This window comes from Cupressus sempervirens, chromosome 4 (genome assembly GCF_028749045.1).
Source record: "Cupressus sempervirens isolate cs-2001-9-10 chromosome 4, ASM2874904v1, whole genome shotgun sequence".
Lineage (NCBI taxonomy): Eukaryota > Viridiplantae > Streptophyta > Pinopsida > Cupressales > Cupressaceae > Cupressus > Cupressus sempervirens.
In genome coordinates, this window is record NC_143121.1 from 197,075,136 (window position 1) to 197,147,224 (window position 72,089).

The 72,089-nt window shown below is 33.6% G+C and overlaps 2 pseudogenes; both read left to right on the forward strand.

Moving 5' to 3' along the window:
- The first annotated feature begins 2,036 nt into the window (after window positions 1–2,036).
- LOC149560666 (enolase 1-like) lies at window positions 2,037–59,880 on the forward strand (annotated as a pseudogene).
- Window positions 59,881–67,652: 7,772 nt separating this feature from the next.
- On the forward strand, window positions 67,653–69,021 carry LOC149560667 (enolase 1 pseudogene; annotated as a pseudogene).
- Window positions 69,022–72,089: the final 3,068 nt, after the last annotated feature.

Here is a 72,089-nt window from a genome sequence, read left to right on the forward strand (position 1 = left end):
GCAATATTAAATCTCTAATTTTTAATTCACTGTAGCGCTGTACTGTTCACAGCACTGTAGCTACTGTTATAACCCCTTCCAATCTGTAAACATATTCATCCACTTTTTCCCTACTGAAACACAATATTGACTCCAGAATGAAGTCAACTCAGAGGCAAAATTCAAGTGATATTTCACACCCTCAAATTGCATCAACTCTAAATATACTATGTTCTCCACAATCTGAATTCTTCTCAAACTTGTAGAAACCCTTGTTGCCACAACTTCAAGAAATTTCACAAGGCAAAGTTTTTAAGCAATTCTCATAACCTGCTCTTGAAGGAAGACAAGGTTTGTTTATAAGGACTCCTCAACTCCAGAATGAGTCTCCATGCTCAATGTGGGATATAAGATATAATAATAACATAAAAAATGTTATTACATTAAAACTTAGAAAACCCCTTTTAATTTTTCCATAAGCTTGGACCCACAATTAGTTAAAATGATGGCCCGTTTTATGATATCATGACCCTCACTTAAGTTATATATTATAACTTAACAATATAGGCTCAAAACCAATAATGTTTATTTTAACTAAATAAACATTAATATCTCCATTATTACTCAACATTTTTTATTGTCATTTGGACTGGGAGCTAACATGATAGAACCGCATATGACCATACCCCTTTTCTAAAAATAGTAGGGGTCTATCTTTATAACTCCAAAACTGCTAAAAATAGCCTAACCAAGCCAAACTCAAAGGAAAACTCATCATAAACAAACTCTGGCAACCTAGAAGAGTACTCTGCTCTGGTCCTTGGAGGATCTCCACACCAAGGTGACCCTCTATCCAATCTTATTAGCCTACGAGGGTCTCTGATAGGCTAATCACCAGCTAAAGTGATGTCTCTAGCTAGAAGGGGACATCACAGTTAGAGACTGATGAACTCGTTGGGTAGTTTTTGCAACATTGTGAAGGCTAAATATTTGGGAGAGGACTTGTTCCATCTCTTCCTCTGAACCCAGGCTCGCATCCAAGGTTCAAAAATTTAGAATAATGTGGTGCACACCTAGATAATTTTAAAGAAGGGTACACACTGTGTGGTGGGAAATGGTAACAACATTGACTTCTAGCAAGACCAATGGATTTAGTACAAACCCCTAATACACACTAAATTCCAACCCTTGAGAGAGGATTGCACTAGACAAAATGGTACTCTGATTCAAAGCTATATCACCCTAGAAAGGCAATGGAAAAGAATTAAGATTATGGAAGGGATGAGGGTTTCTATGGAACTCCAAAATCTTCTTTAGAACTATAGGATCCCACCCACTCTGATTGGAAACTCTTTGGTTTTGAGACTTACCCCCTTAGGAGACTTCATAGTAAAATTTTCTTATCTCTATTCTCTTGGGGAGGACAGGGCCTTGCGGGATTAGAGGAAGGTCTGGCACCCATGGATCCTACCAAAGATAAATTTCTTTTGGTGGATGAAATTACACATGAATATACTCACCATTGACAATCTTCAAAGGAGAGGGTATTGTTGTATTATATGTTACAAAGAAGCATAATCTATCCCACACCTTCTCATCCACTACCCTTTTGCGTCCAAGGTTTGGAAGGGATTTCTTGTGCTATGGGAAGTCTAGTGGTGTGCCAATGAAAAATTACACCAATTTGTTCAATGGGATAGGCTGATAGATCACCCTTATCTTACAAATCTATGAAAAATTATCCCCCTTCATGTCTCATCAAAAATCTAGGAGCATAATAAAAGAACCTTCAGGGACAAAGCCATTACCAGTTTGGTTTTGACCTAATAGATTATTATACTCTTAAATGAATGTAGTGGGATTAGGTGATGGAACTTGATATGAAGTTGGTGTTCGCTTGGGACTTAGGCCCGATGGTGGCATAGTTTTATAACACCAAAGTTAAGGCCAAGTGTAGAACGACATGGCATCACCCTCCTAAAACTTGGATAAAACTTAATTTTGATGGGTTGGTCATGGTTGGTAATGCTATAGTTGGGGATGTCCTCTAGAATAGTATGGGGGAGTTTGTGGTCACTTATATTGGGAACTGTAGAGGAGGTTCAAACAATAAAGTGAAAGCCCTGGCCCTTCTGTGGCAGTTGAGAATTGCGAGAGTTAGAGGAATTCAAAGATTGGCAGTTGAGAGGGGTTCAATGTTGATTATTAGAGTGGTTAAAGGAGAGGGATGTAGTAGTTGGAAGATCAAAATAATAATAGAGGAAATTCACAATTTGATGGAGGGGTGCCAGGATATCCACATGGTCCACATTTATCATGAAGAAAATGGAGTGGCAGATGTGTTGGAAATATTTGGCCATAATACCATGCAAATTGTCAAATGGGAGGATGTCAACCAACTTCCATCATCAACTTAAGTGATCATGTAATGTGAGCATACTTCACACAAGGCAGCATGAGTCATTTCCAAAGGTGGCAAGGTTTTATAAAGCCATGTGGGCGGGAAGGCTAGTGGATTTTTTTTCATAAAGGTGATTTTGGGCAATACTGCATGAGGATTTTATTTTATGATCACCTCATTATGAGGTTTAATTATTTCATGAAAAGGATGAGTGGCATCATTATGTTCAGATGTGGTGAACCCCAAAAACGGGATAACAAGGACACTTTAGCCAAATCCCACTTCAACTACAATTGGCAACAGTTTAATTCAGAGGGAAAGGTACTCATCACACATGCCATAGAGAGTGGTTCCTCATATTTAGGGATGCCTTGTGATCTTATGATGGGTTTTCACTACCTTAACATTTTCAGCTTGAACATGATTTATTTATTCTATCGTCACTGCCATTGTAAGAAGGGGATGTTGGAAAACTTTGAGAAACTGGTTGTCAAGCTTGGTGAAGAAATGGGTGCCAATGACCACACTAAACCAATGGAGATCATGGAGTACATCAGGAAGAGTGAGGCCGCTTGGGTTAATCTTTGGGAAGGAAGCCTACTTCCATTTATGGAAGGTATGGAGAAGCATGACAACACATCTCCGTGCAATTCTTAAATTTCTAGAATGAAAGGAAGGTTAACATCAATGGAACTCCATTTTAAATCATAGAGGAACTAGTTGCTAGGGTTGGTGGGTTTCCCATGGAAGGAAAGAATTGGTATAAGCATGCTAGGATGGTAGATGAAACCAATCTGAGAAAACATTTCAAACCTAATGAGGAGTCAGTTTGCACACGTGGTGGGTTTTCCAAGGAGGATCTTTTGGTGTCCTAGGATGTGATCTGCTATGCCATTATGAGGTATATTACCCTTGAAGATCGGTTCCAAGTGTTGTATTAGTACCATTTCCCCATTCTCATCCATTTCAGAAACCATGATCTGATTTCTTTTACTTACCTTTTTTTGTATTCCATGGAGGATTGTGTCTTAAAGGCTAGGAAAAAGAGAGAAGAGGGCAAACCCTTTTTATATTATCCACTAGGATTTCATGCACAAAATTTACAAACACCGCCTTGCCTTAACCTTGTTTCTTTTAGTCAACCCTTTGGCTACTACTAAACCCCAGATATCCATGGACCCCACCCCTAGCTCCATCATAGAAAAGTCAAGAAAACCCCTACTTCGGAGGTTAAAATTAGCCTTATTGAGTCTGATACTGACATAGGGAAGAGAAAGAAAACCACTCAAAGGGCTAGAATGTCTCCAAATGGATAAATTCAAATCCCCCCCTAAACAGGACTTTAGCTTTGAGTCAACCGAGAGTGAAAATTAAACCCATCAAGAGGAAGAGGCCTCACTAGGACACCAGAAAGAAGGTTGTCTCTAGCCCTACTAGCCCCTCACATGTCTTGGACACCCTGGAAGCTATACCTTCCCCAAACAAAAGTGGGGAGGAGAACATCAACTCCCGTATGCATTTCATTAAACAGTTGGTGTGCAAAGTCTGAACTAAAATTTCTTAGTTCTTGTACCCCACACAATACAAATTACAAGTACCTTACATGGAAATTATGTCAAACACTTGTATGAAAATAGTAATCTAATATATTTACTTGCAATAAGAAGGCATGAACTCAACCACTTAGCACTCAGACATAACTTCACCAAATGATAAATCTTCTTTCTTGAATATTTTAACAAACACTTGGCATGAAACACTGTTATGAGAAATTCATTAAACACTTTCCATAAAATTTATCATTTCTTATTAGTGACCAATTAAAGTGATGGTATAAACATTAATTCCCAAACATGCATCCAACTACTAAGAAAAGCAAAAAAAAATTCGCAGCTATGAATTATTGACAAAAAATGGGCCATAATAATGTCTGATGCAATTTTGTCCTTAGCCATAAATTTAGTATGGAGTTTATGGAATATTGGCATTCAAAACCTACAATAAATTCCTTCTCAAGCTCTAAGGTCATTGAAAATCCCTAATAAATGCAATTGGCTTTCACAAAATGGATACCTTATGAATATATTTAAGAGCAACTCCAATTTGATATTCTGAATCTAGATTTGGTTTCATCACACCACATCGTATGCAAAATCCTCACATAAATCCTAGATGGGGAGGGCATGTTGGACTACTACTAGATGCTTCTATATTATTTGGAAAAGAGTGTGAGTGCGTGAAATAACAGTAAATCATTTTCAATCAAATGTGTGATAAAACCAAACAAATAGACCTTGAAAATAGGCATAAAAATAATTTCCTAAAATCCTATTTTTAGATACCTTTAATCTCTTTAGGCACAAAATCTTTTACCTCTTTGCTTCCCGCAGGCACCATTCCTCCATCACATAGACTCTTATCTTTTCATTCTGATTATATCCAAAGAAAAAACATTGTAATGTAATATTTGGGAACTTTTAGAGGAGAAAAATACCTAACAAATACAACAACAATAATTAATACTTACTATCAATAGCTTTTTAAAAATATATTTTTTGCAAATACAAACTCTAGAGATACCAAATTTTTAATACAGGACACTTGAGCTTAAAGTTCCATATCAATTTTGCTTGCAAGAGAGGTATGATTTTTAATAAAATGTGCAATTCTAGGTACTTTATCTTGTAAAATTTGTGCATAAACAATATAGAAAGTACTATCTTTGGATTTCTACTTTCCATCTATTCTATTTGTTTTTCACTCTATTTAATCTATGCTAATGTAAAATTCCTAGTTGATAGTAAAATTTGCACCCATTTGCCTCCAAGAATAGATAGCTTGACAAAATAGCCTAAGATCTACTAAATACTTCTTCAAAGTATTTTTTATTTTTGTTTACTTTTATCAATTTATAACATATTTCTTTATAGTTCTCCACTATTAATCTATAATTAGGGTGGATTAAATTTTTTTGGTGCATTTTTAGGATTGTTGTTTGACTTGTCTTACTAGACTCCTAAATTTAGCATTAGAAGGTAATAATGATCTTTGAATCACTGCAAGTTATGTAGTATAAAAAATTTAGACCTAATGTGTTGTGAGGTGCTACATTTTTTTTTTACAATATTTTTAAAGAGATCAGGAAAGGGCACTTTATGTTACATCAACCAAATATAGCAGTTTATAAAATAAAAAATCATTTCGAGTTTGATCCACTTGACTTCCAAAGAGTCGTTATGTTTATAGTTTTCTGGTCTAAATAGCCAAAGCCTACTATTTCCATGATATTGTAAGTATATCAACCTTATTTTCCAATAGTATTTAATTTTGAAATAACAACCAGTGAGGCAAGGTTATCTTGATTGTTTCTATTGAAAATAATATCAAGCTTTTTTGTTTGGGAACAATAATAATGAATTGAGCTTCTTATTATTTATAGTCAATGATCCTTGTTGAGATGATCCTATAATAATTTCATTTCTATTTCAAAAATTTGACAATAGTGTTTTGTTTTACCCTTCACTTACATTTTGAACTTGCATTTGGAGCTATACCTACAATATCCATACATTGGTGTTTGGGCAACGAATTTGGATCTATTTAGACAGACAGGTGCACCAAAAAAAAAACTTTTTAGAAATTTGAACTCATGGTAGGTTTATAAAACTAACTACATAATCAAATCTTGGGCCAAGCCTTGTCATCAGATCCTCTATATATGACAAGATTCCCTTGAGGTTAGTATGTTCCTAAATTCCTAGTGTAGAATGTTTTCATTTATTGTTTAAGGCCCTGACGTTTCTTATATTTTATGCAACAATGGTAGCTACAAATACCACGTTGAAGTAGACATTAGGTTGGTATGTTCCTAAATTCCTAGTGTAGAATGTTTTCATTAATTGTTTAAGGCCTTGACATTTCTTATATTTATGCAACAATGGTAGCTACAGATGCCATGTTGAAGTAGACATTAGATTGGTGCCTTAGGTTGGTGCCTTGTTTAGTAGTCGGTTTATAGAAATATTGCATATCAAAGTATTTTCAGTCATGTAAGCATATATGCTACTTTTTATTCTTGAACCATGTGTGGATGAGGATGAATATTTGAGGCACAAATGAGTTTGGATTTTTTTTTCCAAATCTAATTCTGAACTTTATCAAAATTCTATTTTTTTGATATATATCAGGGTTTGGATTCTAAAATCATAAAGCTTTCAATCAATTTGCATTTATCTTCTCTTTTTGACCAGACTTTATCTATCAATTTCTGCAATTTGTCAATTAGTAAATCATGGTATAAATACTAATCATGATATCCTCTCCTATACATATAGCTATATATTGAATCATCTATCTATTCATGGCCATCAGTGATGATTATGATATCTTATCTATGTAATAGGAATTTAGACATTGTGGAGCTCTTAATGTGCTAATAATCAAGAATCTCAACATTATGATTCCAAATGTTTTTACCTTGAACACTGATTACTTTGCATTTGGTGCTAGTATTTCAAAAGTTATCTTGTGTTATATTTAGAGTATCCTGCAAGCACTTGTTGCCATATAATCATATTTTTGTCATAGCTTAAATTCTACATTTCTCGTGAGATTGACTATGGTTCTCTTATTAGTGTTTTTTTGTAAAATATGCAATTTTATTTTAGGGCAATGATTATTCAGGTATTACTTCAGGGTTATGATATTATCTAGTTTTCATTGAATAATTCCTTCAATCCTTTTACCTGCCACCCCTACTAAAATTATCTGCTGCATATCCATCACCACCAAGCAAAAATGCCCCCATGATGTCTTGCAGAACTAGGGAATTGGGATGACTGTGAGATACCTAATGTCTGGAAAGAGGCCATAAAGATTTAGGAAGAGACATTTTATGCATGCAAAAACAAGACTAAATTTGAGTTGTAGAAGTTTAAGGTAATTTTTGCAAAGTTAACTATTGTGAGGGCACACGATGGGATTAGGACCATGTTTTATGGTTGGAATTGGAAGAGTATGAATTTATTTGTGATTTGTAGTCGCAATCATCTGTGTGTAGTAAGACAAGTCATATGAGTTGTCACCTTAGTCACGATAATAGTCAGAAAAGAGAATTGACTAAAGTTGTATAAATTTCTTGTCAAAATATTTTATTCAATGGTTTATGGGCACCTTATAAATTGTCTATGGCTATTTGATCAATAGTTCTTCTGTAGGCCTTATAAATTATCTATGGCTATTTGATCAGTAGTTATTCTGTAATAGTAAATATGATGCAATTTTCTTCTAGTGAAAGAGTCTTTCTAGTTTTACTTTAGGTGTATGGCATTTTCAAGGTTCCACAGGCACATGCAACTTGTGCCCTGCCCTCCCTCCCAATGTTCATAAAGTGTCCTATAGAAGTCATATGTTGGGGATGGTTGATGGATGCCCTGATGTCCCCTTAATGGGCATTTAAATTTAAGAAAAAATAGATTATTTTATACCTGCAAAATGAATCCAAATGCAATGTGTAGTTACTCTTGTGAGGTCATACTTTTTTTTTTTTTGTTAAATTGCATTCATTTGAGCTCTCAAAAAGGATGGCTAAAGGCTTATCTTGTAGCAATTCACTCTCACAAACATCTATGCTTGGTCAGACTGGTCACTGGTCACATGAGCTTCTACATCAGTTACAGGGAAAGACAGAAACAAGAATTCCTCAACTTTTCTTAAACTTCATATCAAAATAATAAATATCATATGAAATGGTTTATGTGCACTATTGAGCTCTAAGTAACACACTGCAAGTTTATATATATATATATATATATATATATATATATATAGCATATCAAGAAGCCAAAAAGGGACATAGTAACATGCTAAAGAAACAACACATAATGATCACCACCAAAAAATAACAACCATTAAGGTTGTTGCAGAAAGTTTAAAAGTATAGTATAATGAACCAAGAGAGCTTTAAGGTATACAAAAAATATCCAACTACTAATAAACTCTAGCTACTTATTTATCTTCATCCTCGCTAGATTCTGAAGTAGTAAACCTCATAGGAGAAGGGATATAATTAAAATTATGCTTTTCATCCTGGCAAGTTTTCTTGAATTGAATGTGCCTTATACACTTATAAATTTGCTCAACTTTAATGAATGTTGAGGAAATGAGAATCAATATAAATATTAATTAGATAAATACAAATATTAATTATTTATTACATTATATTTAAATATTAATATAAATACTCCATGAATCATTTTTTTAAACTTACTTTAATGAACAATAATGAAAACTAATTATTAATAATTATATACTTATAGTATGTGTGTAGGCATCCAACCATTATTACGGTGTTGTCCCCTGTCCTCTATTCCAAAGCACTGTGGAAATACAATTTTCAAAAATTTTATATGAAATTTTATTTTAAATTATTATAAAAGCAAAGGGTATATTATTTTTTTATGTGTAACTGTATGTAAAATGTGCATATGACTCGATATGAAAGTTGTGTTCTAGTGGTTGAAATACTAATTTTTGTAGTGGATGAACATGAATTTCAAGGTATAATTATCTATGAGACCAAATCCCTTGGCTGTCCATAAAATTGATTTATATTCTACTTGATTCACAAAATTTTGTAAAAAATGGTCAGAGAATAGATCACAAACAATAGCTACTATTGAAGGGAGTGAAGAGAATGAGCAAAGGGCAAACAACAACTACAACTGAAGGGAGTGGAGAATGGGCAGAGGGTTGTAGGTTAGGGCATGTACATACATGTTTTTTTAGTATACAAACATTGTGCATGTACATGTTTACATGGCATTTGGCTCAGGATTGAGGATACACTAAATGAATATATGAATGCCATGTAATGGGCATGTTGTATAGATGCGCCAAGAGTTGCACTTGTGCTGCAAACTAGTGCTGATAGGAAGTCATCTTGAAAAGATTAATGCCACAAATTGTGTTTCTCAAATATGATTAGGGTTACACTATTCTTGGATAAGCATGAGGTGATTGTGTGAGAGAAAGGATAATATTGTACCTCCAAGCATGTAAATGCCAACATTGAGCACTTAAATGGAGAGGGTATTGCTAGCTTTTGTCATAGATTTGATTAATATATTTATGTAGTGTTTGGGCTCTCACTCTCACCGTGTGGTTACCAAACAAAAATTGGTTGAGCTTTTTTGGGTGGTTGGGGGAATTAGAGATGACACTTTGATAAATTTTCCAGATGTGTCTTTATAATATTTTTAAAACACTTTTCCTCTGGAATCCTAAATATTGTTGGAGAAAAAAGGCTTGGGTCATTGATGGATGTGATTTTCTACAAAACTAAAAAGTTGAGACCTCATAAATTTTTCCAAACTAATTAATAACAAGATGGGCTGATTTGATACATACTTTGCAAGAAGTTCTAGTTAGATATTCTCACAAACCTTTTCCTTGGGGAGATACGAGATTGCAGGGGTGACCCAAAATACTCGTTCGATTTCTTCTTCTAAAAGCCCACACAGATTGAGTGAGATTGCAGGCAGGGGGGTAGGGTTGTTGATCTCAGATCATGTTGTCCTCAACTATCAAAGAAGAGAGCATTATTAAAATAACAATAGAGTTGTGAGCAGTGGAGAGAAGGGCCATAGAATCTATGTATTTGGCCACCACAATATGTTTGCTTCTCCTGGTAAAGCTTCAACTTCTAGACAATCTTCCCTACTTCTCTTGGTAAAGGTTTTGGGCTAACGTGTCGGGGCAAAGAAGCCACTTATAATCTATAGATATATGAAACCTTGTGATTTTCTCCTTCCTTCTACAAAGTTTCCTACCTTCTCTACACTTCGCATTGTCATGCTAGAGGAGGGCATCAAATCAAATCACCTGTCTTTTGTCAGCCTACCCATAGCACAATGTCAAATGATTTAACATTTCTCAAACTATATTGAAATATTTTCCCTTGTGGAATATGTCAGTCGATCAATAAATTAAGGACTATATAAGTTGTTAGAAAATATAAAGGTTGCTGACAGAAACACTTATATGTAATGAGAGATATATCCCCTAAGTGCTTGTATAGTTTATTGTCATGGAAAACATACAATAGCCAATTATTGTATTTTTATATTTGAAAATAAGTTGTGACTAAGTACATCATCTCTTAACAATTACAGTTAAGAGGCTTCCTCTTTTCTTCCATGCAGGCTAAGCCTAATTAGGGAAAAAAACCTTGCGTGTGGTGTATTTTGACACTACTATGAATCCTAGATTTCTTCTATTACTATTTTTTTTGAGATTGTGACTCATCTATGACCTTGTGTTGGACCTTAAGGAAGGATTACTATTGTATAAATAATGCACTTTCCACATTGTATCATCTTTTCCCTACATGATGACATTAGTGGATGCTAAGTTGAGCTTTGTAGGCATTTATGTTCACACCATGACTTTAAGGTGTCTAAAGTCTAGTTCTAGTCAAGCTGCTGCAAATAAGGAGACAATCACTTATCTTGCTAAAGTTTCTTTCGACACTAAAATAATAATATTGTTTGGCTGGTAGAATAAGCACCTATTCAATACTGATGTTACTTGAAGCCTGTATATAATTCAATGCATGAGGTACTCTAAAATTATTGATTATAATAATATTCCTCTAAAATGGTAGAGAGGGACGATGAACCAACCCTCTCTTGCACAAGCATCTTGTTATGGCCCCAATTTTAGAAAGATTCCTTGTGAGTCCAAGATTGACAAGTTGGATTTAGAGTCTGGATTTCATGGGGGCATGGAGCCAGTGCTTGATTCTTCTTAAAATTCATTTTCCCCCAATTATGAAAAGATATCTAGTGAGCCTGAGTGGACAAGATGGCTCTCAACTCTAGAATCCATACTAGCATGAAAGTAATGCAAAATTTAAAATTGGACCCTTTAAAAGTAAGATGGTACATCCCACAACTCAAAGATCTTCCAATTTGAGAATTCGTTGAAGAGGGAGACCTATGTGTGAAAGTTTTTGCCTCGTATTATAATTAAAAATTTGATGACCACAAAGCATGAATCTAGTAACCCTCCATAGAAGCACTTGAGTTTTAAAAAGGTTTTAATTTTGTATTTAAGAAGGTTTATCCATTTGAGATGATTGAGCGTGAGTGTCGATTGCAAGAAAAAGGAGAACAAAAACAGAAAGAACAGATAAAGAACCAGAGAGAAAAGCCACACCTTGTTTGGAACTATGAACTCTGCAGAAAAGGCACAAAACCCTCTTCGTCTTTTGCACTCATCTCAAAATCCTCTTTTCCAGTTGATGTTTGATTGAGAAATCCCTTCACTTCTGCCGCATTTGAAACCCTCCACTCTCAGCTTAAAACCCTATGTGTCATTTGACGTCTGAGTGAGAAATCCCGTCTCTACTATTGAATTCAAAATCCCCAGTATAATAAAAAATCCTCACTTCCTTTATGTCATGGGATGAAAATCTCATCGCACCGAAGACGCACCCTCAAACTAGAAAAAGCCCGCACACGGAGTCCTCCATCGAAGCGATGAAATACTCACGACTGACATAGAACAATCTTTCAATCCTTCAAGATTGAGCCCTCAAATTGACCATAACTTTCTACTATAACATCACAGAGGTATTATATTTGTAAGCATAAATTGATTTGACTGGAAGAAGAGAAGGGATTGCTAAAATATGTAGACCGCAGTCTAAGTGTCGGTGAAGGATCAAAGGTTTTTCTATGGATATTTAGTATAGAGGTGGGTTCATTCATCTTAAAGTGACTTTAAATTTCTCTCGGGCCTCCTTCACCATACATCTAGTTCTGCCAATTTAACAAATGATTATTATTAGTCCCTGCCAACGGCAGGTAACTTATGCTTTCGTTTAGTCTCCTGAAAATTTTTGAAACACTTATTTGAAATTTTTTTCTACCTTTAACTGTTTTGTAAAGTTTGAACTTTTTAGTATATTTTTTAAAATGAAAAATACTTATTAATCTGAAATCTTATTGGTTCTGGTGAAAAATAGCAATGAAAAAAATCATTTTTGCAATAAAAAAAACAGAATAACAAACAAACAGTCATCTGCTTTCCAAGTCTTCCCATTTTGTATACAATAAATGAACTGACACCTACTTTAATCCTTGGACTACGTGAATACTATCCAATTTTTTTTTAAGAGAATAATATTTTGCCCGCAATGGAATAACCATCTTTAGAAAATAATTTGAAGTTTACAATATTAGTTAATTGTTTGTTTGTTTAATTAATTGGTTAATTTGTTATAGGTTAGTTAAGTTAGTTATAATGTAAATGTATTTAAGATCTAATTGATTTCAATGATTTTTATATTATAAATTTGAATTTGATAATCTCAATTTTTTTAATATTTCTTATATAGATTGTATATTGTATTTATATTTGTTAAATTTTTAGAATTTTTTTAATAATTATTATTTTTCTTCTATAAATACAAGATAGTCAATGTTTTCATTAGATTTTAATAGTTTCATTTTATCATTTCAATTTTCAATTATCAATAAACATTTTCATATACTTGTTTATATCGAAAATTTGTGTCTATCACGTTATTTTTGTCATATACACTATTGCACCATGTTCTACAAAAATTTATAAGAAATTCATTATATGTTATCATGGAATAAATTTAAAGAAAATAGAATTTCCTTTTCTAAATTTGTTAAATTGACATAGCAATATCACAAATTTCACTCGTCGAAAATGTCTCATACTTATCAAATTTCTTACATACACAATTAAAAACCAGTACTAGAAGCATTATTGTTAACACATTCATATTTTTCTTTGACTTTATCGCAATTCTACAACCATTAAGCATTTGGCAGGAACTATGACGCTTTGTGTGTCTTGTTATTAATGTGTGCATTATGTTTCTTAATAAAGGTAAGTCTTACAATGTGTCTTGTTAGATGTATATGCTTAAGAAAAATGTTATGATTATTATTATTCATATGATTATTAATTTATGAGTTATGTTTGAATGTTGAAAAGTTCAATAAAGATAAGTCTTGTAATATTTAAAACAGATTTCAATGTGTCTATATGCTTAAGAATAAAGTATAAAAGATTTATTGTTATGTTAGACAAAAAAATTAATTTAATGGTTCGTTTTGATTTAAAAGAGGTTTCTAATTTCATATACAATTTTGATCTTATATTTATATTAATTAGTAAATTATAATTTATAGTTTATTAATGTTTACTATATTTATTCTATTTATTTATTTATTCTACAATACAATATTAATAACTATATTAGTAGCACTCACAAGACTTTGTAAATATAATTTTAGTGGTTACATATGAAAAATATCTCTATCTCCATGCAGTAAAGATTTGGATAGATTTATCAATTTATTTCAAATAATATATATAATTTAATTTCTACTCTTGTCTCTACCAATAAATAAATAAGTTCTTAACTCAATTAAATATACATAAATTTAAAAACTATAGAAAATATACAAATTTGAATCTCATGAATGTAAACAAATAACAATAATAATATATGTGTTTAATTTAATTTGAGAAATGAAATAAAATTTAATATATTATTATTATTATTATATATATATATTCAATCAAAATTCTATTCTACACTAATTGTAATCAAATAATTTTTTTAATATTTACAATACAACATCTATATGAAATTTGATAGAAAAGGCTACCGAAATAAAAGACTAGTACTAAAAGTATGTTAATTTAATAGTAGTGACAATAATTAAAATATTTTAAATAAATATAGGTCATTTTATAATTAGGAGATATTTTCCACAACAAGTCAAACTATGATATTGTTGCCAAGATTTAACTATGTAGTTTTTGTGTCAAAATCATTGACCCATTTTTCACGAATAGTGACTAACATGAATTAGTCTCTCATGAGAATAAATGGAACACTTAACACTCATTGGATCTATTAATATGATAAAAAAATTCATCAATAATTCATTTAAGCATTTTTTTGGGTGACTAATTATTAGTGACCAATTATTTAATCATTTATCTGATCATTTTTTTAGTCACTTAGCTTTGTCTAACCTTGTGATTTTACCTGATGACCAAAATAGTCATTTTTAAAGTCATTTATACTTATAAATTGCAAAATATTACTATACTTCTATCACTTTTAGTCAAGTGACTAAAATTTGTAGTCTTGGGATTGAAACTTTTAGTTACATAGTAATTTATCTACCAAAATTCTACTATTGATCATCAGTGTTAGTTTTACCATCAAGAATAATAGATCCAATCCCTATAATATGATAGGTTGCATTGTTACCAACTCTGACAATACCTCCATCATGATTTCTAAACTTAACAAATTTGTTCATATCACTAGTCATGTGATGTAAACATCCACTATCAATTATCCAATCTGATTTCTTCTCAACTTGGGTGACTAGAGCTCTCTCTTCTCTAATTTCTCTATCAAGATCATCTTCCTTGATAGCCACAAATCCTAATTCATCATCGCTTTCACTCTGATCTTTTTCATCAAATTTTTCGTCCTTATTAGTGTATAGACAGTTTCTATCCTTATCTTTTCTAGGCTTAAATTTTCCTCTAAACTTTTTCTCTTTTTTAGGACATTTCAATGCATACTGACCATATTCATCAGAACTCCAACATTTAAAGATTTTCTTACCATATTTCTCTCTTCTTCCTAGAAGGGCTATTCCTTCTTCAATCTTTTTATCTTCTTCAAATCTAGTACTATTGGCAAAGTCTCCTCTCACACTTGTACTTCTTGATAGATTAGGTTGAATATTCAAAGCACTGAAAGTTTTCTCAACTCTGGCTAGTTCTCCAGATTGTTATAATTCTACTTCTATAGACTCTAACCTTCAAAGCAACATTTCCTTTGTGAAATCTTGGGTGCAGGACATTACTAGCTGAATCGTCTAAGTTGTCTGCGTGAATGGTGGTGTTAAAATTTTCAAGATCTTCCATATAGCCTAATCATCTTGTTTAGTTCCACTAAGAGACCAAATATCAGCAACAATTTCTGATATTCTACAAACATAAATTCTTATATATTCATCTTCCATCATCTTAACATCTTTAAATGCTCAAATCCAATTTTGTAATCTTGTTCCTTTTGCATGATCGTCATCTTCAAAAGTAACTTCTAATGCTTTCCAAATTTCATGAGAAGTTTGAAATGTCTTTACCTGATTGTTTTCATTTTTTGGAAGAGCTGATAGTGAGGGCTTTTCTAGCTCTTAGGTTACACACAAATAGATCTCTTTTTCCCTCACCGCATTCCTCTAACTTTGATTCTTCAACAATTGCCTTCTTAGCTTTCGTCAAAAGCCAATATCCTAGATCCATGCATAGCAAATGAGTCTTCATCTTTTCCTTCCAACTATTATAGTTGGCCCCATCGAATCTTGGACCATCCTTCTTGAACATATTCTCCATCAATATCCCAAAGCTATTAAGCCTTATCTTCAATGACCTAATGCTCTGATCCTAATTGTTAGAATATGTAGTCCACTAAAATAATCTGAGCGGGTGAATCAGTTATACAACTATCATGCCAATCATTAACTTTAAAAAATATTAACCATACAAGTAATGTTAACTAAAACCACAACAAGATACTCTTACACAATTAATACTAGATATGTTAACTACGGAAACCCTTGATCAAGGGGATAACCCTAGTGGGAATGGTTCCCACAAGATCATGTACTAATATAAATATTCCTTGTTAGAGGTTAGACCCTGTTAGGAGTTTGTTACAACATTTAGTACATATGAATCCCTATCAGGAGACTTTGAATCCCTATTAAGAGATTCCAACCCTGTTAGGAGTTGTGAAATATAGCTGGACCCACTACCCAAAAAACTTCAAGGTTAAGATCAAAGAACCCACTGTCCAAATGATCTCTGTATTATTCCTTGTAGAATAATAGAACTAAAATGTACTTCCTTCCTTTGTCTTTTTCCTGTCAACTAGACTTCTGCTCCTTCAGATCTTGTAACCAAATCTCATAATGCACATTCAATGATCCCTTGGATCGCTTACACACATTCAGTAAGCATTCTTCTACTTCTCACACTGCACACTAATACTTCACATTCCACTTGATCTTCTTCTTATACATACTTAATAAACAAGGAAAAAAACTTTCCTTTATACATTATCTTCATAATAATTCCTTGAGTTAGCCTTGAGGCTTTCCCATTTAATCAAAATAAGATAATTAGTTAATTGCAATAGCATTGTTGGCTCATAATCTATACCAAACATCACACGTGTGAAACCATGTCTTACACACATGCTAGTGTCATAACACAACTATCCTCTATCACTATGTAGCTATGCATCTCAGATGAAAGGTAGTGATAGATCATCAAAACTGTATTTTCCAATGCTCTATTTATTTACCACTTCTAACAAATCAAGTGTAACTTTCATACACCATTGACTTAGACTTAGTCCTCCTAACCATGTCATATGGACAACCTCAAGAACATGTCCTCCACTATGCACCATCTAAAGAATCCTCAACTTCTATGCATCATAAGATTATTGACTACTATTCTTCCAATCTTAATGGAATTACTGCTATGTTGACATCAATGACAAATGCAATCATGAATGGAACATATCAATACTCTCCAATGCTTAGGATATTCCCCCAATGTAGTACATCAACATTCATGCTAACAACTCCTTGAATGTAGTAGCATCAATATTCATGCTAACAATCTCCCCCTTTGTCATTGATGGAAACATAGATGAAAAAAATCTAAGTTCCAAGAATACCAAATAGTACTTTTTTGTTGTTTCTAGTCTCATCTTCTTCTTAGGATTGACAATAGTGTTCATAATAAAAAAAACTCATCATACATATCTCTGCCATAGAGATATTCTTCTTTCTTCTCACATGAATCTTTCTAAATCTCCCTAATAAAGTAGATATTTCCATGGACTCTCCCCATAATAACTTAGGAGATATTTTACATGCCTATTATCCCCCATTGACATCAATGACAAAAGCTTGATTATGTCAATATACCAATTGTTAATGCACATGTTCCAACTCTTCAACCAACTTTAGTATCCAAAGACATTTTTCAATACCAAATACCAAATACTGAGAGTCCTCAATAAGTCAGCTCTCAACAGATAATCCCCCATATAGGAAGCATCAACATTCAATCTAGGCTAACAATAGTTCTCTGATGCACTTACTACATCATCTACTCTAAAGTAGGCTGGGGCATAACCCCAAGCATATCTCTTAGGTACTCAAATGTATCTTTAGGTAAGGGATTCATAAAGATATCTTCAATCTGATCTTTAGTGCTCACATTATCCAATCTAATATCTTTTTCTATTGCCTTCTCTCTCAAGACATGATACTTAATAGATATATGCTTCATCTTAGAATGCAATATAGGATTCTTAGACATACTCCATGTAATTGTGTTATCATGGTATATGATAATAGGTTCTATAAACTCAATCCCAATATTCTTCAACATTTACTTGATCCACATAACTTGATTACAATTATTTGTTGTTGCTACATACTCTACCTCTATTGTACTCTATGTAATGCAATCTTGTTTCTTGCTCATCCAAGAGACCAATCTTCCTCCAAGGTAAAATGTTCCACCACTAGTGCTTTTTCTGTCATCCATACTTCCTACCCAATTGAAATTAGTATGTGCACATAGAGTGAAATCATTTGATCTATCATACCAAATTCCATAGTTAAATGTTCCTTTCAAATATATGAATATCATTTTTACTGCTACATAGTGATACTCTTTAGGATCATCTTGAAACCTAGCTATAATCTCAACTACATTTTCTATATTTGGTTTGGCGTGAGTTAGATATTGCAATCCTCCAATCATGGATCAGTATCTCTTCTACTCAATGGTAGGTTTCTTGTCCTTACTAAATAACTTGTAACTAGTTATCATTAGTGTACCAATAGGTTTACAACTTTCCAATCCAAATCTCTTCAATAAGTCTTTCAAGTACTTAGCTTGTGAAATGAAAATACCATCACTATTTTGCACAATCTACAATCCTAGGAAAACTTCACTTCTATCATACTCATTTCAAATTCATCCTTCATTTTGTCAACAGACTTATCACTTTCCTCATCATTACCTCCAAATATTATGTTATTAGAAAATATTACTATGATAAACAAACCATTATCAACTTCTCTCAAATACATATTACCATCCACCATACCTTTAACAAATCCAAGCTTTGTCAAATACTTATCCAACCTTTCATACCAGGTTCTAGGTGCTTTCTTTAGACCATATAGAGATTTCTTCAGTCTACATATGATCTCTTTTTCTTCTCTTAGAGGGAATCCTTCAGGGTTCTCAATGTATACCTCTTCTTCAAGTTCTCCATTCAAGAATACTAACTTGACATCCATTTAATATTCCTTGAACTTCTTATATGTTACATATGCCAAGAACATTCTTATTGCTTCCATTCTGGCTATAGGGAATATGTCTCATCATAGTCTATGCCTTCTTTATGTGAATAACCTTTTCATACATGTCTGGCTTTGTTTCTCACAACTTCACCTTGTTCATTCATCTTGTTTCTTAATACCCATTTGGTTCCTATCTTATTCTTCTCTTTAGGTCTAGGAAGAAATTCCCATGTCTCATTCTTCACAATCTAATCTAGTTCCTCCTTCATTTCTTGAATCCAATAATCATATTTACATGCTTCATCTACACTCTTCGGTTCAACTTGAGAAATCAGACATAATTCCTCATTAACTATGTTCCTTGTCATCACACCTTTGTCTTTACTTCCAATTATCTGATCTAGAGGGTGATTCTTTGTCATGTTCCTATTGGAGGTAGGAGTTGCCAACTCAACTCTAATCTCATCTCTTTGTTTGGACCTCTCTTCTCCTCTTTTCTCAATAAATAGAACATCATTATGTTGATCATTGTTAGTCTCAAAGAAAACTTCAACATTTTTCCTAACAATTCTAGAATTATCTTCTTCTTTATAAGAATTATAATCTACCATCTTTTCCTTGGTACCAAACTTCTCATCAATCTTTACATTTGTACATTCAACTATAGTCTTGGTTCTAAGATTAAAACATTTGTATGCCTTAATTTTCAATGAATAGCCAAGAAAGATACCTTCATCAATTCTTGAATCAAACTTACCAACATCATCATCTGTCTTAATGTAACACTTGCTTCCAAATATTCTAAAATACTTAACTGATGGTGAATGACCAAACCATAATTCATAAGGAGTCTTGCTCATACCTTTTCTGATATGTACTTTTTTCATAGTGTATACTATTTTATTGACTATTTCTCTCCAAAATGTCTTGGATACATCATTTTCAATCAACATTGCTATTGATGCCTCTGAAATTGATCTTTTTCTTCTTTTTGTAATCCCATTTTTCTTAGGAGTCTTGGGTGAAAATAATTGTCTTTTGATTCCATTCTCTTCACAAAACATGTTAAACTCTCTAGAGGTGAATTCTCCTCCTCTATCAAATCTCAAACACTTAACCTTAACTCTAGATATATCCTCAACTGTATTTTTAAATATCTTAAACTTCTCAAAATCTTTTGATTTCTCTTTAAGAAATGCTACCCACATCATTCTAGTGAAATCATCAACACCATAGAATCCTCTACTTCTTGTAGGACCACTCAAATATGTGTGAACAATTTCCAACTTTTCTATCATAGTGAACTTCTTGTTGGGCAAAGATACTTTCTTTTTCTTAGCCAGAATGCACTCTTTGAAAACAACATTAGTAGGATTTGTTATCTTAGGCAAGTCTCTAACTGCAAAAGTACTTTTGATCTTCGCAATATTATCAAAGTTTATATGACAAAATATCCTATGCCATAGCCAACTATTATCCACTTTAGAAACCAAACATGTTATTTAAGTAGGATTCAATTGAAATGCATTACCTCTAGATATGGTTCCAATTCTAATCATCTTATCATCCTTATCCTTGATAATGCAAGTCTTTTTTGTGAACTGCAATTGATAACCTTTATCTACCAACTATTTAACACTTAATAAATTACACTTCAATCCATTAACAAAATAAACATTTTTAGTGTTAGTCCTTCCATCTAAAGTAATGGATCCAATCCCTATAGTATGACATGTTGCATTGTTACCAACCCTAACAATACCTCCATCATAGTTTATGAATTTAACAAACTTATTCATATCACTAGTCATGTGATGTGAACAACCACTATCAATTATCCAATCTGATTTCTTTTCAACTTGGAAAACTAGAAATTTTTCTTCTCTAATTTCTCTATCAAGATCATATTTGTTAATAGCCATAAATCCTAATTCATCATCACTTTCACTTTCAACTCTTTCATTAGATTTCTCATCATCATTAGCATATAAAAATTTCTATTTCTCCTAGGCTTGAACTTTTGCTTATACTTTTTCTCTCTTTTAGGACATTTAGATGCATAATTACCAAACTCATTACATGTCCAACATTTAAAGATATTCTTACCATATTTTTCTCTTGTCACAAGAAGTGCTATACCTTCTTCAATATTCTTGTCCTCATCAAATCTAGTTCTGCTACTACCAAGAAAATCTCCATGTGTACTTGTGCTTCTAGATAGACTTGATTGAATGTTAAGAGTAATGTAGGTTGTCTCTACTTTTGTTAATTCTACATTTTGTCTTAGATACACTTCTGCTACTTCTAATCTTCCAAGAAACATTTCTCTAGTAAATTCCTTAGTGCATGGTATTAGTAACTAAATCATCTGAGCTACTTTCATAAATGGTGGGGTTAGAGTCTTCAAGGTCTTCCATACAACCTCATCTTCTTCCTTAGTTCCACCATGTGATTTTATTCTTGCAACAATCTATGATATTCTATCAATATAGATTTATACAGATTCACTACCATCATTTTAGCATCTTGAAATGCACATATCCAATTTTGAAATCTAACTCTCTTTGTATGTATATCACCTTCAAAAATATATTCTAATGCTTTCCATAATCCATGAGATGTTTGAAGTGATTTTACCTAACTACATTCATTTTATGGAAGAGATGATAGTAGAGTTTCTCTAGCTCTCATGTTACACATGAATAGATCTCTTTCTACCTTACTACGCTCTTCAAAATTTTCTTCTTCCACAATGATCTTCTCAATCTTTGTCAAGAGACAATAACCTAGACCCATGCACAACAAATTATTCTTCATCTTCTCCTTCCAAATGTCATAGTTGGCCCCATAAAATCTAGGATTATCCTTTCTAAAAAGATTCAACATAGATCTCCCAAAGCTATTAAGCTTATCCTTCAAGGACCTACTACTCTGATACCAATTATTAGAATATATAGTCCACCAATATAACTAGAAGGGGGATGAATTACAAATAATATCACAATTATCAACCTTATTAAACCTAAACCATATGCAAAATATAATAAAAAACTACAACAAGATACTTATGCACAATTAACACTAGATATTTTAACTAGGGAAACTCCATTGGGGATGGTACCCACAAGATGATATATTAATATAAATATTCATTGTTAGAGGATGGACCCTATTAGGAGTCTATAATAACATTTAGTATAGATTAGTCCCTATTAGGAGACATTGAATCCCTATTAGTGTTGATTTCTAGGATCATTGCAAATGTACTTACATTGCCAATGTTATTGATGATTTCCAAATGCAGATTTAGATCTCATATAAATATGAGAGGAGGAGACATGTCTCATGAAGAGAGATGTCTCTATGAGTAATCATCACTGCTTAACATATTTAATAGTAATATAAATAACCATATATGTAATATATGATTGTGTATTATTATATATTATTATATATATATTATATGAAATATATATAATATTTATTATATATATATATATATATATATATATATGAATGTATATGTATGTATGTATATAAGATATTTATCTCAAAGATGATTTACCATCAACAAAGTATCTCATGATAGAATTAATCTAACAGAAGCTACAAACTTAACACTCCCTCTTAGCTAGGGATGATTTATACAACACATTATGCTTTCAGGAATATGAAGAGATATCATCTCAGTATGATATTCAATTCACTATGAGTCTAAATTCCTCACCTTTCATAACACACAATTGAAGCAATTTCCATAACTTTAAAAAACACGACCTTAATTGTAGTTTATAGTAGTAACTATGGTGTCTAGCAAGATCTATCCCAAAGAACCATAACAAGTTGGTTATCACGGTGTTTGCAAAAATCTAGCCCAAAGAACCATGATAACAAGTATACCATTTATAAGATTGCCACCTTACAATGGTGACCTTCTATCTGTTCATTGTCATTATATCCAACACTTTGGGACAACAATTTAATGAAGTTTTTCATGATAACAGGTCTACCATTTATAAGATCGTCATCTTATAATGCTTATCTTCTATTTATATATGTCAATAAATGATTGTCACTTTGCATTACATATCATATGTGAAATAGTAACCACCATGAACCTAGTCAGAGGGTGGTACAAAGTTTTTCACCTCAATTCTATCTCATAGATAAGAATACATTACAATAAATTTTTCTTATAACTTCTACTGATAGAGAAGATATCATTCACAAATGATTGCACCTCAAAATCCTCCCTTTGAATAATTATCCTGGGAAGTTAGGTTTTACTTCATCATAAACTCTCTTCATCCAAGGATGCTTATCGAAATCACTCTAAATCTTATATCAATATTTTCATTTTCTAATCATAAGTCAATACTTCCTCATGATGTTCTCAAGAGTAGGTCCATCAAAATTATGTAGCCACCACACACATGTATTTTTAGACTCCCTCTAAGTATCAATCTTCTAAGCTCCAATTTTGCCTTCAAAAAAGTGTCATACTCCTTGTTAATGTAGAAGGATACTCATAATCTCAATCATTAAATGTATTTTCTTCAAGAGCCTCACTTTATTAAGCTTGATCATAAGATTTGAGTTTGCACAATTTTGGTAGCATGTGTACCAACCTTATTTTCCTACAAGAACATCCTTAGACATAAATGAAAAGTTCAAGGCAAATAACTCTTCTAGTATGTATAGAACTAAAAATATGTAAATAAATGTAATACAAAGTGTAGATAAATGTAATACTCAAGAATAAGAATATGTATCTTCGCATGAGGGTCGTGGAATATCTCCTTTATAAAGATGTTGTTCCCATGAGGATCATGAAATGTCTCCTTTCTAAATATGTATCTTCCCATGAGGGTCATGGAATAGCTCCTTTGTAAATATATCTATACTAGACTAGTCATCATTGAATTCATGTGGCAGTTGTTCATGATTAATAGAGAATACCTAGGCTCTCAAGTTCATAAGGGTACATTTTTGTGTAGATGTTTTAGAATAGGAGAATTTTCAATTGGAAAAGAATCCTTAGACTAGATCCATCCTTTCCTCTGCCACTATAATTTGTCAATTGCTCCCTATAGAATATATGACCTAGATAATTATATGAGGAATACCCTGAAATAAATTAGGAATTATGTGTTACCAATTACAAAGGAATTACCACATGAGGACCTGATTTCAAACATTGTAACTGAAGGGGAAGCTACTTACAAATTAGCTAAATTTGATGATGTTTCAAGGGTAGAGAATGAAATGAAGAAAGAAGACCCAAATTTCATGGGTTTTTATATTGATATCTCTTATCCACAAAGAATAAGAAAAATGGTGAATTATCATTCTGCAATCATGGTACAAATTTTTGTAGGGATGATTAGAGAGGAGGAAAGGTTAAATCCTAAGAGCTTGGTGCTAGATGTAACCTTAGAAGTTGAAGAAGATGAGCCTATTGAAGCCTCATGGGTTACCAAGGGTAAAAAGAGACAAAGTGCTCCACATACATGAAAGGGTGAAATAGAGGACACTTCAACTTATGCATGGTAAAATCAATACTTTTTTGATCTAAAGAAAAGTTATATGCAGGACAAGGTAAATACAACAAAGAACTCTCTGATTGACCTTGAGTTAGCTATAATTAGACTAGATGATAGAATCAGTCAAGCTTAGAAATTTTTAGAAGATGATGATTTCATCAAATCCACTCAGTTTAAAAGTTTCCTCTACAAATTTAAACTAATTAAACTAGTTTCGAAGTTAAAACAAGGATAATTTGAGGAGAAGATCAAAGAATTAGTGGAGAAACTTCATGCCTATGACCTAGAGAGAAAAGTACTGACTTCTAAAGAGGCTAGAGACCTAGTACAAAGAAGTGGTATGCTTCTAGTGTTTTGCTAGGATCTAGAACAAGCTTTCATGCTTGACCAGATAAGAAGATAAGAAAATGCAATATATTATGATGCATTTGGTATTGGTGGATGTCAAAGGGGATCAGGTTTCAACATTGATTCCAAGTCTTTGGTAGTATGGAGCATGGCCCCCAACACTAATAAGCCAAAGTTGTTGGATTTGCAAAACACTTCCTAGGGAAACATGATAGTTTGGAATTTGCAAGGTACATCAAGGATAGAAATCTCCTAGGCAATGAAAGATTTCTCATTCGTGAATGAGGCTAAAGTGGAAGAGATAAAGACAATACTATCTAGAACTTTCCATGAATACATAGATGTCAAGAAACTCTATGAAGAAGAGCTCGGGAAGATCCATGTTTATAAATGTTAGAAATGCTTTTGAATAGCTTAGAGGAGGGGTGGGGTAATTAGTTATTCAAGGTCCAAATGTCCTATTTAAACTTTTCACTAAGTATAGTGAGTCCATTCATTCATTCATCCAAGCTTTAACTTTTCTAATCAACAAGTTATTGTAAACCAACATGCAAGCATAATACATAAGAAATCAAAACATAACATAGTGATTTATGTAGAAATCCAATTTGAAAAAAACCACTAGTAACATTCTACTCAATTCTCACTCTTCTGAAGTGATGCATTGTGAAAGGCCTGCCTTGTTAAAGGCTTACAACACATTGTTAAATCTAACCTTGTTAGAGGATTTAAGCACCTTGTTAGAAGTGCGCCTCACTAGAGGACTTTGAAACATTCACTTGCAACATCACCCTCTTAAAGGATTTACAAATGGTTGTTAGGCCAACCTAAGTCCATAGGATTTTCCTTCTATCCTAACTGATATAATTGCTAGAGAGTAACAATTAGGGATTTTGACCTGATTACAGAATACAAATTAACTTGTAGATCTCAGATCACTTCTCAGCTCATACCATTGCTTGGCTTTCAATCTCTGTGACTTTGACAGCTTGGCCTCCTTTCAAGCTGAGTCTCCATGCTCAATGTATCAGTGCAATCATCTCTTCTTGACCACTTGTAGAAGCAGAGCCTCTATTCTCTTCCTTCTTCTAAATGGCTTCTCCTTGAGACCCTTCTAACCACTTCACAATTCTGCTCTTTGGCAGTAGCAAAATTTGCTTCTTGGGTTGTGACTCCTTAAATAGAAGTCTTGGAGTTCCTTTCCCGCTCAATTCTTCCTTCCTTTTGATTTCAATTCATATGGATTAGGTAGGATTCATTTCATATAACCCATATTTTGTTTCCTCTAGAAACTTCTTGAATAATCCTTTTGAATTCTCTCAAAAATGGTTTACATAAAATTCTGTGCCACTAGCTCATCATCCTTATCCTCCAACTAGTTCACAAAATTCAAGGTAACCACTTTATTAGCTTAGATTTGGTGAATCTTCATTATTTAAAATAATGTAGCAACTTGGTGCTATTGAAATATTCGTGCTTGGCACATACTATGTTACTCGGTATCAACTGTGTTTTTCCTGATGCTCAACACTTGAAGATCACTCGGCACCAACTAAGAATTTTCTATTGCTTGGCACTTGAACTTCAATTGGCACCTGAAGATCACTCAGCACACACTAGGATTTTCTTTTACTTGGCTCCAACTGAGAATTTTCTCGGCTTCAACTAACTTGCTTGGCACCCACTAATGATCTTAGTTTAAGCTTTGTAGTTAGCCTTGTTACAACTTCTTCCTCCAATGTTTTTAAGTGTGACCAACCTCTATATCTTTGAGTAAGTTATCAATAGATCATTTAGCCATTTGTCTTAACTGATCCTTGTACTTCACTACAACATCATAACTCAACCTTTCTCTTAGGTACTCTTGTTACATCTTGTTGATCAAATCCTCTTCATCAATCAACTAAGTGATAGTACTTGGATCTTATAAGCAAATGTCATTCTTACAAATAGTAGGTTTGACATCAATGAAGAAACAATGATTGAAAATAATAATCTCCCTCTTTGATCTTCAAGAATGAGCTTTTTAATTAGATTTCCAACAATCTCCCTCTTTGGCATTGATGGAAAATCAAATTGATCAACCACTAGACTAAACTATTTAACCAAATGCTAACTAGGTTAGAATAGTAAGTCAGATGACAAAAAGTAATTGTATTACCATCAGTTTTCACATCTCCTTCTACTATTCTAATTGCTTCATTTTTGCTTCTCGCTCTTGGCTGTTGTATCCTGTATCTTTGTTTCTCTTCCATCTATATTGCTCATCTTTTGTTGTTCTCATCAACTTTTGATTATTTCTATCTACTTCTCCCTCTATCTCCATTTGATCACATGTTGTTGATTAGTTTACTCTATCTTCATTTGATCACATGTTGTTGATCAATTTCTCACAACTTTTCCCTCTTTGACAAAAATGCCAAAGACGTATTAACATCTTATCATGTAGGTGTAGGTTATGCATGTTCATTCAATTTCACCCTCTGTCACATTGTTTGTGACTGATTTGAAACTTCAACACTTCTAATGCTTTAGGCATGAATCCTAAATTAAACAACCTCTGCATCAATGTGTAAAATCTTCAACAATTAGCTCATTTGATGCAGGGCATTCTTGCTTTATCTTAAGTAGCCTTAGCTAGGGGTATCACCCCTAACTTACCTATAAGATATTGAAAAGAATCTTTACATAGTGCTTTTGTGAAGATGTTGGCAATTTTTTCCTTTGAGCTAACATATTCCATCTTCACAAGATATTTTTGCAGTCTCTCATACCATGCTCTAGGTGCTTGCTTCAAACCATAAAGTACTTTGTGCAGTTTGTAGACCATGTTCTTGTTCTTCTCATTAACAAATCCCTCTAGTTGTTCTATGTAGACTTCCTCTTCTAGTATACCATTCAAAAAAGTAGACTTAACATCCATTTAGTAGAATTTGAAACCTTTGTATGCAATATATGCAAGTAACGTTCTTACTCCTTCCATTCTAGCAACAAGAGCAAATGTATCTCTAGAATCTAATCCTTCTTCTTGTGCATAGCATTTGCAAACTAGTCTTGCTTTGTTTCTTGTGATCTCTCCATTCTCATTAAGTTTGTTCCTAAAGACCCACTTTTTACCAATTACATTCTTATCAGTTGGTCTAGGAACTAGGGTCCATGTTTTGTTCTTCTCAATTTGATCTATCTCCTCTCCCATAGCTTTATACCAGTCATCATCTTGTAGTGCATCTTTCATTATTTTAGGTTCAACCTCACTTAGCAGACATGATTCATTCCTCAGTCTATTCCTTGTCATTGGTCTGACATCCTTGTGAGTAATGATTTGATCTACAAGGTGATGTCTTCTTACATACTTGGTTGATCTTGGTTCTATCCCTCTTTCCATGTTTGATCCTTTAGCTTCAGAGTCATTTTTTTCTTCTTCATCTGATACTTCATCATTCCTCTCATGTATACTATTTTTAGAATTAGAATGTGCATTTTCTACATTCTGCAACTCATCTTCTAAAAGCAACTTAGCATTCATTGGCTGTGACTTGATAGATATTGAAATTTTTTGCTAATTCCCAACTTGATTTGCAACATTGTCTTCAATAGTCATTCCTTCATAGAAGTATACAAAAGATCTATAATACCTTGATTGCTTAGTTTCATCAACCTGAACTTCTACATGCTCATCAAAATTTACATTTATAATCTTCACAATCTTGTTAGTGTTAGTATTCAAACACTTATATGCTTTTCTTCTAGTAGAGTATCCAAGGAATATGCCTTCATCACTCTTTGCATCAAACTTGTCATTTCTAGTATCTTTAAGAATATATCATTTACAACCAAATACTTTGAAATGTTTGACATTAGATGAGTGACCATACAATAATTCAAAATGTGTTGCATTTGTACCTTTCTTGACTTGAACTCTATTTAGTGTGTAGATTGCAGTACTTACAGCTTCTCTCTAGTACTTTAGTGCAACATTTTTCTCCATCATTAAGGTTCTAGCACAATCATTTACTGACCTATTCCTTCTTTTAGCAATACCATTCTGAGGTGGGGTCCTTCGTGCTAATGTTTTCCTTTTGATACCTTTGTCATTGTAGAATATTTCAAACTCTTTTGATGTGGACTCGCCTCCTCTATCTAACCTTAAGCATTTTAGGTTCTTTACTATTTCCTTTTCAACTCTAACCAAATAGCACTTAAACATTTGGAATGCATCAGATTTTTACTTCAAAAACTTAGCAATCATCATTCTTTAGTAGTCATCTACAAACAATATTATGTATCTATCTCCTAGGTAGCTTTGCACTTCTATTGGACTACATAAGTCTCTATGGACTAACTCTAGTACTTCTTTGGAAGTGTATGTTTTTCTCTTGAAGCTAGACTTAGTCATCTTCCCTAGTTTACATTGGTTGCACATTGTGTTTTTAGGTTTCTTTAGATTTGGCAATCCTCTAACTTTCTTCTTGTTGATGCTAATTATATTATCAAAGTTAACATCACACAACCTTTTATGCCACAACCACACATCATCAAGTCTAACAATAAGATAGTTTGCATCTTGCATATCTAGGTAAAATAGATTACTCCTATTTTTTTCACCTTTTCCAATCAGATTTCCATCAGTGTCATAGATCTTGGCAGTATTTTTTCCAAATTCTACTATGCAACCTTCATTGCCTAACTGTGATACACTCAACAAATTGTAATTCAATCCTTCAAAATATTATGCATTATCACATGAGATTTTCTCTATAAGCTTAATAGGCCCTTTTCCTTTAGTTTGACATGGAGCATCATTACCAAATCTAAAATTATTTCCATCATACTGAGTAAAAGTAATGAACTTACTTTTATCTCCTATCATGTTATGTGAGCATCCACTATCTATGATCCACTTGTAATTTTTTTTCACATAGGTTACCAAGGCTATTGCATCATCTTCATCTAATTCATCCTTCATAGCCACATAAACTACTTCATCATCATTCTCATTAGAATCTTCTTCAACAATGTAGCATCTTTTTCCTTTGTCCTTGTAGTCTCTACCATCATCTTCTCTTTTGTTCTTGTACTTGTTTGCTTCTTTGTAGTTATTCTTCTATGTACATCTTGCAACAATATGACCTAATTCATTGTAGTTAAAAAAAATGATAGGCATCTTACCCTTGAATTTACCTTTGCCTCTATGGAATCTTTTAGCCAATAATGCTTCCAATTCTTCCACATCTTCCTCATTTGTGTTGTTTTCACTGGATGCATGCTTTCCTTTTCTACTCTTCTTCTTTGATGTTACCTCCTTAGTGTCTTTCAAATTTAGCTTGGCCTTGAAAGTAGATTCAAGGTTCTCAGGTTTGTAGTTGTCAAAGTTGGACAATTCAAATATAGTCAGTCTTCCTACTATCCCTTGAAAAGTTATTGCATTTCTTGGTACACATCTCAACTCTTGGATGGCTGAAACTCTAATAGCATAGATGGGGAGTAGAGTTCTTAAATATTTTCTCTTAACAATATCTTCATCCAATTGACAACCTAAACATCTTATAGCACTTACCACTTCATTTATTCTAGTAGAATATTTGGCAACATTCTCACCTTCTTCCATCCTCATATCATCAAACTTTCCTCTGAGGCTTTCTCTTTTGGCTCTTTTTACATTCTAATTTCCTCCATAGATATCTGATAAGGCTTTCCACATCTTGAATGTAGTGTGACATCCCTTGATGTCATCAAATTTGGCATAGTTAAGTGTAGAGGCAATCTCTAACATTGCCTGATTGTGTTCTTGCTTTTTCTTCAAATCATCTGCAATAGAAGCATCAGTTGGGTTAACATGTTTAGTTGCAATTGAGGTTTGTGCATAATCTCCTATGGATCTAAGATGTACCTTCATCATACTTTTCCATGCAATAAAGTTCTCCTTGTTAAGCTTAGGAACCTCTCTCTTGGACATCTTGATCTTCCTGCTTCTAGTACCTTGAAACTAAATCAATAGATGGCTCTAATACCAATTGTTAGAAACACTTTAGAATAACTGAGACGAGAGGGAATCAATTATTCAAGGTTTAAATTTCCTATTCAAACTTTTTACTAAGTATAGTGAGGCCATTCATTCATCCAAGCTTTAACTTTTCTAATTAGCAAGTTACTGTAAACCAACATGCAAGCATAGCACATAACAAATCAACACATAACACAATGATTTATGTGGAAACCCAATTTGGAAAAAACCACCAGTAACATGCTACTCAATTCTCACTCTTTTGAAGTGATGCCTTGTGAAAGGCTTTCCCTATTAAAGGCTTACAACACATTGTTAAATGTGACCTTCTTAGAGGATTTAACCACCCTGTTAGAAGTGGGCCTTGTTAGAGGACTTTGAAACATTCACTTGGAATGTCATCCTATTAAAGGTTTTACAAATGACTATTAGACCAACCTAATTCCATAGGATTTTCCTTCTATCCTAATTGATACAATTGCTAGAGAGTAAAAATTAGAGATTTTGACCTGATTGCATAATACAACTTAACTTGGAGATCTTAGATCACTTCTCAGCTCATACCATTGCTTGTCTTTCAATCTCTGCAACTCTGATAGCTTGGCCTCCTTTCAAGCTTAGTCTCTTTAAGTCTCCATGCTCAATGTACCAATGCAATCATCTCTTATTGACCACTTGTAGAAGTAGAGCCTCTATGCTCTTCCTTCTTCTAAATATCTTTTCCTTGACACCCTTTTAACCACTTCACAATTTGGCTCTTTGGCAGCAGCAACATCAACAACATTTTCTTCTTGCTCTATGACTCCTTAAATAGAAGTCTTGGAATTCCTTTCTTGCTTGATTCTTCCTTCATTTTGATTTCAATTAGTATGGATTAGGTAGGATTCACTGCATATAACCCATATTTTATTTCCTCTAGAAACTTCTTGAATAATCCTTTTGAATTTGCCCAAAAATGGTTTACATAGAATTCTATGCCACCAACTCATCATCCTTATCCTTAAACTAGTTCATAAAATTCAAGGTAACCACTTTGTAATCTTAGATTTGGTGAATATTTTTTATTTAAAATAATTTAGTAGCTTGGCACTATTGAAATACTAGTGCTTGGCACATGCTATATTACTTGGCATCAACTATGTTTTTCTTGATGCTCAGCACTTGAAGATCACTCGACACCAACTAAGAGTGTTTTGATGCTCAACAATTGAACTTAACTTGGCACCTAAAGATCAAGATTTCCTTTTATTTGGCTCCAACTGAGAATTTTCTTGGCTTCAACTAACTTGCTCGACACCCACTAATGATTTTAGTTTAAGCTTTGTAGTCAACATTTTTACAACTTCTTCCTCCACTATTTCTAGGTGTGACCAACCTCTGTATCTTTGAGTAAGTTATCAATACATCATTTAACCATTGTCTTAACTAATCCTTGCACTTCATTAAAACATCATAACTCAACCTTTCCCTTAGGTACTCTTGTTACATCTTGTTGATCAAATCCTCTTCATCAATCAACTAAGTGATAGTACTTGGATCTTATAAGAAAATTTCACTCCAAAAAATAGTAGGTTTGACATCAATGACAAAATAATGATTGAAAACAACAATCTTCCTTCTTTGCAACAAGCTCCGTCTTTGATCTTCAACAATAGGATTTTTAATTAGATTTCCAACAATAAATAGTGGATAGAAGAACTATATTCTAGAGAATAGGGACTAGAAGCTAAATTTGCATCTTTCAAAGAGCAACTTGCTAATGTTGAGCAAAACAAGGAACATAGTAGCTAGAAACAACCAGCTAGGGTCACAATGGAAACAAATACTCAGACAAAGGAGGTAGAGATAGAGGAAATAGAGCCAAGAAGGATGAGCATTAATGCTCGATATCCATAGCAAGGTGATGAGGTAAGGACAAGTGTCCTGAAAGCATGATAGGCCATAGAGTAGAGACTCTGAAGAAGATTTCTCAATAGGCTCATGCTCTCTATATTTCTTTACAAGATAGTGAAAGAATTAATAGGCTTCTTTATTGGTAAGTTTTAGAAAATAAACAAGAAAAATGAGAATAATGTCACAAGGGATTGAGACTTGCATCCCACCAATTTTGGATCTTGATAGTAAACTAAAATACTGGCAGGAGTGGTTAGATTCTTTTGATTCAATACTAACTCAAGTAGGCACATCATTAGCTTTTGAAGATGATTGTGAGATCCATTTTAATAATTTGATTGATTCATTGTTCAAAGTTGAAATAGACTTGAATAAATTTTCTTTACAATCAAGGGCCATAATAGATGCCAGGTGGAATAAGGAAACAAAAGACTTAGATGATGTTAAAGGCACTAAATGGCCCACAAAAAGGGATGTGTGTATATATATATATATATATATATATACATACATATATATATATATATATATATACATATATATATACATATATACATACATATATATACATACATACATATATATATACATACATACATATATATATACATACATACATATATATATATATATATGTATATATATGTATGTATATATATATTTATATATGTATCTATGTATATATATGTATGTATATATATGTATATACATATATGTATGTACATATATGTATGTACGTATATATATACATATATATATGTATATACAATATGTACATACATATATGTACATACATATATGTATATACATATATTTATGTATACATATATATATATATGTATATATATATATATATATATGTATATATATATATATATATATGTATATATATATATATATATATATGTATATATATATATATATATATATATGTATATATATATATATATATATATATATATATATATATATATATATATATAGGAGGCAATTGGAGAAATCAAGGCAATAAAAGGTGGTTAAAATACTACAATAAGGTGGAACAAGAGATAAAGCAAAGAAAAGGAAAGGAATGTGATAGGTAGTTAAAGAAAAACATTAATATGCTAAAGATGGTTACAAAAAGTGCCACTTGCCAATTTTGCAACTGCATCCTATTTTTTATTAAAATACAGAGAATGTTTGTATGAGTAACATGTAAAATAGCTTTGTATTTTCTTTCCAGTAGTTTTTTTACATATGTCCTCCCATCTGAAGCTTGTTGCAATCCTTCCTATAAAATGATTTCCAAGATGTGGAGTGAGTGTTCAAGTATTGTAGAATTTTAGTGCTTATGCTATTTATGGTTGGTCCAATTTTTGTGTCAATAATATGACGTATTTAGTTTTGCAAATATGAGAATATGGTGAAATCTTTAATGACAGGTTTTGCTATGTGTTGAGTTATATTTCAAGCTTCATACCAATACTATATTGTTTTCAAAGAAGATAAATACAAAGTAAGTTTTTGCATATCTATGTCTTTGAGTTTGTCTACATTTTCATGTATCTATAATTTTGAGATTGAAATGAACAAAGTTCTTTGACTTTAATGCAACTTGGATGGGTTGTATATGTTTTCATTGATTGCTTTTAATTCAAATATTAAAGTAAACTCTTTCATGAATTGATAGGGTTTCTAGGTATATGGGAGGGATATCATAAGAATGAAATTCAGGGTTAACTATTGATAAATTTAATTGTAAGTCAATTAATTTAGATGCAAGTTTATATGATCATGTGGTTGCACAATACACATATTAATCAAAAGCAATCTTCCATTCTTGTAATGAAGAACTAAATTGTTGGTCATTACTTATTTGTAATAGCTTCCCTTTTGAGTTATAGCTAGCTACTATAATCAAGGAGTTAATTTCAAATCCAAGAAGAATATTGACCATTTTCTACTATAGGGGATAGATCTAAAAGAAGAATATTAGTGAGAAAATATTTGAAGAATAAAATCATAAAATAAACCCATCTAAATCCCTAAGGTGTTGCTTGTCCTTAGGGTTGTTTTTGCCTACTACATGTTGGTATTTGGTTAATAGTAATTTTAAAACACCAACAAAATGACAAATTTTTTTGGCTGCCAATGAAAGAAAAAACTCTTAAGTGTTGGAATCCTTGATGTAAGCTTTGCACCTGCAATGATATGTTTGCAAGTTTTTTTGTACCCATACTTTAGTATTGGTTGTTTTTGAGTGACAAACCTTAAGAATCTACAAATTTCCCCATACCACAGGAGTACTATGATGTTTGATGTACTTGTATAGTGCCTTATTTCCAAATAGATTTTTCATTCCTAAAGTTTACAATATTAAAATCATTTGGGCTAGGTCCCTTTGTTAGATCTATTTTTAGAAAAAAAGTATTCCTATAAAGTTTCTTCTCTTTTAGCCATTATAAAAAGTATTTCCCTTAGTGCATGGCGACTCAGTCTTACATTTTGTTAACTAGTTCTCATATTAAATTGAAAAATGGTTGATAGAAGGAAGAATATGAGATAAAATGTAATAGAAAACCCATATATCCCTTTGTATACAAAGTTACCAAAAGGTGGTAACAAGAATTGGCCTAAGAAGAAGGGAGAAGTAGTCATGCATGGAAACCCAGAGATAGTTTTTAGTTCTAGCCTATAATTGAAAAAGAAGTCTTGTCCCATAGCTCAAAATCTTAGAGTACTAGGCTTCTAGGAAATCTTTTTGTTACACTTTTTCATGAAAAACATCTGTACCAAGACAAAATGGTGTCATCCATGGGGAAACTACTTTTAGATCTAGTGATTTAGGTTGAATAAATGAACATCCTCGACCTAGAAGTGTTCAATCAGGTACACTTATTCCTGTTGTCTATTTAGAAACAATAACTTTTTTCTACCTATTTTACTTCTTGTTCTTATTCTTCTTCTTCGTTGGATTTTACAATTGTCAACAATGACTTTTGTCTTTTTCTTAGTCTAGTAGCCTATTGCTTGACTCTTTTAGTCTTGGTAGTCATAGCTTCTACTAATCTTTTAGATTTTCTCTTTGGCTCACATGGTTGTTCAGCTAATACTATAGCATATTGAATGCTCTATTCTAAAGGAGCTTCTGTAATTGACACACTAGATGGTTGCCTAATGAATAATGGTTGCACATACATTATTCCTTGTTTCATTATTTCACTAAATTTCTATCATACTAGTCTCAATTAGAGCTTTCTTTATTATTTTCTCAATCTTTTTGTGAGATGCTTTCTCTAAGGATGCTTGATAAGTTGACTAGGTAATCTCTTCACATGTCCCAAATTTGTATTCAGCTTGGTCATTTATGGAGTTCAACAATAGATCAATATATCCAATTACTACATCATCACTTAAATCATAACCTAACGGATCAAGGAATTTTTCTAGAGGTTCTATTGCTTGATTATGAGTTAAATCTATATCAAACATAACACATATATCATTTTTGAATCTTCCTATAATTGCAGGTGCAATTATGACTCTTTGTTTCATCCCATTCTGAACTATTTCCATGATCAAAATTTTGTCGTCCAAGATTTTCTCTACTGGATGTCTTCTACATACATCTATAAACTTTTCCATGGTACATCTCTCACTACTCATAATATTTGTAACTGACAAGTATGGAAATCTCTTAAGTACATGAAAGAATATATGATTGATCAATGACTGGAATCTAAATACAACATTCCTGGTCCTTTTGATTTTCCATAAGTTTTCAAGGAGTTGAACTCTGTGAATTTCACTTAGATTAACTTATTCTTTCTCAACACAAATGTTATAAGCTACATAGATGAATCCTAATGATAATTCATCAATCTTAGAACTTGCACAAATAGAATAGGCAATGGTTCTGTTGGAATATTCAAAAATGGAAAGAGTACTTATGAGAGGGGGGGGTGAATCTTAAGTATCATACTTTAGCCAATAAAAATTTTAACTGAAAGTAAATTGCATGCATGTAATTATATCAAATAATCATGAAACTAGACACATGCATCAATAACACTTAACACTGGAATTTGGTAACCCAGAAACCCTCTAGGAATAAGAAGGTAAAACTAGGGTTGGGATGATACCCACAAAAATTACTGCAACAATATTGATTAACCACTTCTGATGGTCTACCTTGTTAAAGGCCTGCCCTGTTAAAGGCTTTACACTGTGTCAATAGTGACCTGGTTAGAGGCTTTCAAACACTTAACATGAAGTGTTCCCTTGTTAAAGGATTTTATCACCTAGTTAAAGGATTTATCGAAATAGCTCTTAAGCTAACCTATCACCATAGGACTTTTATTCTAATACAATTGCTAGAAAGTATTAGGTACAATACACCTAACTGATTACAATCCTTGATTGTTGATTGTAGGCACTTGTTCTACTTTCTTTGATCTGGATCCTTTTGTGATCTGATAATCCTCACTTTTGAAAATAGACTTCCTTGCAAACCCTTGTATATCTTCTCATACCTCTTATCTCTCTTATATTTTACAATGAAGTTTCGTCTTCCTATATAGAAGTCTGATTTTCCTTTACCGCTAAATTCTCCCTCTTCAATTTTAGGGTTTCAAAATTGATTAGGTAGGATATAATGTATCTACCCCATATCTTGTTTTCTTCTTGAAACTTCGCCAGTTGTATCTTAAAAAAATTCTACATGGTTTTCTGTGCCACCAACTCATCATTCTTATCTTCCTTTTAATTCACAAATTTCTAGATAACAACCTTGTCGGCTTAGATCTGGTGAATCTTCAATTTCCTAAATAATACAGCAACTTGATATTATTGAGTTACTGGTGCTCGTCACCTCTGTGTTACTCAGCACCTATACCAGCTCGACACTTGAACTTACTCGACATCTAAACTTCACTCGGCATTTGAACTTCACTTGGCATCTGAACTTCACTCGGCATCTAAACTTTACTTGGCACCTAATCTTCACTCGGCATCTGAAAGTTGCTCAGCATCTGAAGATCACTCAGCACCTAAATACCTTCCTGACTCAGCTTATGTTGTGGCTCAACTTACATGGTGTAGCATGTGATTAAGTGTGTTGGCACTCAATTGTCAAAAACCATTATGAGGGTAACAATCTCCCCCTTTGACATGAGTGACAAAAACACTTAACTGACCTTATAAGTACATTTACTAATCTGATTGGTATGTACATATTGAAAAATTTGATCAAAATTTATGTCTTACAATCTTACAATATATACCTCAAAAATTTTGCAACTCCCCCTAAGTTGATTGCACCTTATCTGTATATTATTTGTATATCAATGCTCCTCCTTTGTATCTATTCTCCCCTTATTAATCTGTATAACTCCCCCTTTACAATCTATATCTCCCCCTTTTTGACACTTATGTCAAAGAGGGTTTAAGGGTTAAGACCATATTTTGCCAAGAATGTGCTATTTACCTCCATAATCATTCTGAGAGCTACATCCCAATTATTCAAAGAAATTTCTAGTGACTTATGCTGGATGGCAGTCTCGACAGCAAGATGAACAAGTCCATCTAATGTAGAAAGATTTGGATCTTTCTTGAGTACATTTTCAGCATATACTTGCTCTTTATGGAGTATCTCTAAATGTGGGGTAATGGAGGACTGGAGTTGTATTACTTTGGCCTTGATATTGGCCTCATCTATTTTTAATACAGCTATTTCTTTGTGAGTGTGAAGTGATTGAGCTAAATGCTTCTCACTTTGAGCTAGATCACTCGGTAGTTGCATGCTTGAAATGTTTAAATTTCTTTCCAAGCTCAGTATCTTTTGGCTAGTTTCTTATGTGAAATATGAAAAATCACACAACTTTTTGTATAGTGAGAATATATTCTAAAGTACCTTCTTCACCTTATCAACGACCTTTGTCAATTCTACTTGTGAAAGTGCGATTTGTCTTGATATTTTCTCGTTCACTTTCCCTTGAAATTTTCTTTCTGACCATTCCATAAGTTTTACATTGGTTTCTAGGTCTTCATTTGTCACCTGGTGAACAATATCTATTAATTTCTCTATGATATGCTTTGACTCATCCGGTGATTACAAACTGAAGGCATCCATAAAGATGTCCTTGATCTCATAAAGCATTTTCTTATTTTTATACTCTTTCCTGAGTATTTCTTGCTTTTTCCTTCTATTTAGTGCATCTTGCACTTCATTGATTTGATCAATGGTTATTGATTTTGAGTCATAGCTCAGTATGACTATCTCTTCATCTAATTCAGGGTCTCCATACTGAAGTACCCTTGCAATTCGGGTAGTGCTGGATGATGGTACTGAAATTTTTAATGGCTTGTGTGAAGGAGTCCCCGAGGTAGGAAAATTTATTAGTGTTTGTATTGCGACCTGTTCTTTAGGGGTTTTTACTATTTCCTCCTCTTTCTGTTTACCATGATCAATTATTGTTATCTGTGGAAGTGCACCTTGTATTTGTGTTGTAGGATCAGATGTAATGGTCTGTCCTGTTTGTTCCTTTCCTTGTTCTACAGCTGCACTTTGCTTTTTCCTTGCAGCATCAATTACACTAGTTGGTATTTCAAATTGACTACTAGTAGTTGTAATTGAAGGTGGTTCTTGTGTATTCACCTTATATTTAACTGTACTTTCTACTAGTTTTTGTAACTCATCTATACTGACCAATACTGATTCTGTACATAATATTGCTTGTTGTGTTGACTGGTCAAGAATTCTTTTCAAATCTTCTGCAGTTAATGGATTGACATTCTGACCAGAAGTATTAGGAACATCAGTAATTGTTATAGTATTTGTAGGTGGAATGGATGCTTGTGGAGGGCTAGGGGGTGGAAATTGTGTGTCTTGCACACTCTGATCTAGTTGCTCCTCCTATTTAGCTATTGCCATTTCATCCTATTTTTGTGTCTCTTCCTCCTCTCCATCTTTCTTTTCTTCTTCCTTCTTCTCTTCTTCTCCCTTCTTGTCTCCTTCCACTTTCTTCTCTTCTTGTCCTTTTTCTACTACTGTCTTCTCTTCTCTTCTTTTTCTCCTCTCTTCTACTAGAACAATAGCTTCTTCCTTGTATTCTTCTTCAAGAAGATCTTCGACCTTTTTGTATAGATTCTTCCATGATTTCATTGTTCTTTGAACAATTTCTTCTATCATATTTTGAAGTATAAAGAATTCCCTGTGTTTGGGTGTAAACCTATTATTATGCCTTTTGACTACATTCTTTACTTGTTCCTTAGTCAAATCTAGCAATATATTGTCTAGGTTTGATTCCCTCATCTCCTTCTCCATTTTTAAGAAAAAATGCCATCTATCTTCTATAATTTTTGACAACTCCATTGGCAATTGACCATCTAGTTCAAGTGGGGTGTACTTGAATTGTGCCATCATTCCATACACTGTTTCTTCTATCTTATTTTTTTCTTCTTTATTAAATTTACTAAACTCAAATTTATTTAAATTATTCAAGTCACTACTTGCAATCCTTTTACATAGGGTATCAACTGATGAATTGCTTACCTCTTCTGTTTTCTCTTCGTCATTAGTGTTAGGTTGAGCCACATACTTTCTTCTTTTCCTCGGCTCTTCTTGAGATTCCTTGACTCATTTCTTCTTGGCAACTTCCTCTTTAGCCTTTTGAGTAGAGGCTCTTGTTGATGCTCATGTTATTGGCTTTTGAGGTGATGGAGTGGCAGCTTTCTTCGTTCTGGGCTTGGTTGAAGTCTGTTCTGTTGCCTTTCTCTTCTTTGGCTTGGCTTCAGTTGGTGCTTCCTTGGCTTCTTCTTCCTCTGCACCTTCCTCCTTGTCTTCTCTGAGACCTTGGGTTAGTTCTATCGGCCCTTGTTCCTGCTCATCTTCATCCTCACTGTCATCTTCTTCTTCTTCTGCCTCAACCTCAATTTCTTTGCCAAACTTCTTCTTGATCTTCTTGACTAATTTATCTTTCATCTTCAAGGTAGAAGCAATTTTTAATTCCATGTTTATTTTTGATCTTACCACATCATAAGTGCCAAAATGTTGTGTATTTCTATTAGCTTCTTCTGCAAGTAGAGCTGTTATTGCTGCAGAGGCCTGATCAACATCAAGTTCATAACCTAGTGGCCTAAGCCATCTTATTCTAGGTATAACTGCTTGTTTGTAAGTATAATCTATATCAAATAAGAAACATATGTCATTTGTATGCTTTTCTACTAATGAAGCTGGTATCCTTGACCTTTTCTTCATGGATTTCTTGAAATCCTCAAAATAACCTATCATTTGGGCATCAAAATTTTCACTATTATTTCCCTTTTGTCACTTCGCAGGGTCTTTGGCCGATCTAGGGTTGGAATACCAGTAACCCTATGAACAATTTTCTTGGTAAATTTTACTGGCCCTAACTCTAACCAAAAAGCTCTGTCATGTATTCGGCTCAAAATTATCCATACCCATTCTATTTCAAAAACAATCGAAAATGCTAGGGTTTTGGTCAATCCTTTTCTTTCTACTATTGAAAACACATTTTTTAGTACTTTGTTTTCACACAGTTTATCATATGCATTATGAATTTCTAAGTCTCCTATGGCACCAATTTTGAAATTGTAACATCTGCGAACATCTTGTACCATAACAACCTTTGGGGGAATGTGGGAGAGAGCTCCGACTGGGTCACTTTTGTAGGCAACTTCGGGAATAGGGCAGAAATTAGGTTGCTTCACTTCATTTGAAATTAACTGGATTTCAAATGACTCTTTTTCTTGGGTTTTCTTTGAACTTGATTCCATTATTGCGAACTAGGGTTTATACAACAAATGGGTATAAAATTTCGTAGCTCGGTACAAACAAAAATACCTTTAGATCGATGAAAAACATGTTGAATGAGCTTGCAATCTGCTTGAAATACTGGATTCTTGCTATGAAGTCACTCAGCTCTCTTTCTTCTCTTTTGTTTCTTGATTGCGATGCGCAAAATTGATTGAAATCGCGATAATATACCCCAATTTTATCGCATTGAATGCTCAACTGCCAACTTGGCTTCTAAAGAAATTTTAACCTAAATCGGCATCCACTAAATTTTCTCTTTACTTGGCTTCCATTAGAGTTATCCAACTCAGCATCAGTTATCAGCTCGGTCACCGTTGGGAGCTCAACATCTTTTTGAGTTTAACTCAAAATCCAAAGGCAACTCGGCATCAACATTTAGTTTTTGTCTTGACATCTTGTTTCATGTAGATTTATACCTTTCTTTAGCTTCTTTTTCTTGGGACTGATGTATGATATAGCTTTGTATATCAGTCATGTGGACTTCTCATGCTTAGTTTGATGAAGTGTGATCACTTGACCTATTGGGTGAAGTGATCCCTCCACTTGATGTGTTGCACTCTTCCTTCTTTTTCTAAGTCTTACTCATTTGCTCCCTTATCTTTTCGACATCAACCTTTTCTTTTTCCTTATTTTCTTCAGTCTTGGGTGCCTTTGATCTTGTAGGACAGTTTTTGCTGATATGACTAGTTTTTAGACAACTGAAACATGTAGTTTGATTCAACCATCTTTTGTAGTTCCCTCTGAAATGTGTTCTTGTGTAGTTCTATGGTATATGTCCATATTCTTCACAATAATGACAATTGTACTTGGTGTTGTAATCCCAATGATGATGACTTTCATTCCCTTCTATTTTTGCTGCTTGATTTGATGTCCACATAGGTTTTGATCTGCATTCAAATGCCCTATGTCCATACTTTTTGCAATTATAACAATTTCCATCAAATCTTTGAGTCCTTGTGACATTGGATCTACAATTTTGTGTCATATGTCCTTGCATGTTGCACTTGTGATAGAAACTTTTGGGTATATTTCATTGATTGAATCTTCTACTCCTGCACACATTAGTTGTATGCCCCTTCTTATTACAGTAATGACAAGTGGGTTTTGAATTCTTACCTTTATCACTTCTTTTTTCAGCATTCTTTGATGATTCTCCAACTTCAGTGCTATTGTATCCTAGTCCTGATGTATCATGGGCAAATTTTGGTGATTTTAGCAACTATTCAAAATACTTGATTGCTTCACTTGATTTGTTGAGATTCTTTGCTACCTCTTTTTCTCTATTCAATTCATTCTGCATTTGTTCATTTTGCATCTTCAAGGTAGAGATCTCAATATCCTTTACATTAAGTTCATGATGAAGGTTCATCATTTGGGCAAGTGTATCCATCTGCATGTTTGAGATCCTTGTTAGTTCAGTACATTTTTCTTCAAGTCTGTTTCCAAGATTCCTTTTGTCATTTTCCATCATGACCTTATCATCAACTGCTCTTTTCTTTTGTTTAGTAATTTCACATATCATTATAGCCTATGATTCATGTTCCATATTGAGAGTTCTTATCTCTTCTACTTGAATTTTATTTTTCTCCATTAGTTCTACTATTGCTACATCAAACTCTTTAGTGTCTCCACTAGAAAATATGTTGGTGGTATCAATCTCCTTGTAGTGTATATCATTTTCAGCTATGGCTAGATCCTTCCATTTTTTTAATGAGTTTCTCAACTTGTTTTTGAATTCCTCCTGGCTATGCAAAGCAAGTTGCACATCTATCACCTGATTTTCAATGATCTTTCCATGTTTGAAAGCTTCCATCATAAGTATCATACTTTAGCCAATAAAACTTTTAACTGAAATTAAATTGCATGCATGTAAGTATATCAAATAATCATGAAACCAGACACATGCATCAATAACACTTAACACTGGAATTTGGTAACCTAGAAAACCTCTAGGAATAAGAAGGTAAAACTGCGGTGGGGATGATACCCACAAAAATTACTGTAGCAATATTGATTAACCACTTCTAATGGTCTGCCCTGTTAAAGGCCTGCCCTGTTAAAGGCTTTACATTGTGTCAATAGTGACCTGGTTAAAGGCTTTCAAACACTTAACATTAAGTGTTACCCTGTTAAAGGATTTTATCACCTAGTTAAAGGATTTATCGAAACAGCTGTTAAGCTAACCTATCACCATAGGATTTTAATTCTAATACAATTGCTAGAAAGTATTAGGTACAATAAACCTGACTGATTACAATCCTTGATTGCTGATTGTAGGCACTTGTTTTGCTTTCTCTGATTTGGATCCTTTTGTGATCTGATAATCCTCACTTCTGAAAATAGACTTCCTTGCAAACCCTTGTATATCTTCTCATACCTCTTATCTCTCTTATATTTTACAATGAAGTTTCGTCTTCCTATATAGAAGTTTGATTTGCCTTTACCACTCAATTCTCCCTCTTCAATTTTAGAATTTCAAAATTGATTAGGTAGGATACAATGTATCTACCCCATATCTTGTTTTCTTCTTGAAACTCTGCTAGTTGTATCTTAAAAATGTTCTACATGGTGTTCTATGTCACCAACTCATCATTCTTATCTTCCTTTTAATTCACAGATTTCTAGATAACAACCTTGTTGGTTTAGATCTAGCAAATCTTTGATTTCCTAAATAATGCAGCAACTTGGCATTATTGAGTTACTGGTGCTCGACACCTCTGTGTTACTCGGCACCTATACCAGCTTGGCACTAGAACTTACTCGGCACTTGAACTTACTTGGAATCTGAACTTCACTTGGCATCTAAACTTAACTTGGCATCTGAACTTCACTCGGCATCTAAACTTTAGTCGGCACTTGATCTTCACTTGGCATCTGAAAGTTGCTTGGCACCTAAAGATCACACAGCACCTGAATACCTTCCTAAGTTGGCTTATGTTGTTGCTTGGCTTACATGGTGTAGCATGTGATTAAGTGTGTTGGCACTCAATTGTCAAAAACCATTATGAGGGTAACAGATTCTACTTAGGAATCTTACATCATCTTGTTTAATGGTGCTAATCACCATGGGCTTCCCATTATAAACTACCTTAGTGTCACTCTCAACCTTCTTCTTAACCAGTTTCTCACCTATAGGTACACTTCCTTTTTTGTAAAGACCAATTACCTTATGAATAAGGTCGACCAAAATGTCAAGTACATTGTCTTCGATCCGCAATTTTCCATCATGAATTCTACTTAGTATGATCTGAGTCCATTCTTCATTTTCCAATTCTTGGTAGAAGTCATATTTGAATAGGTATAGTTCTTTCAAATGTTCAAATCTAGGCTTTACTGACATATCATGGTTAAAGACAATTTCCATATCTTTGTTCATATACTCTCTCCTAATAGTTTCAAACTTTCTATTTAGATAACTTCCTACATCTTCCAAATACACTACATTGTTTAGAGTAATAGGTAATGTTGAATTAAGGTTTCCTTCTATGGGTTTCATAGAAACAACCTTCAATTTTGGTCCCTCCTCATTCTCAACACTATGAACTACTGAAATATCCATGATTTTATCAAATATAAACTTTATCGAAGAAATTCTATAGAGAATCAACAAAATACATCTTTCTAAAATAGGGTTTAGTTCAAAATCACCTTCTCAAGTCACTTCTAAGTGCTCTATGCTTCTGATGTGATTGCAATGAAGTGGTAATCAAGTCTATACTCCATTTTATTCATTCAATTTGAACTTGCATTAATTTCATACTTTTCAAGCACAAAAAAGCCATCAATTACATTCTAAAATCAAATATCTGCTTGAAATCTTTGTTCAATCTTTAAATGCTAACTAAGGATTACCCTAACTTCCTTGCATCATGACAATGCTCCAAGGAACTTTTCTCCATGAAATTCATTGTAAAAGCATAGTTTTCATCTTCTACTATAGAATTATCTTTCTTTGTTATAATAGTAACTCTTAATTCCTTCATAACAAGTTTCAATAAGCTCCAAATTGCAAGCGAGCTTAGCTACAGTCTAAACTTATCTTGAAACACCTTTTCTGATGGGGACACAACCCAAAAACAAAATGGACACAACAGAAAGGGAAGATTATATTAATTGCAAAAATAAGCTAGTACGAATAGTATAGGAAAATAAACTTTGAAACATGGCCTAAGGGCTTACAATAGCATAAATCTAGAGATAATTCCTCCTCTCAAACTCCACTCCAAACTGCCTTTTACAATGCCAAAAATCTCCTTAAATAGACCCTAGAGGGTTAAGGACTAGGAGTACATTCTAGAAAGTGCTAGTAGGCACCCACTGACCAAATAGAAGGTTCCAGAAGCTATGGTAGAAGTCAGCACAAATCTAGAAGAATCCAGAAATGGTAACCGAACTTTCAAGAGGCATAACTTTTGAACCGTAGCTTCGATTGACTAATCGTTTACATTTCTAGAAAGCTCTCGAAGCGCTCTATAGCCTTACGGAAAGCTTTGCTCGTCCCCCATTTTTTGGCCCTTTTTGAGGTCATTTAATGCCCCTAACCTAACTTTGAAGCATTCTTAGGAGGTCTCCACAACCTAAAAAACTACAATAACTTTCAAACTGTCGGGCCTATTGACCTGATTCTTTTTCTAGAATGCTCTAAATCAGTATTGCATTCATCTGGCCAATTCACACCTTCTAGGTCACCAAAATGATGGACCAATTACATGATCCTATTTTTTTGGGATTTTCAAACATACTGATAGTGGAACTGTGAGAGTTGGAACCTTTATTTGACCCAAATGTGTATCCAAAAATGAAAACACATGAAACAGAAACTAAGTCTAAGTATATTTTGTTGGGTGACACAGGATTGCCCTTATACCTCTGGGTGCTCCTGCATCATTTTACCGAGTTTTCTACCCATAGCCTAATCTCTAAATGAATTTTCAAATTCTAGTGTGGTGATTGAAATTAATTCAACTTAGTTGAATCAAACTCAATTACTGGCTTCAATTTTCTTGTCTCTGTATCATCTAACTTTTCTTCAAAAATATTCAATCCCTTTACAAATTCCTCATTATGTTCTTCTTGAAGTTCACTAACTATATTTCTTTGATCTTCGTTATCTTTGCTAGTGCCTTAGTTCCTTTCATGGTTCCTTCTAAAAATTTTGACGTTTCTTCCATCATTCCTTTTATTTTCAAAGTTTCTTCGATTTTTCCTTCTATCTCCAAAGTTTCTGTCCATTCTACATTACTTTTCTATATGTCTGAAGTTGTTGCATAACTAACATACTAGAGTTTTGCTTCTAGGATTCTTCTAATAAATAGGTGCATGACAATTCTGAGCTATGTGTCCAAAGTTGTTACACTTATAACACATGATCTTCCTTCTTTCTTCATAAGATCTTCCTTCTCTTGATGTCCTCTCATTATATCTTCTTCTCTCTATAGGACTAGTATTTCTAGACATCCTACTATTCCTTCTATCATTATCATATTTAGGTTTCCTACAATCAATTGCTTTATGACCCATACCATGATAATTATGACAAGAAAAATCTATAACATGATTAAATGACTTATTTGTACAATCTTTTTTCATATGAACTATTTCATTACATGAAAAAAACTTACATATAAATTCATACTTGGTTTCCTTAGGAGATTTAGCTTGCTTTGGTTCATCCAATATGTAATGCTAAACAAAAATAATAACCATGCATAAAGAGAAGTCATAACACCATATTTTGTTAACTAGGGAAACCCTAGCCAAGGGAAAACTCTGATGGGGATGATACCCATTAGATAATATATTGATATATATGTTCCTTGTTAGAGGATGGACCTTGTTAGGACCTAATGAGAAACTTTAGTTTAGAGAGTCCTTGTTAGGAGACTTTGAATCCCTATTAGGAGTTGTAGTACAGTGGATGCAAGATGAGCCCATTGCCCAAACATGGACTTCCAATTACAAGAAGAGCTCATTGCCCAAACAAGTAATTAGTCTTCAGGTATATAGGTGTTGTAACTTCTTTCTTGACTAATCTGTGACCTCAGCTTGATCTCAGATCACAAAATCAAGTTCTCAAAATGTCACATATATCACTTCACATTAATTTTTGCATATCACTTAATACAATACAATTGCACACTTCTTTTTGCAAGATGTCCTTTGCATAAATACCATTCCTTTTGAGAAATTTCTACTAGGTCAGCTAAGACCATAATATACTTTTTCAACTTAGATAAAACATCTAGGATGTTATCCCTAATTGGTCAAGTAATTATTTTGTAAACAAATAATTCCCTTACCTTTAATTCTGCTATTTTGCTTCACTGGTAAAATGTGAATATCTATTTTTTGTCCTATCTGTAATGATGTTTGAGGTTATATACATCATCATCAATATGTATACTATCACCATATAACTTTTCTAGTCATAATATGACATCAATAAGAAGTTGCATACAAAAAAATACACTGTTGTAAACCAATTTCATACTTAGACAATTTTCAGAGTACCAGAAGCTAAGTATCTTTATTTCCAAGGTTTTCTATAGGCATGTACATCATGTGTTGCAATTACATATCTTAATTAGCTAGTTGTCAACAAAACCATAAAATGGGAAGGTGAGCCTATTGTAGCTTTTCAAGAAATTAAAACTACTATTAAAAATGCACCAATCCTTAGAACTGTAGATTATGCAAAGCCAATACATATTTTTTCATTTGCATCTTTCCACACCATAGCAAGAGTTTTGCTAGAAATGAATGAAGAAGGCTATGAACAACCAATTTCATTTTTAAGAAAATCCCTTCAACTTGTTGAACTGAAATATGAAATTAATGAGAAGCAAGCATATTCACTTGTCAAAGTTGTCAAAGCTTTTAGATTCCACCTAGTTAGTGCTACTATTATTGGGTGAAAGTTGACAACATACATGGCTCTATCCAGTGGCTTATATTGGGTGAAAGTTGATCGTAAGGCAAATTTTTTTTGCAAATCAGAACTCGGAAGGCACCGATTTGCAACTGGGTATGATCATTTTATTTGATCTAATTATTAATTTTTTTAATTTTTATCTCTACATTTATTTTCTAATTTGCTATTTTCAGAATTTTTCAGAGAAATTTTTTTGGCCAAACTAGGCAATAACACCTGGCTCAGCTCTATAGTTGTGGTTGGAGGAATATTTCTCTATTAATTTATCCCAGGGTTTTATTTTTTTTAAATTTAGGCAATATCTACCCTAGCCATACTGTATGTGTGAACACATTGAGCCATGCCTCTTCAACCACTCAACATCATTCATTATGGAAAAAAACTCTTCACCAACCTATGCTTTTAACTTCCATCTACTAAGGCTTCTTTTTAAATAGCGCATCAAGCACTTCACCCATGAATGTGGGACTATTGCCTAATATACGACGATCAAAATTAATCTCGATACCCATTGCGTTCAAAACCCTAGTGACATTAATAACTTTAGCATCAACCTCTATTTGGCCTTGCCACACATGGTAGTTTTTAATTTAATCCTACCCCTCAACTGGTCCTATCACATGGCTCAATCTGCTGAATCATCCTCCAGATCATTCGCCCAGTCAGCGACATGTGTCGATGGAGTCTGCTCTACTGCCTTCCTACATCAGTAGCTTCATTAGCGTCCAACATTAGCATAGTCAATGATCCTACTTGTTGCCATGTGTGCATAGAGTCATCTGCTATACTCTGCCATGGAAATATATTTCGTACATTTTGTACAGTACAAAATCCACATCATCTACCACATTATCAGAGGTCCCAAATTTTGCTAACATCATCTAGTGCATATGATTAAAATAGATGCCTATCGAGATGTCAAAACATGCCAAATTACAACTACTGAGATGGTTGTATGACTATCAAATTTAACCTCGTAATTCACTGACGCAACCCCTCTCCAGATTGATTTTGGTTTTTTTAGTCCAACTTCAAGAGGCCGTAACTCGCACATCCAGACTCCAAATCAGGTGCAATTTTTTTTGAAATTGGGTAAAATTTTCTAAATTTTTTAGTGGTGTAGCTATTTTTTGTTTTGGTTGATGAAATGTTCAAAATTTTCATTTTTTGGTGATTGTACCTAGATAATCTTGGATTTTACAACTTCAAATGCTTCGTACAGGCACATCTAGAGTCGAAAAGGGTTCTATTTTTTTTGAAAGTGCATATTTTTTGTCTACTTTCCAGATCTAGTATCAGATTGTAGTGTTGTGTGGAAAAAATTGTCACTTTCAGCAATAGGGCCTTTCATTGCTTTGTAATGCTTTAGAATTGTAGCACTTTGTAAAGTTTTAGATTTGTAGTCCATTAAGAGATTGTAACAAGAAAAATCAGAAGTCCACCAAGGCCAAAATTGGCAAGTGGCCCATTTTAATCGCACTACTGATAAATTTCCCAAAGCATCTATTTTGGGGGGGTTTCTTGATTTAGTGAAAAGGGGGGGGGGGGGGTGTTCTTGGTGTTGTGTTCTCTCTTTTACACACTTTTCTTTCATTTTCTGCATTATGGGCAACTTTAAATTTCCTAAATTAACTCCTAATAACTATGCTTCATGGTCAATCAAAATGTTGTATCACTTAATGCATAATGGAGTTTCACAATATGTAGATAGTACTCTTTCTAAACTAGTAGGTGATAATGTATCAATAAATAAAATTTCTAATTGGGTAGCAATGGATAGGAAAGCCCTAGGTGATATATGTTTGGGGGTAGATGATAAAATCATGTATCAAATTAAAAAATATACTACATCCAAGGAAGCTTGGGATACCCTCGAAAGCCTTTATGAGAAAGTGTCTGAAGAGGATGTATTCAAAATTGAAGATGAGCTTGTATCCTTAGATCCTAAGTCATATGACTCCATATAGGACTTCATCATCAAGGTGAATGAATTAAGGATGAAGCTTACTAATTGTGGGAGTTCTATAAAAGATGACAGATTGATCTATCTCATCCATAACAAGCTGCCATCAGAATATTCCACATTTGTATCTTCTTTTAACACCTCAAAGACTACCTTAGGGTTTGCCTACAAAAAATTCACTTTTGATGAATATGCAAAACTATTGGATGATGAAGAAAAGAAGTTGAAATCAATGGGGATTCTCAAAACACCTTAATCCAAAGCATTGGTGGCCAATGAGGGTTCTCAAAATTCAGCTGCACAATCTTCAAATAAAGGAAAGGGTAAGAAGAACTAGAAGAAAGACAAATCTAAGGATGTGGAAAAGAAAACACCACAATACAATCAACAAGGCAAGTCCTCAAATTCCAACAAGAAAGGGGACAACAATAAGGAGAAGAAGAAGTGTGCTTATTGCAAGAAATCAGGTCATGAAGAGCATGAGTGTTATCTCAAGAAGATTGATGAATTAACCAACATCATGAAGAAACATAATGTTCCATTGCCTAATGCTTACAAGGATAAAGGGTCTTCTTCAAATTCAAAGGGAAAAGTGTAAGCATTCATGGCAAATGCAAACCCTTCGAAGGAATGGATATTTGACTTAGGTGCCTCATATCACATGGGTTCTTCAAAGGAGGATTTTTCTTCATTGAATCACTCAAAGGTACAACACATCTTCATGGGGAATGATAGTAAAATGGAAGTTGAAGAAAAGGAAATGTGGAGATGGAAAATGGAGAGTTTCAAGAGGTTCTCTATGTTCCAAACCTAAGTTCAAATCTCCTATCAATCTACCAAGTCACTCACTTTGGAGATAGACATAGAGTTGAGTTCCTTCTAGACTCATTAAAAGTGCATAGTCTTAGAGATGATTCCTTGGTTGCAGTGGGAAAAGTGAATGATCACAAGAGGTTGTACTCTTTCTCTCACTTTGTACCCAAGTCTTCTTCAAAGGCCTTGTTATCACAATCTCATTCAAACATGCAATTATGAGATGAGTGGTATGGTCATCTTGACTATCACTACCTTCAGCAACTTTGCACATACCACATGGTGAAAGGTCTACCTCAAATCAACTTTTCTAAGGGTGAGTGTTCAACAAATTTAGTGGATATGCATCTAGAGGGGAAGTTACAAAGAGGAAATCCTTCAAGAGCAACAGGTGTTCTACAAATGGTTAATGTGGTATTAGCAGGTCCTTTTGTACTCAGCCAAGGTCACTACATACTCACTTTTTTTGATGACTTTTCAAGGTTCACTTGGGTCTACTTTCTTCATAGTAAGAATGAAGTGTTGGAAAAGTTTCTAGACATCAAGACTCATGTTGAATAGAAATCTAGGAAAGCCATCAAAGTACTCCAAATGGAAAATGCTAGCATGGATGTGAACAGAAGACTTAAGGACTTTTGCAGACATGAGGGCATTGATCTTTAGACTCCACTAGCATTCAGTTTGCATAACACAAATGTTGCAACATTAAGGATCCGAACTCTTAAGTCTATGGAAAGTTGCATAATTCATGCCAAGTCTCTTGATCCATCATTAGAAGTCAAAGCAATCTCTAGTGCCACTCACATTCTTAATCGTTCTTCTCATCCCGCTTTAGATGGAAAAAATCCTTTTGAGGCATGGTGTGGTAGAAAACCTATTGTGACACACTTTAGAGTCTTTGGTTGTCTTGCATGGGCAAAGAGATCTTCCAAGGGATGCAAGGCACAATCATCTTGGCCTTGTACCTTCATTGGTTAGGAAGATAGTGTGAAAGCATACAAACTTCTAGATCCTGAGACACATCAAATTTTTGTGGAGAAGGATGTATACTTTGAGGAAAGTTCTCCAAGCTTGTCCTCTACTCCTGTTCGCACATCATACAGTGTGGAAACTGATAGTGATTTCAGCGATAGTGCTTCAACCAATTTAGACATGTCAGGTTTTATCAAAAATTGTAGCATGAGGTCACTTCATCAGTTCAGTCCACATGCATACATTGCCACAGTGATAGGTCTAGAACAAAAGGGTACATCTAGTCTTTTAGATACAGGTTTAGTGATAGATTTGGGGGGAAATATTCATGATCTACCTCTTCTTCTTCTTGATGTAGAATTACCTTCTTTAGTTGTCACAAGGGTTGAATCCAACTCTCTTGTTCATTCTCTACATGATCGATCCTTACAAGTCGAAGTGATTGTGGATACTTATGATCAATAGTTACAGCAGGGTTCTTCATCAGTTGCAGAGACAGACAGTTCTTTGGGACAAGTTCTTCAGTTAGTTGAGTAGGTTTTAGAGACATCACTTATTCATGGGATTCTTTCTACACATAGTGAAAGCGTCTCATTTGTATGCTTGGCATTGTTTCTTCCTAAGGGGAGGAACACCATTTTGCAGTCTTGGATCAGCTTCTTCATCAAAGCAATCACTATTTGGCATTCTTCTTTTGGGTGGGGAGCCCATCCTATCTCTCTTCCTCTTCTCATCATTCTCTTATGTATATACTAGATGTATGTCATAATGGGGGGGGGGGGGGGGGGTCTTGATTACTCCATCCATCCATGCATCCCTATTTATCTCTCTTTTTGGGGAAGTGTTTTTCCCATGAGGTTTTCCCTCTTTCCCCACTTTATGGGAGATTGCATATCATTATGTACATGGGTACCTAACATGGCCTAGTAGCCGGGACCCATCCTGCATATCATCCTAGATTTCGTAAGCTTAAGGGCATTCCCCTAAGTTGCACTTAAGGGGGGGTGTTGGTGTAAATAAGTATTTACTTATTACACTTACTTAAGTTTTACTTAGGTTAATGTATTATTTAATTATTATGCATTATTTTATTATTATTTTAGGTGAGACACTTAGGAGTTTGTGTACTCTCATTGAGTTACGCAACTCTAGTTATGCACATGGTGTCTACAACATAGGAGTATGCATCATTCACTGAGTTGTCATGTTGACAACACAGTTATCAGCACTCTTCATTTAGTACATGTTGTCTACTCCACTAATTTGCATGCTACACCATTGTAGGCTTATCTTCACATCATCGCACTTAATCTTGTGCTCCATGGAGGATAATGTATATCTGGTGGACATGTGCCTAGTTGTATGACATATCATGATGCTAACTTCTATGCATTCTAGAAGGTCTCCTAAGGCCTTTATATTCAAGCACTCCTAGTGTACTCTTAATCTAGTTATTTGAATGAATATCATCATTCTAATCATACTCTGTCTATTTTGGTCTACTATGTGCTTGTGTTGAGTTTTTTAGTTCTTGGGTGAATTTTGGCCTAAGCCAAATTCTTACAAGGTTTTTTATTTTATTTATTACTAGTTTACTAGAAAGCAACCTAACTTGATTATTTTGCCCTTGCCCAGTTGGAATTTTTTCCCTCGTAAGATATTCTAATATCCTAAGGATCATGTCTTTACTCTATCATTGAGAAATTTCTTAAATCCATGATCAATTTTGACCTTTACCTAGGTTTTTATTCATGTAGGAGATCACATGTGATTTTCACATTTCCATCAAATGATACGATCTTATGATCAGGGTTTCAAGCATCTATTCATAAACCTAAGTTTTCCATCTCCCAGTGTTGAGAAGTGAAGTCTAGTAAAGGATCATAAAGGTGAATTCTAGGTCTCCCAATGTTATGATACATAATGTAATTATGGCATTGTGAAGGTTTGTTATGAGGTATTTTATCATATGATTGTCCCAATAGCGTATCATCATAAGTTCTTTGTGATGCATAATGAGTGATATGATCTTACAATGAGTTAAAATGTGTATAAGCATAAAGGTTTTCAATTAGTCTTTGAAAGATATGAAGATATGGAGATCATGAAATCAGAAGAAAGGAAAGTTTGAAGTTAAGTGATACAATGTTACGATAAAAAGATGACCATGAGATTGTAAAAGACTTAACAGGGAACTTCTAACCATACAAAGACAAGGAGAGCATAAGATCATAATACATCAAGAACTAAGGATGTAAAGGGTTATGATTTTATTAAATGGGTTCAAGCACATAATCATAAATAAATTGAAACACATGGCAATTGAATCTTTCAAAGCTATGAGGAATAGTAAGTTGTAGGATTGTAGGAGAAAACAATGAGGGCTTCCAAAGCCACAAAATATAGGTGAGCATATGGTCATAAGATATAACATAAATTGAATCCAAGAGTCTCTAAAGTTATGACAAAGGGGAGACAACAACCAACGTATGATTGGGAGATAAAAATAGTAGTTAAAGGAAAATGTCTAAAGTCATGACAAGTGTTAGTTGACTACAATCAAGAGATTGTAAGATAAGAAAAGACAAGGCCCAATGCTATGCAAAGTTGTGGTCGTATGATCTTAAAAATTTATGTTCAAGGGAAAGAAGCTATGAAAAGGTCTTTTAACCACTAAGCATAAGATTGTAGCTATTAAGAAGACATTTTAGTTGATCCACCGATCTTATGAGAAAATGCTAAGCGTAAGTTCGCAGCACCAAAAGAAGACATAGCTTTCAATGTTCAAATCTTACAATATGTTTTGGGTCATAAGATCATGAGAAATGTAAAAGTCTTCTTCCAAGATATCAAAAAATGGTAATTTGAAAGATCATAAAGGCCAAATTCCAATCTTAAGAGAATATGAAGGGTTTGAATTTTGAATGAATCCTAAGCTCGTAAACCCTAAGTTTGACATGAAAAAGAAATTTTTTATTTTTTGAGCTGGGAAAGCAAAGAAATCCCTCTGTTAATAAAATTTGAGAAAAGTATATGGAATGCAAATTTGGATAATTATGTTGATACTACACTAAGGTGACATAAAAAACTAAGTTTAAGGCTTGTGCATGAAAGAAGTTCAATGCATAGAATCAGTTGATGAAATGCCTACAACATAAAGACATTCTCAGAGGCTAGTTATAGATTATCATTTGCAAAAAGAGAGAATCTATAGCAGTTGCAGAGTTTTCAATGTGAAGGATTTATAGTTTTCGGAGCTAGTTACAATTTTTTTCAAAATCATAATTTTCAGCTAGCATGCAGATAAAGAAGTGGAAGAAATCTAGGCTATAGATATGGAAATCACTGAGATTTCTACTTCTAAGGGAGGAAAAAATCGACCAAGAAAGCCAAATAAATTGGTAGATGAGTGGATAATTTTTTTCCTAGACTCCTCAAATGCTATCTCTACAAATGACTACAAAATTAGGTGCCCATATGCCTTTTTCATAGATGTTATATGCCCTAGTGTTAATGATATGAGATATTTAGGTACTTCTATCATAATAGAATGGATAAAATCCCTAACTCCAATCCATGGAAGAAAAATCTAACAAAGCTCATCTTTCTAGAAGTATTTGTGAATGCTGATTTGGTAAAATCCCTTATTAATTCATATAATCTACCTACAAAATCATTCCATAGGACTAAAAAAACCATTCTATGCACATTAGATTGTGCTTCTTTCATTGAAGCCTTTGGATTAGATGGTGCAATGAGTGAACAATTAGATCTGGTTGACCTTCAACAAAAGTTTGAAAGGAATACCAAACCTTATACTAGGAGATCAATGATGCAACACATACCAGTGCACCTCAAGAAGGTTAGAGACTATCCAAAGAAAGTAGAGAAGATGATGCCCCTAGATAAGTTCATTGAATATTTTTTGAAGACAGTGTATGGTGTCCACAAGGTGGTATGCAAAGATGGATCTGATATTATATATGTGGTAGAGTACATTGTAGCTAGAGATGTATAAGATGCATACCATGATGAGAGTATGACTATGTGGACTATATCTTGGAGAGGATGAAGGAAAATGTTGGGCTATCACAAGCAGGAGAAATGGGGATTTTCAAATTGCATCATTACTCATTACTAAAGTACTTGATCTTATATAAGAATGTGGGGTATGTTAGCCTAGAGTTAATTGATCAAACATCTGATGCTAATGGAGAGTTGCCACTTCAGCTATGGATATGGGTACTAGATAGATTCTATCACTACTTTGACTCTATTTCCTTTTTCAATAATTTTAGTTGTGTTATTATCATTAGATGTTAGACCCTAGCTACTTTAGGGCTCCTAAGATATTGATAATTCTTTTGAGACCATCCCTCCTCCCTAAAAATAACAGATTAGATTACAATTGGGGATATATTTTCTTATTTCTAGCTTTTTCCCTCATAAGAATCTATGGTTTGCCTCAACCACCCCACATATTTCCCAAATATATCCCTCCTAGACTAGCCATCATTGAACTCATGTGGTAGTTGTTCATGGTTGATTGAGAATACCTAGGGCCTAAAGTGCATAAGGCGACCTTTTTGTGTAGATGTTTTAGAATAGGAAACTTTTCAATTGTAAAAGAATTCTTAGACCAGATCCATTCTCTTGTCCCCCACTATTATTTGTCAACTACTCCCTATAGAATGTATGATGCAGATAATTACGCAAGGAATGCCCTAAAAGAAATTAGGAATTATGTGTTACCAATTACAAAGGAATTACCACATGAGGACCCAATTCTAAACATTGTAGTTGAAGGGGAGGCTGCTCAAAACTTAGCTAAATTTGATGATGTTTTGAGGTTATAGAATGAAATGAAGAAAGCATACCTATATTTTAAGAAGGAAATTGGCGAATGATCATGTTGAGATCATGGCACAAATACCTATAGGGCCGATTGGAGAGGAGGAAAGGGTAAATCTCGATAGCTCATAACTAGATGTAACCTTGCAAGTTGAAGAAGATGATTCCGTTAAAGTGTCATGGGTTACCAAGAGTAACAAGAGACGAAAAGTGGTCCACATACTTCAAAGGGTGAAATAGAGGACACTTTAACTTATGCCTAGAAAAAACTAGTATTTTTCTTATCTAAGTCAAAGTTATATTTAGGACATGATCAATATAGCAGAGAACTCTTTGAATGATCATGAGTTAATTGTAGCTAGACTATTAGATTCCATAATCATTCAAGATCAGTATTTTGTAGTTTTGGTGCTCAAAATTTCATTCCCATTTTAAGTGTCTATTTCTAATTTTGGATCACATTGAGCCCCCTATGAATGCTTTTTGTGCATATGTAACTAGTTGTCATTTCAAGACTTAGGTGGTGTTTTAGTTGTTTAACACCCTTCATTTGACATATGCATATGTTTTGAATTGATAAACTAACATTCTGAGCCATTTCGTGAAGTCCTATTCTATGTAATTTCCAAATCTACATTTTTCCCTGTGTCAAATAGTGACAGGAGGTTGTGTTTGCAAATGAATATCTTGCACCCAATAATGTCTCATAAATTGCCACTTTGTGATTGTTTAGTGTCCATTATAGAGAACCTATATTTCATATTTTGAGTCATTTTGAATATGTTTGACTAGGTTTTGAATCCCCCAAAGTCGGTCATTTATTGTTTTCATACATTTGCAAATTGTGCAAAAGGTGTTTCAAATGCCCTGTTTGACAAGTTATAACTATTGACTAGTTGACCCAAATAAGAAAATTCCTTTTGCATCATATTCTAGGGGTTAGAGAATTTCTACATTCCTAATTTGAGCTTATGATGTGTCTATTTGATTAGTTTTCAAATGCAATTATGTTTGTAATTTATAAAGTTTCACTAGTGTCAAGAAAGGTAGATTGGTCAGTACCCTTGTTTGTCATGTCATAACTCCTAATCCATGTTAGGTGAGATCAAATGGATTTTTCCTTTGCATTCTACACTAAAAATAATTCAAGTGTGCCAATGTTCAAGCCTTGAGAAATCTATTTGCACACTTTCCTAGGTTAATTCCATTTGCAAAAAATGCTTTTCTACAATTGCTTTTAGTCTGCAAATCAGAGTAGCCCACTTTGACCGCTCACCATTTGTGCCCAATTATTCATCATGAGCCTAAATCATAGAATTAGACTCTCCTCATGACATTGAGTAAATGCCCCAGTTTTTGTCACCTCAAGTACCCGTTTGCCCAATTTTCAAAGCTCAAACCAAACACAATTTTCAATTTTTTGACATGTTTGTTTGCAGGTGATTTTAAGTAACTTCGAAGGTCAATATCTTTTGACTAAGAATTCATCATGAGACAAGATTGGATAGGTTAAGAGTATGTGGAACAAATAATCAACATGTCTAATTTATGAGCTCGATCAGGTCTTTGTGTCATTTTTTAAGGCCAGTCAAAGGACCTCCTGGCACCAAGTTGATAAGTTGTAGAAAGAGGTAGATATTGTTCTCTTTGATGGTTTCCTTGCCATAGTAGTAGTTCCTAGTGGTGCTTCTACTAGTGTTTGTGAAGCATTGGAGCTTTGTGATAGAGGAAAGGACTATTTTGGAAAAGGTGTTTCAAAGGTTGTGTCAAATGTCAATACAATTATTGGACCTGCTCTTATTAGCAAGGATCTAGTTGATCAGACTGGAATTGATAACATCTGGTAAAAAATCTTGATGGAACCCAAAATGAATGGGGCTGGTGCAAATAGAAGCTTGGAGTAGATGCCATATTGGCAGTATCTCTGGCTATTTGCAAAGCAAGGGTTCATGCAAAGAAAATTCCACTTTATCAGCACATTGCTAATATTGCTGGCAACAAGAATTTAGTGATGCCTATACCTGCCTTTAATGTCATCAATGGAGGGTCACATGCAGGCAAAAAACTTGCAATTTAGGAGTTAATGATCCTTCATCTAGGAGCTTCTTCATTTAAAGAGGCCATGAAGATGGGCTTAGAAGCATACCACCATTTGAAGGTTGTGATCAAGAAGAATTATGGTCAAGATGCAACAAATGTTGGTGATGAAGGTGGCTTTGCTCCAAATATTTAGGAGAACAAAGAAGGGATAGAGCTACTGAAAATTTCCATTGAGAAGGTTTGATACACTGGCAAGGTTGTCATTGGTATGTATGTTGCTACATCTCACTTTTATGGTCAGGATGAAACATATGATTTAAACTTCAAGGAGGAGAATAATGATGGTCACAATAAGATATCAAGATCTAAGCTGATCAAGCTATATGCATCATTTTTTGATGAATATCCAATTGTATCAATAGAGGATCCATTTGATCAAGATGATTGGGAACACTATTCCAAATTCATAGCTACCACTGGAGAGAAGGTTCAGATTGTTAGATGATTTATTGGTGACTAATCCAAAGTGTGTTGAAAATATGATTAATGAAAAATCATGCAATGCTCTTTTGTTGAAGGTGAACCAAATTGGTTCAGTAAGTAAGTGTATTGAAGCTATAAAAATGTCCAAGCAAGTAGGATGGGGAGTAATGACAAGTCATTATAGTGGGGAAACTAAAGACACCTTCATTGCAGATCTAGCAGTGGGATTGTCTACGGGCCAAATAAAGATTTGGTGCTCGATGTAGATCTGAGTGACTTGCCAAAAATAACTAGCTTTTACGAATTGAGGAGGAATTGGGGTCAACTGCTATCTATGTAGGTGCAAATTTCTACAAACCTATAGAGCCATAATAAAACAATGAATGCAATATGCAATCAGTATCCCTTTAAAAGTTTTGTTGTTGAGCAATAGAAGAATGTCTCACAATAAGAAAGATGTATTAGCTTTGAATAAAATGGGCAGCATGAATATACAAAGTCATAGGTTAAAAGCAACCTAGACATGGTAGAAGAGAGGCTCCATGCACAACAAGAGTCTGCAAAAGGAAGAGTTCACTACATAAGGTTGTTGCATAAATGTAGAGTACTCCATGTATGGAAGAAGAATGCACACATAAAGGAAAAGCACAAAAAAATTAGAGGAGATCTGCATAAAAGGAGTAGAGGTCCACGCCATGGGAGAAGATAATGTAAGGAAAATCCCATGGTAGAGGGAAGAAACCCACTCAACAGGACTGCCTGTAGCAAAGAGAGCTCCACAAGTGACAAAAGTCCCACATGCACTGGGTAGCAAGGTTTTAATGGGTTGAAATGTAATTACACTCACAAAGCAGGTTGTCTTTAAGACATGGCTTTGGAAACCACGAGCTCACGTGGCAGGCCTGACCTATGAAGGAGCCAAAGTCAAAGTATTTTGACTTGCTAACTAAGACCAAAGAAATGTGTATGAGAAAAAGCTAATTTCAAAGCTTCTATGATGCTATGAGTGCCTCATATGGGCATAAGATGGATTTGTAAAGCATTACAATGGTTCAAAAACTAGAGTATAGCGTAAGCACATAAACCAATTTTTAAAGGCTCCCTTTGGTACACTGGCACCCATATGGGCATAAAATAAAAATCTTAAATGCTCATGAGATCATAAGAACGTAAACCAAAATTTAAAGGGTCCTATGCTATGAGTTTCTCAGCCCAACGCAAGAATGAAAGGATAAAATGAAGGAGTATTAAGGGGAAATTTAAAATGTTTTGAATGTCTAAAATGGTGTGGGGCCCACTAGGTTGTATACAAATTAGGATTTGACATGTGGCATTAGTGAATTAGGCAAAATTGAAAATTAAACTCAAAGTTCAAAGATTTCAACACAGATTTTTAAATGTTAATGTTAAAGATTTGAGTATTTTTAAGTTTTTATATAGTTTATGCTATATAAATCTTTTAAATTTTTCAATTTTAATGCAAAGTCATAAACATGAGCCTAAATTTCAAATGGCCACCACAAGGGCATTTTTTGTCTAAAATGGGCACTTCAATATATAGTTGGAACTGAGAAGAGATGAAGTATCCATTTCTAGGGTCAATTTTTTAGTAGGTCTTCATCAATTCACTCTGTAAGCATATTTGTGTTTTATGGGGCATTCTTAGTGGAACAGGCATAATTCATCATGAAGCATCATAATCATTTAGGAGACAAACTTTGAATTTTGTTGAAGCCTAAATTGATTCTGAAAGATTTTCTTGGCTTCTAGAGTTCAATTTTAACAAAAATTTTCCTTTGCTTGGTTTCCAGATTAGGCATCAAAATTAGTTTTATTCTTTCAATCAAATATCTTAGATATTTCATACTATGGGAAAGACAAAATGATAAGGATTTGATTTTGCATTTGAGGGAAGAGATTAGAGAGATGTTTTAACACTGCTCAGATGTTTTCCAACTAGGCACATGTTGTCTTCACAATAGATATGTGAATTCATTCTCCTCTATATTATTCTTTATTTTTCTCTCTTGTAGTGGTTGGCAATTTTATTTATGATACTAGCAAGCTTCTAGTTTTCACTATGAAACCAAGGTTGTTGATGGTTTTGCTTCTTGTCTATTGAGCTGAGCTCTAGCAATGAGGGCCACAGATCCATTCCAGTACAGATTTTCATTTCATTTTCATGTGTTGTTATTCTAAGATATTGGAAATTAATGTTAGATCATGTGAAGTATCTTGAGTTTCATTTAGTTTTACCAGTTGATGTATTCAATCTTTCCAAGGATGAATGCAAAGGCGATTTATAATGAATTATTTGGGTTTTCTTATTCTCTCTCCTAATTCTTCATATGCTATTAGCTTTGTAATTGAGTGCATAAGGTTCATTTGATTTAAGACATCTTGGATGAGTTGTGTATAAGATCTGTTGTTGCTTTGGACTCAAGAATTTAAGTAAATGCTTCAATGATCTAATAGAGTTTCTGGGTGTATGGAGGGGATATCTTATAAGAATGGAATTTCGGGATTTTAGTTAACAAACTTAATTGTAATGGAATAAAGTTAGGTCATCCTACTAGTAATGACTCTATGTTTCAATGGATAAGGCACTGATCACTAAATCAGATGTAGGTTGAGATGAAATTTGTTTCCACAAATCATCTTAATCAAAATCAATTTAGTATTTCACATTTTGTAGTGAGCTAAAAAGAATTGACCCTCACTTAGCTTATAGTTTCATAGGTTATGATCTTTAGCTATTTCATTCCTATGTCATTGCATAAGTATTAGAAGATAGAAGGGGTTTCATCTACTATTATTAGGTTCAAATTTATGTTTTAATTGCACTGGTACCATAGATCAGAACCTCAAGGTTAACCCTCCTAGGTTTTGCCGAGCCTAAAGTGAAGAAGGAGTTATTCCTTATAGTTGGCCCATGACTACAGTTTAGTGTATCCATCATAGCAATTTGCTAGCCCTAGATGCATTGGTCTATTTTCTTAGTTGTTTTCAAAATTTTTAAATTAGGACCCAACAAAATGGCAACTTTGCTAGGGAGTTGTATTAGATCTGAATGATATACAAATGTTGAGAATTTAAAAAGGAGATTCAATATAGCAGGAGAAGTGCATGAAAAAGTTGCAAGAATAAGTTCTCTGATGTGTTTTCCTAGTTTTCTTATTCAAAATATCATGCATCCTTGTGATGCTTTGTTCAAGACAATAGTAGCTTTGATGGATTGAATACAGATTGCGTTGTTACTAAGTTTTATTTCTAGTCTATTCAACCAGTTGTGATTTTCAAAATATTGCTATAAATTCAAAGTCAGAATTGCTTAAAGATTGTTTCTCTCTTCTAAGTGTGAGTGGAAACTCTTTAAAATATCTCTGTATCAGTGTAGATTGGTCCTGTATACTTTTTTTCAAGAGTTTTTAGCTAAATTAGGCAGGTTTGAAAGTTATGTTAAGTCTTAAGCAAGAAGAGAGATGTATAAGTTCTTGACTGATGGGTTTCAAAGTATCGTTTGATCTGCTATCATAAGAGTTTTTGAATGATAAAAATGAATCACAACAATGATTTCATTTAGTTCTCCTCAACAAGATGGCAGCTCTATAAGGATTTGATCAGTGGTGTGAGGAATTGAGATCAACATCTATGCCAATTAGCAGATAAATGTTTTCATACTACAACACTAAAGGTATTTTACACTTTCATGTGATTCCTTATCATGAAAGAAATTGGTATACGTATGTGTTCTCCATCAAGTGATTTTCAACACTAGAAGGAGGAGAATAGTTTGACAAGTTTCATACACTTCATTGGATTGAGTTTTAGCTTGTTGTATTTAAGTTTGTGAAATGTATTTAAAGAGAGCTATTTGGTAGAAGGTTGTATAAATCCACTGCAAATTGTGAATTTGAGATTTATTATGGGTGAATGAGTTTCAAATATTTGAGGAATGTCAAGTTTCCTTTCATCTAGAAAACAGCCTATTAGTGAAATTTCTAGATCTATTTCTACCAAATGGTATATGCCATTAAATTTCATTGGCATTCATGGTTTCCCAAATGTCATTCCTAATGATGTTAGAAATATATTGTCTAAATTTAATGGGAACTATACTATTTCAACTAGTCATCATATTTAGATATTCAATGATTTGATGGTGACTATGAGATTGCTCATGAGGACGTGCACATGAAATTATTTGTTCAAACTTTGGAAGGTGATTCTAGAGACTAGTTTTATTTTCTACCATCATGTTCCATTTCATCCTGGGGTGAGTTACATTCTACCTTCATGGAGAAATTTGGAGAAAGGGTAAGCATATCTAATTCCTATAATAAATTTTTAAGGATTCACATTGAGAATGGTGAACTTGTTCCTCAATTTAATATTAGATTTGCAAAAGTTTTGAATGAGACCCTAAGAGTCATAGACATGATGATCAAATGTGTTTAGTTGTCTACTTTGATGCATTTGATAAGAAAATAAATTATCTACTAAGGGATAAAGAAACTAGGACATTATATCAAGCTTTTATGACTGCTATAAAGATTGAAAATAATCTGAAATAAAAATTGACTAGAAGTCATTTTGCTAGAAATGTGTTCCAGTATAATGTATTTGAAAGAAAGGATGAATGGGGTGTTGATGCTTTAGTTTCAAATAAGCTTATCAATACCCCTAGTGTAATTTTTAATCAAGTGGGAAATTTAGATGAGATTGTGTGTATAAGTAAGGTTAGTTTGGTTACAAATGAAGACACACATGTTCTTGATGTTAAACTAGTAAGAAACATTTCAGATTTTGATAGGGTTCATGAGCACTATGTTGATTTTATGAATCAAGGTTTAGTTACAATAGTAAATTTTTCTCATGATAATTATACGTATGATGATGGAACTAATGCCTCAAAATTTAAGGTTGTTGCACCTAGATCTCAGTCTTGTGCAAGTGATGAGGATGAAAGTTATGTCTTTGGTCATGAATCTGATATTGCTGATCTGACATGCCATGGAGAGAAAACACAAGATGAAGAGTGTGAATCACATTTATCTCAGTCACAGTCAAAAAAATATAGCACATACGTTTGTAATGGTTTAGGAGTAGATGGTAAGGTGGATTTACTTGATCAGTCAGATATGCAAGAAATGATTTCTCTTATTCATAGATTTCATCATGTTGAGAATATTATAAAATCTAAAGTTGAAAGATATTCATCTCAATATGAGAACGAAGAAGCTAAAAGTCATGTTTCAAGTGATGACAATAAAGTTGCTGGTCTGACATATTATGAAGAAGCATCATGTGAAGAAAATGATGAGAGTTGTCACTTGAGTCAAGAAAAGGATAGTGGTGGTACATGTTCATCTTCATATGAATCTAATACAAATTGGGAAGAAGAAAGAAATGGTGGAATTGAACATTCATATGAAGGTGAAGGTATGAATTCTTTTTTTGAATTTGGACAAGAAAGTGCATCTTAGTTTTTGCATTATACAAATCAGTTAGTAAATGAAGAATTTGAGAATGATTTGTTCTCAAGGTATGAAGACAAAGAAATGTTGAATCTAGTTGATGTTAACGAATTTGAATATGAAGATCTTAGTGAAGGGTTGTCAAGTATTCTTACATTAGACAATAAATATCGAGCATGTAGTGAGGGGTTTAGGAATGAATCATGGTCTATCCATAATGGTTATCCTAAAAAAGATAATGAAGAGAATATAATTATGGACACTATATGTTTGGTAGAAGAAATAGAAAGTGATTCTTCATATAGTTCTTGTTAGGAATAAGGTGTCTCAACCTTGGATAATTCCTATTCTTATTATTTGTTTTGTGAAATGTATTTCTTGCAAATAATGTTAATGTGTTGGCATCTTGAATTGTGTATAAGGAGATCATAGCTAAAATGGTTATGATGGATTCCTATGACACGTAAGAGCTATGTTAGGAAGATTTTAATAGGATTTGCACCATACTTCTCTTAAGAGATTAGTGTAGGAAGTTGTTTCTGTACCTGAGTTTCCTTACAGTTCTAACTTTTCTTCATATGCTAAAAGTCTCCATTAGGATGAAATGGGTAGTGAATTTAAAGTGTAGACTAATGCTTTATATGATGAAGGTTGTGATGATAGAAAACCCATCTTTTGTCCAAATGTTCAAAGAGGGTCCCTGCATGGAGTTATTAACCCATTGTTTGAAGAAGACATGGAAATTCAAAATTTAGTTGGGCTAGATGAAAATGGTGATACACTATGATACTATTGTAACAAATCAAATTATTTTTCTTCCATTTGTGATATTGAATTTTCTAATGATGTTGCATTTTGTGAGCTTGAAGATGAGGTGTTTGATGGAGTTGTCTTTGAAGGGAAGCTGACACTTCATAGTAAGTTTTATGATGATTCATATGAGGTCAAAACTAATCAGCATTTCAATTGTAAAGACACAACGGGAGGTTATGGAGTGATTCCAGATTTTGATAATGTTATGTGTGCATATAAATCTGATTACTCATCTAAAATCTAGCTAGAAACATTTGAGGAGATGCAAAGTCAAGGTATGAGCGATATATATAATTCATTTGATTAAGTTGAATATAAGGCCTTTGTCTTCTAGATTGATGATGTTCGTGAGTCAATTTTTAAAGATCAGTTTTATTTTGATGTTGGTATTCATAAGCATGCTAATGTTCTTTTTCATAGTGAGCAAGAGGTTGAAGTTATACCAAGTTTTTACATACACTATGACAATAATGGTGATGATTTTTTTTTTTCAATTGAAGAAATTGAAGATGTATTAGAAATTGGTGAAAATGATATGAATGATATTTCCAACTTATCTCATACACATTTAGATGAAAATCAGGTTTATGTTAGAGGTAATAAGTTTTGTTGAATTTCGATGGCTCGAGGTCATCGTTTGTACATAGTAGGAGTAGTTGTTTCCCTACTTTCAATAAAGTTGTTCAAGAGAAATTAGGTGGGTGGTTTGCTTCACCTAGAGATCTAAATTCTTTCCATGCCATCAAGGGATATGCATCCCTAGATAGAGCCACTATTGGCTCTCAAAATTGCATTCCCATTTTGAGTGTCTATTTCAAATTTTGAATCACTTTGAGCCCCCTATGAATGTATTTTGTGCATATGTGACTAGTTGTCATTTCAAGACTTAGGTGGTGTTTCAATTGTTTAACACCATTAATTTGACATATCCATATGTTTTTTATTGATAAATTGACATTCCGAGCCATTTCATGAAGTCTTGTTTTGTGTAATTTCAAAATCTGCTTTTTTGCCAAAGTGTCAAACAACGATAGGAGGCTATGTTTGCAATTGAATATCTCACACCCAATAATGTTTCATGAATCACCACTTTGGGATTGTTTAGTTTCCATACCAAAGAACCTATGCTTCAAATTTCAAGTCATTTCAAATCCATTTGACTAGGTTTTGAATCCCTCAAAGTTGGTTATGTACTATTTTCATGCATTTGCAAATTGTGCAAAAGGTGTTTCAAAGACCCTGTTTGACAAGTTGAACCAAATAAGAAAATTCATTTTACATCATATTCTAGTAGTTAGAGACTTTCTATGTTCCTAATTTGAGCTTATGACACATCTGTTTGATCTATTTTCAGACGTGATTCCATTTGTAATTTATAAAGTTTCACCGGTGTCAAGAAAGGTAGATTGGTCAGTACCCCTATTCGTTATGTCATAACTCCTAATCCATGATAGGTGAGATATAATGGATTGTTCCCCTAAATTATACTCTAAAAATACTTCAAGTGTGCCAATTTTCAAACCTTGACAAATCCATCTGCACACTTTCCTAGGTCAATTCCATTTGCAAAAATTGCTTTTTTTGCCAATGCTTTTAGTCTACAAATCTGAGTAGCCCGCTTTGACAACTCGCTATTTGTGCCCAATTATTTTTCATGAGCCTAAATCACATAATTATACTCTCCTTGTGATAGTGAATAAATGCACCAGTTTTTGTCACCTCAAGTACTTGTTTGCCCAGTTTTTGGAGCTCAAACCAAACATAATTTCTAATTTTCTGACATGTTTGTTTATAGGTGATTTTAAGTAAGAAACTTCAATAGTTAATATCTTCTAATTGAGAGTTCTTCATGAGATGATATTTGATAGGGTAAGAGTATGTAGAACAAAGAATCAGTGTGTTTGATTTGAAAGCCTAGTTAGGTCTTTGTGTCAATTTTTAAGGCTAGTCAAAGGACCTCCTAGCACCAAGTTGATAAGTTGAAGAAAGAGGTAGATATTGTTCTCTTCGATGGTTTCCTTGCCAGAGCAGTAGTTGCTAGTGGTGCTTCTACTAGTCTTTATGAAGCATTAGAGATTCATGATGGAGGAAAGCACTATTTTGGAAAACATGTTTCGAAGGCTCTGTCAAATGTCAATACAATTATTGGACTTGCTCTTATTAGCAAGGATCTAGTTGATCAGAATGGAATTGATAACTTTATGGTACATATTCTTGATGTAACCTAAAATGAATGGGGCTGATGCAAACAGAAGCTTGGAGAAAATGCCATCTTCGTAGTATCTCTGGCTATTTGCAAAGTAGAGGCTCATGTGAAGAAAATTCCTCTTTATTAGCACATTGCTAATATTGTTGGGAACAAGAACTTAGTGATGCCTATACCCACCTTTATTATCATCAATGAAGGCTAACATGTAGGCAAAAAACTTGCAATGTATGAGTTCATGATCCTTCCTATAGGAGCTTCCTCATTTAAAGAGGCCATGGAGATGGGTTCAGAAGTATGGTTAGGATGCAACAAATGTTGGTGATGAAGGTGGCTTTACTCCAAATATTTAGGGAAACAAAGAAGGGCTAAAACTACTAAAAATTGCCATTAAGAAGGATGGATACGCTGGAAAGGTTCTCATTGGTATGGATGTTGCTGCATATGAGTTTTATGGTCAGGATGAAACATATGATTTAAACTTCAAAGAGGAGAATAATGATGGTAGCAATAAGATATTAGGATCTGAGCTGATCAAGCTGTATGAATTATTTGTTGATGAATATCCAATTGTATCAATAGAGGATCCATTTGATCAAGATGATTGGGAACACTATTTCAAATTTACAGCTACCATTGGAGAGAAGGTTCAAATTGTTCGATGATTTATTGGTGACTAATCCAAAGCATTTTGCAAAGGCGATTAATGAAAAATCATGCAATACTCTTTTGTCGAAGGTGAACCAAATTGGTTTAGTAACTAAGAGTATTGTCGATGTAAAATTGTCCAAGCAAGTAGGATGGGGAGTAATGACAAGTCATTGCCATGGGGAAACTAAAGACACCTTCATTGCATATCTAGTAGTGGGATTGTCTATGGGCCAAATAAAGATTGGTGTTCCATGTCAATTTGAGTGACTTGGCCAATATAACCATCTTTTACAAAGTGAGGAGGAATTGGGGTCAATTCCTATCTATGCAGGTGCAAATTTATGTAAACCTATAGAGCCATACTAAAACAAGGAATGCAATATGCAATCAACATCCTTGAAAGTTTTGTTGTTAAGAAATAGAAGAGTGTCTCACAATAACAAAGATGCATTATGTTTGAATAAAAGGGGTAGTGTGAATATACAAAGCTACAGGTTAAAAGTGACCCATGCATGACAGAAGATAGGCTCCACACACAACAATAGTCTACAAAAGGAAGATGCTTCTATATAAGTGTAGAGTACTCCATGTATGGAAGAAGAATGCATGCATAAAGGAAAAGTGCAGGCAAAATATAAGAGATCTACATAAAAGGAGCAGAGGCACACACCATGGGAGAAGACGACACAAGGCAAAGCCCATGATAGAGGGAAGAAACCCACTCAATAGGATTGCTCATAGCAAAGAGAGCTCCATGAGCAACAAAAGTCCCACATGCACTGGGTACCAGGGTTTTAAAGGGTTTAAATGTAATTACACTCACAAAGAAGGTTGTCTTTAAGACATGGCTTTGGAAGCCATATTCTCACATGGTAGGCTTGGCTTGTGAAGGGGCCAAAGTCAAATTATTTTGACTTGCTAACTAAGACCAAAGAAATACGTATGAGAAAAAGCTAGTTCTAAAGCTTCTATGGTGCTACAAGTAGCTCGTATGGGTGAAATATGGATTTGCAAAGCATTAAAATGATTCAAAAATTGGAGCATAGCATAAGCACGTAAAGCAATTTTTAAAGGCTCTTGGTGGTATGCTACCACCCATATGGCTGTAAAAGAAAACTTTTAAACACTCACGAGATCGTAAGAACATAAACCAAAATTTAAAGGGTCTTGGTGCTATGAGTTTCTTAGCCCAACGTAAGAACATAAGAATAAAATAAAGGGGTATTAAGGGGAAATTTAAAATGTTTAAAATGTCTAAAATGGTGTAGGGCCTGCTAGGTTGTGTGCAAATTAGGATTTGACACATGGCATTAGTGAATTAGGAAAAATTGAAAATTAAACTCAAAGTTTAGAGATTTCAATGTAGATTTTCAAATGTTAATGTTAAAGATTTGAGTATTTTAAGTTTTTATATAGTTTGTACTATATAAATCTTTTAACTTTTTCAATTTTATTGCAAATCCATGAACATGAGCTTGAATTTCAAATGGCCACCACAGGGGCATTTTTTGTCCAAAATAGGCACTTCAATATACTATTGGAACTGAGAAGAGATGAACTATTCATTTCTGGGGTCAATTTTTAAGCATGTCTTCACCAATTAGATCTACAAGTAGATTTGTGTTTTTTGGGGCATTCTTAGTGGAATAGGAAAAATTCATCATGGAGCATCAAAATTATTTAGGAGACAATCTTTGAAGTTTTTAGAAGCCTGAAGTGATTCTAAAAGATTTTCTTGGCTTCTAGAGTTCAATTTTAACCAAATGTTGCCTTTGCCTTGTTACTAGATTAGGCATCAAAATCAATTTTGTTCTTTCAATCAAATATCTCAGATATTTCTTGCTATGGGAAAGAAAAAATGATGAGGATTTGATTTTACAGTTTAGGGAAGAGATTAGAGAGATGTTTTAACACTGTTAGGAGATGTTTTCCAAGTGGACACATGTCATCTTCACAATAGATATGGGAATTCATTCTCCTCTATATTATTCTTTCTTCTTCTCTATTGTAGTAGTTGGCAATTTTCTCTGTGATACTAGAAAGGTTCCAATTTTCACTATGAAACCAAGGTTTTTGATGGTTTTGCTTCTTCTCTATTGAGCTGAGCTTTGGTAATGAAGGCCACACATCCATTCTTGTATAGATTCTCATTTCATTTTCATGTGTTGTTATTCTAAGATATTGGAAATTAACGATAGATCATGTGAAGTATCTTGAGATTCATTTAGTTTTACCAACTGATGTATTCACTCTTTCCAAGGATGAATGCAAAGGGGATTTACAATGAATTATATGGGTTTTCTTATTCTGTCTCTTGATTCTTCATATGCTATTAGCTTTGTAATTGAGTGAATAAGGTTCATTTGATTTAAGATATCTTGGATGAGTTGTGTATTAGATCTATTTTTTATTTGTACTCAAGGAGTTAAGTAAATTCTTCAATGATCTGATAGGGTTTTTGGGTGTATGGAGGGGATATTTCATAAAAATAGAATTTGCGGAATTCAGTTGACAAACTTAATTGTAATGCAATTAAGTTAGGTCATCCTTCTAGCAATGACTCTATGTTTCAATGGATAAGGTATTGATCACTAAATCAGATGTAGGCTAAGATGAAATTTGTTTGCACAAATCATCTTAATCAAAATAAATTTAGTATTTCATGTTTTGTAGTGGGCTAAAAAGAATTAACCCTCACTTAGCTTATGGTTTCATAGGTTATGATTTGTATCTATTTCATTCCTATGTCATTGCATAAGTATTAGAAGATAAAAGGGGTTTCATTTGAAATTATTATGTTTAGATTTATGTTTTAATTGCATTGGTACCATATATCATAACCTCAAGGTTGAACTGTCTAGGTCTTGTAGAGTCTGAACTAAAGGAGTTATGCCTTATAGTTGGCCCAAGAATGCAGTTGAGTGTATCTATCTTAGGAATTTTCTAGCCTTTGATGGATCAGTCTGGTTTCTTGAGTATTTTCAAAACTATTAAATCAGGAGCCAACATGTAGAAGATGATAAGTTCATCAAATCCATTGAGCTTAAAAGTTTCCTCTACAAATTTAAATAGAGTGAACTAGTTTTGAAGTTAAAACTAGAAGAATATGAGGAGAAGATCTAGGAATTAGTGGAGAAACTTCATCGATATCACCCAAGGAGAATAGTAGTGACTCCTAAAGAGGTCAGATACCTATTACAAAGAAGTGGTATGCTTCTAGTGCCTAACTAGGATATAGAACATGCTTTCATGCTTGACTAGATAAGGAGACAAGAAAATGCAATATCTTATGAGGCATTTGGTACTGGTGGACTTCAAAGAGGATCAAATTTCAATATTGATTCAGAGTCCTTGGCAGTATGGAGGATGGCCCTTGATACTAATAAGCCAAAGTTATTGGATGTACAAAACACTTCCCAAGGAAACATGATAGT